A 72,089-nucleotide genomic window follows, 5' to 3' on the forward strand; every position below is an offset into this window, starting at 1 on the left:
TTGGGCATTGTGGCATGTAGGGGGGCACAAATCAGGCCCCCCTATGCCCCAAAAAAAATATATACATTTTTTTTTTATACTTACCTGAACTTACCTGAATGTCCCTGGGGTGGGTCCCTCCAGCCTTGGTTGTCCTCCTGGGGTGGGCAAGGGTGGCAGGGGGGTCCCTGGGGGCATGGGAGGGCACCTGTGGGCTCATTTTGAGCCCACAGGCCCCTTAACGCCTACCCTGACCCAGGCGTTAAAAAGTGGCGCAAATGCGGGGTTTTTTGACCCGATCACTCCCGGGCGTGATTTTTGCCCGGGAGTATAAATACGACGCATTTGCGTCGCCGTCATTTTTTTAGACGGGAACGCCTTCCTTGCATCTCATTAACGCAAGGAAGGCGTTCACGCAAAAAAATGACGCTATTTGCCCATACTTTGGCGCTAGACGCGTCTAACGTCAAAGTATAAATATGCCGTTAGTTTTGCGCCGAATTTGCGTCGAAAAAAACGACGCTAATTCGGCGCAAACGGAGTATAAATATGCCGCAAAGGTTTTCTTGATAGCTATTTTTTACTCTTTATATTTCAGCAAATGAATTGCTGTATACCCGGTATAGAATGAAAATGCACTGCAGGGTGCAGCTCATTTATTGGCTCTGGGTACCTAGGGTTCTTGATGAACCTACAAGCCCTATATATCCCCGCAACCAGAGGAGTCCAGCAGACGTAACGGTATATTGTTCTCGAAAATCTGATATTGCAGGAAAAAGTTACAGAGTAAAACGTAGAGAAAAATTTATGTTTTTTTCACCTCAATTTCAATATTTTTCTTTTTCAGTTGTTATTTTCTGTAGGAAACCTTTGTAGGATCTACACAAATGACCCCTTGCTGAATTCAGAATTTTGTCTACTTTTCAGAAATGTTTAGGTTTCTGGGATCCAGCATTGGTTTCATGCCCATTTCTGTCACTGACTGGAAGGAGGCTGAAAGCACAAAAAATTGTAAAAATGGGGTATGTCCCAGTAAAATGCCACAATTGTGTTGAAAAATTGGGTTTTCTGATTCAAGTCTACCTGTTCCTGAAAGCTGGGTAGCTGGTGAGTTTAGCACCGCAAACCCTTTGTTGATGCCATTTTCAGGGGGAAAACCACAAGCTTTCTTCTGCAGCCACTTTTTTCCATTTTTTTGAAAAAAACGAAATTTTCACTGTATTTTGTCTAATTTCTTGGCCTCCTTTAGGGGAACCCACTAAGTCTGGGTACCTCTAGAATCCCTAGGATGTTGGAAAAAAAGGACGCAAATTTGGCTTGGTTAGCTTATGTGGACAAAAGGTTATGAGGGCCTAAGCGCAAACTGCCCCAAATAGGCAAAAAAAGGCCTGGCACAGGAGGGGGAAAAGGCCTGGCAGCGAAGGGGTTAATAGGGAAGTAAATATTTCTAATACGGGATAACATAATGAGAGTAGTCTTTTATGTAATGTAATTCAAAGTGAAATAACGACAATAAATATTTGCTGTCTAATGAGGTGTAAAAACAACTGACCTGTCCTGATTTGTTTGTGAGTAATATTTGTCAGGAATACTTGCTTGGCTTCAGCTAACGATGCTGTATCTTTTTTCTCTACCGGAGGAAGCTTCTGCTCCTGCTGTCAGTATATTTTGAATGCCTTGGTAAAACCTTTGGAAACCACGTCAGTGTACCATAAATGAACTGTTAACTTCCTCAGTACTTGTATTAGTTCCTAAGGTAGAGAGGCTCACAATTCTACCACGAGGATCAGCTGGCATAAGTAATATTTGAATACCAGTATAGTGCCATTAATGGGCACAAACCCCTGAATGTCACGATTTATTACAGCTCAGGTTCCAATAGTTGGTCAAATAAACACTTTGGAGAAGACAAGTTCTTTACTAGGCTTTTTTTTTTAGCTGCAATTGTAATGAATTCTTCCTCAGGAATTCTTACGCCCAGCTGCAATAGTGCAGGTGAAAATCTGTTTTTTTGACATCTCTAGTAGCCCATCAAAGAGCTCAATTTGGGACTGGAATTATGGTAACACAACACCCAATTACAAAGATTTTTGCACACTAAAATATAAATTGGGAATACAAACGGGTCTACTTGCAAAAGATACATTTTCACATGAGTAAATCTACATGTCTAAATGTACTCTTACACTTTGGAGTAAATTTTAGCTACTCATCTTTTCCGAGCTTAAATTTACTTCAAAGTGTAGACTTAAGATTTTCCACGACCTGAATTTGGGAGTTTGAGACAAATTTAGAAATGTGAAATTAATACTTGTAACTTTTCACACATAGGACGAGATGTGCGAAATGTTTATGAACATCTCCATATAGGAAAGAGTTGGGAACATTTTGAATATTAAATAATTAAAATTAAAATGTACATTTTATTTATAATAGTGTAAAATATAAATAGAAAGCAAAATAATGATTTCAGGTGGAAAATTCTAACCACAGATTCCTCACGTTTAGAATTTCCCCAGGAGCCACACTGGATCTGCATGATTTTAACAACATTGCTCCCATACACCGGATAGTGGAGCTGTGTGGCCTGGTGCTGACGTCATTCCGTCCTGGAAAGGACGATGGAGTTACAAATAACTGCCACTCCTGATTGTTGATGTCAGTTACTCTCTCTCTGCACCTTCCCATGTGAATCCAGTGCTCATTCCCAGCTTTTGCCTTATGAGTTGGCAAGATTTTTACAGAAATTTCTACTTGTTTTCCAGTGTGCAAGGTAACTATATCCCCTTCTAAAACTACAGGGTTTAATCCCTGTATGGACTGTCACAAGCAAATGTCTGTGACAGCTCGCCATGAGATGTGTCTCTGGTGTTTGGGTGCAGGGCACATATCCAAGTCCCATGACAAGTTTGCCTTTATGAATCCGAGGACAAACCAGAAAGTCCAATCTGACTCTGACAGAACAATGCCCCTGCCATCGAGTCGCACAAGAGCAATCCAACAAGTTTTTGGTTCTGACTCTGATCAAAGTCACCCAGCTTCTGGTGATGACAATGGATATGATGGGGACTATTTTTCCCCACACTATAATGATGCCAGTGTCAGGGGTGTAGAATTCCTATAGCCAGACGACCAGGACATATTGTTTGGGGTCAAGGACACAAGTATTCCTGCTTATTTTGTTTTTGGGACAAGTAGGCCCAAACGCCCCCCCTCACTCCCCAGCACAAACCATTTGGCTGCCAGCACACAGTAGCAAGTTAAGGAGCGGGGAAGGGAATTGTCTGCAGTTTAGGTAATATTTGTGTCCATATGCTAATGCTGTTCATTCTTGTATTTATGGTTCATTAATGGAAATCCTTTATATTTAGCACAAGCGCTCTAAACACATGTTGTAAGCTCGGACTGCACCACTGACAGTGGTTCCAATAAAAAATTGTGTCCACACGTTTGCAAAGTTTAACAATATGAAGCTATGTGTAATGCTCCTAGAATGCTCTCTGATTCGATGCAAATATTTGCAGAACCTTGAAAGCAAGATTGACAATTCTTTGCTTTCAAAATAAAATGTTCACAAAAAATCAACTAGGAAAAACAAATGTTTTGCTAAATTACTTTGAAATTGTTGGTTCTATTTCTTTGAAGCATCATTCAGTGAAATGTTTTGATGCATGCTAGTATTTCTCAAAAAATATTCATAATGGAAAATCAGTGAAAACAGTTTCCACAAGATTATGAGAAACATGAACATAAACAAGCACAGACAAAGCCACCAGGTCAGACTTTGATGGTCAGTCTTTTAGTTTTGTCAGTGGGTGTTTTATTTTGACATCTCAGACTTCACATTTTACCTCAATAGTTTCTGGCACCTCACAAAACTACTTTGTGTGCCAAAAGACTCCTTGTGAAAAAGCTGATTATTATCACTCACAGTGAAGCCAACAATAGATGGATAGAAAGAAAGATAGAATTTAATAAAAACAAATGGTCTTGGTTAATACCAGTCCTAGGTAGGAGTCCAATTGTTAAAGGGAGTCACAAAAATGTACCCAAGCTATATATCTTTGCATAAGTGCATATTTACATATTTCATGAATTTGCATGAATTTATAGAAGCAGCCCAGGAAATTGTACTCCTAGAAAATATTTTGATCTGCATTTTAGCACAAGCAAATATGCATGTGTAGATTTGCTCATGTAGAAATATGCTGAGTGCTAAATGTTCACTTTCCCTTTAACCACTTTTTTCCCAACACTGGAAGAACTTTTACTCTTTTCCTAACCATGGAAGACGTTTTACTTCTGCCCTTTTCAGAAGTACATTTTCAGCCTTTCCCAGTTTTGGAAACGATTGGGGAAGAGCATGTGTAAACCCATAGAACATGCAAGGAAGTAGGTTTGCACAGACTCAAAATGGCATTCTAACCTTGGAACTTTTTGCTTACTGCTGCCTCCAGCCTCAGTATGTAGATCTGCAGAAAGGTGGCAAAATAAGGAAAGTGCTTGTCTACTATAGTATTAGCTGCGGCATAATCAGAGAGGCTATTATCAGAGCTCTTATATAATGAGATTGCTGCCATAATGTGTTGCCGATGTACATGACACCAAAGGAGCAAGTAGATGTTTTTACAGGACAAGGAGATTTATGAAGGAACATGTCCTATGGACAACTAGATATTTTAATAATTTCCACATCCATGCAGCTTATACATGAACGTAAAGGAGGTCAATGTATTACATACTTTCCTGGACACTACATTGTGTTCTCACCCTGTTCCATCAAAAGAAGAGAGTGCCTCCTTTGCTGTGCTGATGAGACCAGCCGCAGAGGTACTAGGCATGAAGTTGCCAGCTATGGATGTCAGAACTAATGTCCTAACAGATGTTATACGACCTGGACAAAGCCCTGACTAACACTCCTTTTGGCACCTGACATTGTTCATGTCTTCCAGTGTAAAGGCACTTTCCAGGGACTGCAGACTGATGCCAAGCGACCCTGATTATTTGAGCAGCAACCTATACCAGAAAGTGTGATTGTTCAAGCTTCCACCTGGAGGTTGAACCCCAACGTATTTCCTAAACTCTCCCAGACAGAGTCAAAGTGTTCCACATTCAGGGAGCAAATGTTTTCCTGGGTCAGCCTAGCCTCTGATCAGTCAATGCCAGCAGTTTGCTGAGGAGATATTCCATGCTCTTTGGGACATGGTTGGCAAGATCTTGCCTGCCTGCAGTGTCAAGGAGTTTCAAATCAATCTAGCTCAACCCATTCAGGATAGTCTGGATGCTGCAAAGTACATCATCCGGACTGGGCTGGACACTACTGGCTGCTTGGGCAGAACTAGTTACCACTAGCAGGTGCTTCAGCGCATGCTTGAATGAAATGTAGGGGCTTCTTGGGTGACACGTAAGCCTCTCTAATGGACATAATGTTTGGTGGATCTCACCAGTTTGGCAAGAATGCTGAGTCAGCATTGGAACACTTCAAAGAAAGTCAGGTCATAATGTGTTCCATAGAGCATTCCTTTCCATCCTTGCAAGAAAGAAATCTCAACAGTCTTGCCATTTTTGAGGTTACTCCAGAAGGTTGGCATGTCAGCAGTGCCAAGGCCCATTGCCTCTGCAACAAGCACCCCATTCCTTTCGGGAAAGGGACAGAGATCAAGAAGTTTATGCCCAGGCCATCGGGGTCGGCGCACTTCCTAGTCCCCCACCTTTGTGGCATCAGCCTCCAAGCCACTTTAGTTTTCCCTTTGAGGCATAAGACCACCCTGCAGGGGGCAGGATCAGGCGTTTCCTTCAAGGGTGGAAAAGGATACCATCTGACAGGTGGATCTTGCAACTCATTCAATGAGGCTACACCCAGCCATTCCCTTTAGAACCACCGCACCTCCTGCCCTCATCAGAGCATCTTTCAGAGGAGCATCTGTCTATTTTGCTTCATGAAGCACTACACACACTTTTTGCCAAAGGAGCCATACAAAGGGTTCTGGCCCCGGAAGTCAAAACCAGATATTATACTGCTAGTGCAGAAGTAATACAGAGGTTTTCATTCCATTTTAGAGCTTAACCATCTGAACGCTTTCTTGTGGGAGGACAAATTCAAAATGCTCATGCTGGTACAGGTTCTGCAGGCCTGGATCCAGGTGATTGGATGTTGGCTTTGGACATGCTGGATGCCTACTTTCATGTGCCTGTCCTGCAGTTCCATAGGCACTACTTGTGATTTAAGGGAGGTTAGGAGTATTTTCAATTTGCTGTGCTCCCATTTGGGTGCACCAGTGTCCCTTGGATATTCACAAAAGTGATGACAGTGGTTGCAGTACACCTTTAGAGGTTGCATATTTCAATTTGCCCATATCTCAATGACTGACTGCTGAAGGCAGACTTGTCAGAGTCAGTGGCAGACCCTGCGAACCTCCTATCATCACTAGGGTTCACTATCAATGTGTTGAAGTCACACTTGACTCCTTTGCAGAGGCTCGCCTTAATTAGAGTCACCCCAGATACAGTACAGTTTTAGGCCTTCCCTCCATCACAATGAGTCCAGGACATTAGAGTTATGACACTGATGTAAAAGCCTTGGCCTGCCTCTCGGTAAGAGTGGCTATGAAGCTTCTGGGTCTCTTGGCAGCCTGCATCCTGCTTGTCGAATATGGTAGGTTGCCTAAGTGGGCTCTGTAGTGTAATCTGAAGTCTTGGTGGCCCCAGTACCAGGCAAACCTGTTGGATTCCATCCAGATTTCTGAAGAAATTGAAAAAAACCTGAACTGGTGGCCACAATTGGACTGGCAGCAGGCCCCTATCCCTGCATCACCCATAGCTGAGAGGTCAGCTAGGAGAGGTGGAGAATAGAGGACTCTGGTGTCGGGCAGAGATCCATCTCCACATTAACCTGTTGAAGTTCCAGGCCATTCACCTTATGCTAAAAGCCTTCCTACTGTCCTTTAAAGGAAGGCTTGTCCAGATTCTCCATACAAGCAACAATCAGGGTGGGGTGAGGTCATGTGTCCTCTGCCAGGGGTGTCTTCATCTCTGTAACTGGCGGAGTGTTAGGACAGTGTAGAAATTGATTGGATCTTTGAATCCTAGGGTAGGTGAACTCAGTTGGTGGCATATGGTGGATCATGAATGACAAATACACCTTGAGGTGGAACAGGTCATGTTCTAGCAATGGGGAAAACCCTGGCTAGATATTTCCTCCACCATCAAAAACATGCAGTGTCAAAACTTTTGCATGCTGAAGTTTCCTAGAAGGCTCTCTTATAGAGATGCATTCTGAATACAGTGCAGCATGGGATTCCTGTTCAACCTTCTGCCATGTGTCTCCTATCCAGAGCTCTGAAGATGATCAGGAATGACTGAGCGCAAATCATCTTAGTGGCTCCAGATTGGGCAAAGAGGGTGTAGTACCCTGAACTTCTGAACATCAGCACCTGTCCTCCGACAGGCTACTGTTCTGCAAGGACCTCCTGTTTCAGCAGCAGGGCAGGGTCCCACAACTGAACCTACATAACCTGCACCTCCATGCCTGAAGACTGAGTGGCAGCAGTTGATTGTATTTTATGTTTCTCCCAAAGTTGTGGATGTCACCCCGACTAGGTCTTGGCAAAAGTTTAATTACGCTAAAGTAATGAGTGTCATCTCAGTAATTTCATCTTTTGATGAGCAATTTGGATGCAACAGTGCTTTTTACAATACAAAAATCATGCTAACTGCTGTTTATGCCCCTTACATAATTCAATGTAATCTTGAGTCATTTTGCTTTAATTGTATCTAATTAAGCTACAGTAAATTATGTGAGTTACTTCCAGCCCTAGCCCCTGGCCCCACTGCCATACATACTTCTACAAATTCTGTCTATGTTGTGAGCTGGGTCAACTTTGTAGCCTGGTGTTGCACCCACCATACTGACACATTACAGAGCAAGCTGTTGCCTTGTTTGTTTTTTCTCTGGCCCAGCAAGGGCTCATATTGGGTAGCATTAAATGTTATGGGGTAGCCTTGTTAGGTTTACCGGACCAACCGCTCTTGTCCAAATCACCTGTTGTGATTAGGTTTTTAAAAGGAAAAGGTTATGCTACAGTGTGGCCTTAATTTGGTCATCACTTCTCTCTTTTGTATGCCATTCTTACTGACAGACAGCTATCGACTACATTTCCTGACACTGGAAACTGTGCTCCAGGTCACAGTAACTTGACAGTAACATGAGTGAACCCTAAGCTCTCTCGGTGCAGCCACCTTGCCCAATTCTTTTCTTAAATAAAGTGGTACTGAGGACCAAGGTGGCATCTTTTGCAAAAACTGTGACATTTCACTTTAAGCAATCCATCACTCTCCCAACATTCTTTGCTCCACTTCACCACTCAAAAGAGAAGGAAAGGCTTCATCACCTGGATCCCAAAAATCGTTAAGCTTTTACATCGGTTATATGAAAGACCATCAGGTGAACGATCAGCTGTTCTCTGGGGCAAAGTAATCAAGGAAGAGGACAAAAGCACCCTGTCATTGATATTGGTATTGATACTGATGTTGATAATTGTTATAAAGCAAACAAATACTGAAAGGCATCCTGGGTCTAAGCCTAGAGACACAGGGGGAAGAGCAGGATAACAGACCATGCTACCAATGGCCAAACATATATTTGTTTATATAGCATAAGAAAACAGCCATGTTTTAAGGAGCTTCCTAAAACTGAGATGGTTAGACTGACTTCTCAGTTGAAAGGCTAGCTTGTCCACAGTTGAGGCGTAATATGATATAAACACCCGCCTCCCCAGCACCTTCTTCTAAATTTGGAGATGCTAATAGTCTTGGAATATGTTGAACACAGGATTATCCTGGGACTATACCATGTAAAATGTATTGCCAAGAAAGCTGAACCTTTGCCGTGTAATGATTTATGTGCTATACAGAAGGCTTTAATAACTACTCTTTTCCTTACAGGAGGCCTGTAAAGCTCAAGCAGTGGCTCGGACCCTGATTAGAACTTAGGGCTCTTCTTTAGAAGTCATGCCGCTGTTTTTTTAACACTCTGAAGCTTTACTAGAAAGCACAGTTGAATGTCTAGCTATAGCGCATTGCAATAATGCAGTCTTGATAGAATTAATGCAATAACAACTGTTTTTTTGTAGATCGTATGGTATGTAAGGAAGAACTTAATTTAAAATGCAAATCAAAATAGTAACAGGAAGAAGAGAGTTCATTAACCTGTGAATTAAAGAAAAGACTAGCATCAAAAAAATAGCCCACATTTCTAACCAAAGGTACTGGAGAATGAGGAGGGCCAAGCAACTGTGGCCATCAAAGGTGATTCTAAAATGTAATACGTTTACTGAGAAGCAAACCCTCAGTTTTCTCAGAATTCAGCATGAGACTGCTGCTATTCATCCAACCTATAGAAGTACCTACGCAGCTATTGAAATGATGCATAGTCTCATCAACATCATTAGAAACTGACACAAGGACTTGTGTCTCATTGGCGCACACCACTGGCATGAAGCCAAAGGAGCGAATCAATAAGTCAGCAAAGTCATATAAGTACTAAAAAGTGTGAGACTCAGTGAAGAGCCTTGGGGAACACTACACAGTAGTGAAAAGGGCTTGGATATAAAAATCTCTGAGGGCAACTGATTGCTCTCTTTCAGAGAGAAAATAACTAAATAGTTTGAGGACTGATCCTCGGATTCTGATTTCCCTCAAACAGGCCAGCAAAATCAAATAATTTATGGTACCGAAGGTTGCCGATAGACCTAACAGGATCATCGCCGCCTTCCCACCTTTACCAAGAATATTTCTCAACAGTTGCTACTACTGACTCAGTATTGCGCTTTGGTCTAAACCCAAATTGTGTTGAGTATAATATTGAATCTAATATGTCATTTTCTTCTAGGTATTTGGTAAGTGAGTTGCTCGTATGTTTCTCCAAAATCTTCTCAGGGAAATGTAGACATGATATATGTCAATAATCCTTTACTTCCTTAGGCTCTAGTGTAGATTGTTTCAGTAATGGCAGAATAGAAGCATTCTTCCAATCCTTAGGGAAGTTACCTGAGTTCATAAATGAATTCAGTAGCATGGTTAAGGGAGGAACAACCATTCCTGCAATTTCCTGGATAATATTTGGATGACAAATATTTGGATGACAAGGATCTGGTAGTTCTTTGGGCTACAAGCTCCTTAACCTCAACTTCCGTAAGTGGAGGAAATTCAACAAAAGAATAATCCCCCTAGACAGTGGCGATATCTGAACACGAGGAACAGTTCCTGCCAGTGGTATTTAGTTTAATATATATGTCTTCCACTTTATTTTTTAAGACATCAGCTAGCCTATCACAGAACCCTTGACAGGAAGGGGCTGTGCTGCAAGATGCGAAGGAGGACAGGACCAGAACTATTCTAAAGAGTTTTCTCCTAGGGTTCTTTGCTGAAAGGATTTTCTCTGAAAAGTAGTTGTTTTTTCCATAACAATATGTTTTTCACATTCATGAATACATTGTTTGTATTTTGCTTTTTCTTCCTCAATATAATCTCTTCTCCGGATTTTTTCCTGTCTTCTGCATTTCTGTTTGAGCTCCCTGAGCTGAGAGCAGAACCAAAGCACTGATGGCCTAATTCTATGAGTTGTATGACTTTTAATACTTTTTTGTGGGGCTAACTTATTAGTTGCTGTCCTTAGCAAGTCAGTGTAATTGCCTGTGGTTAGATTGGCATCTTCCATCATTGTCATGGTGGCTACTCCTCTGTATTAAGATCTGCTTCGCAGTGGCCAAGAAGCAGCCTCAGGAGGCATTGATGGCCAAGGCTTCTACAGCTGCACTGGCATGTGGAGTGCCTTTCCTTCACATCTGTCAGGCTGCAACATCTACATCAGTGTATACATTCAGAACATTGTACTCCCTTGAAGTTAGGTCAGATGGGATCAGTATTTTGCCCATTTGTTCCTGCAGGACCGTTTGCTATGAGCTATTCTACAGGACAATCACCTTGGAGGGCACTGCTTTTGTATCTATGATGAGTATCCATCAGAAGAACAAGTTATTACCTTCTGTAATGCTCTTTCTGGTGGATAGTCGAACTGCAGATTTCTCACCACCCTCCCTCCTTCCTGTTGTGTGGAATGGTCTCTTTTTCCATCTACATGGTCCCAATTTAGAGAGCTACACACTGGTACCTTTGATTGTTGTCGGGCTGCTGATCTGAGGGTTTCAGAGAGAATTAAGAAAAAAACTGATGTGAAGGCAGTGCTTATATACAGCTTCATCATCACTTCTGGAGTAGAAAGACGTTGATTCAAAGCCACTGGTGCACTGGAGAAATGCTAATAAAATTTTCTGGATCCATTCTGGTGCCTGGGGATATTTTAAAGGTGAGGAATCTGTAGTCAGTTTAGTTTAGTTTAGTTTAGTTTAGTTTAGTTTAGTTTAGTTTAGTTTAGGAGTTTGTAAAGCACAGGCCTCCCAGCGCTAGAGCGGAAGCAGAACGACAAGGAGGCAACTTATGCTGTGAACAGAAGGGTCTTCAAATTCTTACGAAAGGAAATTTCTTGACTATCCTGGCAGAGCTCCAAGGGAAGGGAATTCCAGAGATTTGAGGCTGTAAATGCTAAAGATCAACCTCCCCATCTTGCTTTCTTCCGTGGAAGGTTAATTAGGGAGGCCATCCAGGATCTAAGAGCCCTTTGAGGGATGTAGGGCGTTACAATCTGTTTAAGCAAGGCTGGAACCTCATTATGTAGAGCTTTGTGCAAAGTGCAGAGGGCCTTGAAGTTTATGGTTTGTTCCACAGGCAGCCAGTGAAGGAAAACTAAAGCAGGTTTTGCGAACAGGTGTCTGGGAAGTAGGCATGCTACGGCGTTCTGCACCACCTGAAGTATTTTTAGTACATATCGAGGTGAACTCAGATAGAGAATATTTCCATAGTCTGGGCTTGAAATTATGAGAGCCTGAGTGATTAGTCTTTTGGCGTGAAAATTAAGTATCTTAAAGACTTTTCTAAGAAGTCTTAATAGACTTAAACAGGTGGCTGCCAGCTTTTTAGATTTATAGTCCATAGTCAGGTGGGAATCCAGCCAAAAACCCAAGGACTTTGGGCCATATGTACGAACACATTTTCCCATTGACACAGAATGGGAAAAACCCTTTGCTACATCTGGCCCTTTATGTTGTCTCTTGGTAGAGGCAGGCCTTCCAACCCATCAGGGAGCACAGAAGGGGATTTGAGTGGGCCATAATTACTCACAACCATGACTTCTGTTTTTTCTTCATTCAGCTTAAGTTTATAGCTGGCCATCCATCTAGCTACTGCTTGAAGACAGGGTGTCAGGTTGGGCTGACCTTTCGTATAGATGGTTGAGAATGAGAAGACCAGCTGTGTATCGCCAGCATAGGAAACCAGTGACAAGCCATAAGGTTCCACAATCGCAGCCAGAGGGGACATTTCGATATTAAACAACGTAGGGCTGAGAGACGAGGCATGGGGCATGCCACAGCTGAGAGGAAGGCTATTGGGAAAAAAGGAGCAATCAAGAACTTGAAAGCTTATATTCCTCAAAAAGGAGGACACACAATTCAAAGTGTGTCCCTTAAAGCCTGCATGGAAAATTCTATGAAGCAGAATATTATTGTGTTAAAAGAAGCACTTAGGTCCAATAGAATGATGGCTGCAGTGGCCCCTAAATCCAGTTGTCATTGAAGATCTTCGACTACTGCCAGAAGGACAGTCTCTGTACTATGTTGGGGTCTGAAGCCCATCTGAGGATGATGAAGGATCTTGTGTTCTTCAAGGAAACCTGACAGATGTCTATTGACATGTTTTCAATCAGTTTAGCTGCAATAGGCAAGAGACAAAAATGGCCTAAGGTTACTCAATATGGCTGTATCTAGATGAGGCTTTTTAAATAAAGGTTTAATGATAGCATGTTTCCAATGTGACAGAATAAGGCCTGTTTTTAAAGACTTGTAAAGGGCCTTATTCAGATTAGGGGCAATCATGTCTGCACCTACTACCAAAATGTGAGGAGGGGCAGGGTCCAGTGGAGATCCTAATTTTATAATGTGTAACAAGTTAGTTACTGATTCCTCCGTGAGGGGTGGAAAATCTAATAGAGGATCGCTGGAGTTTAGAACCTAAGCCTAGCCTGCAAGGCCGTCATTCTGGGTGGTCATATGTGGAAAAGCTAAATAGATGTCTAGAATATTCTTTTGAAAGAAACAGGCCAAATTATTGCTATGCTCCTTGGAGGCTTCAGTGAGATCGGTATAAGAGGGCACTTGAATGATTTCTTTAAATATTGAGAAGATTTATTTGGAAGAGTTGGAGGACTGATACATTTTAGATGCGTAATATGATGACTGTGTGGCTTTAATTTCTGTATGGAAGTGTCTAATTGCTTTCCTATATTAGTTTTTTGCGGACATATCATAAGTTTTCCTCCACTTTCTTTCAAGGCGTTTATACTCCTTTTTCAGGAGCAATAGCTGAGGAGTGAACCATGGTGATTTTTTATGGCCTGCACCTCGGGTGATAGTTTTTATTGGTAGTACAGAGTCTAAGGATGTGGAGATCCATTAATTGAATTTGTCCGCTGACTTTACAGTGGAATTAAGGAGAATGGCTCTAGTGTTCTCAAGTGTGGAGGTCCATTCCTTGCAATTTAGCTTAGACTAGTGCTGACCAGGAAACTTGTTTGCTAGCTGACCTGTGTCAGCGGCGGTATTGGGTATTATGAGCCTAATTAAAAATTGATCGGACCATGACAGAGGATGGGGTGTCCGGGCTGAAAGTTCTGAGATGTTGCTGAACACAAGTTTGATCATATGACCTTTGGTATGTGTAGGCCATTAATTATCTCTCTGTAGTGTAAGTAGTGTTTTAGCTGCGGCATTACATGGTTTGTCCCCGTGAATACTACAATTGCTGAGAATAGTAAAGTTAGATTTGGTACCAACGAGATCAGCAACTTGTTTAGAAAAATCTTGAACAGACCTATCGTGAGGCCCAGGGGGTGGTAAATAAGAGCTCCAGAAAATGTGAATATAGGGTTCACTGCTAGGGGGAAGGACATGCTTTCACTGTCAGGAATTATCAGAGGTTGAGAGAGACATGTAATAGACTCCTTAAAGATAATGGTGATCCTCCCACCACGTGTATGTGCCCTATCTAATTGGTTTATTGAGTACCCATGAGGAAGGGCCAATGTGATATCCTCTTGGAGCCAAGTTTCTGCCAGAAATAAAACTTCTGGGGCATAGTCACTCACAAGTAAATGGATATCAATTTTGTGGGTGGGTAGGGATCGGCAATTGACTAAAAGGAACCTGCCGACTGACCCACTGTACTTCCTTCGGGCTGCATGACTACACTCTGAGGAGTCCATAAGTAGGTGTTGCAGACCCAATGTGGGAGACCAGGGTCAAAGGAGTGCTGGCAGCAGTCCAAAACAGGCGTTCTGAGGGCAAGGAGTTGACTAGCTGAAAATATTATTACATCTAGGCCAGAGGGGGCAGCATCCCTGGACCCTGGTCCCGGCTATGTGCAGACGGGCGCAGACGAGCCTACCTTTGGCACGCCTTTGGGGTGCCAGCAGCACGCCCGAATCGTGAGTCCGCTGTTTCATGACTCTTATAAAGGGGTCAGAGAGGCAGCAGACAGTGCAGCTAGACCAGCAACCAAAACGGCATCTCCTCGAGGCACAGAAGCCTAGAGGGAAAAATGGTGCCCTTGCAGAGTTAAAAACAATTAAAAGTAAGCTGCAATAGGCAGCTAGCACCACCTAATGCCACTGAACATTGGCAGTAAGGGTAAAATGAGGCACAAGGGAGGGAGGAAGAGGGAGAATAAAAGGTAAAAGCAGTAATAAGGCAGAGCGATAGACAGCAATGAAGTCTGTCTTACGAGTGTCTGCAGGTCCACTGCGCGTCCACTGCTTTATGACCCTTATGAAGGGGGCAGAGAGGCAGCAGACACTGCAGCTAGACTAGCAACTAAAATGGCATTGTTTTAAGGCACAGAAGCCTAGAGGAAAAATGGCACCCTTTAAGTCTTAAAAACAATAAAAATTAAACTGCAATAGGTGGCTAGCACCACTTACTGCCACTGCACATGGGCAACAGGGGTACAATGAGGAACACGTGAGGGACAGAGAGAATAATGCAGAGCGATAGACAGCAGTGAGGTCTGTCTTGCAGAGTGTCTGCAGGTCTGCTTAGATAGAGTCAGATAGAGTAACCACCAGAAGCAGGACTGATGGTAAGTAACTTGTTCATTTTCCCTAGAACTAATAAAACAAATTGCTAGAGTACCTTACTATTCAAAGTAAGTGTTTACTAAATAATAAAACAATTTAAATATATTAATTTATAAATATTTATTTTCATTAAAAAAAACTCCCTACCAACCAATTTCATTTTAATTAATATTTAATAAATATGATTAAAGTTTGTGTTTAATTAATGTACATTCCAATTACTTTGTTAATAAAAGTTTTTATTATATTTTATTAAGTTAAATATTAGTTTTAATTTTTTTTTAAATAATTAATTATTAGTTTTTCATAATTTAACACTGTAATTAAAATTTCAAATCTTAATTCACAGAATTCTGATTTTATTTTACACGCAACTCATATTTATGAAGACAGAAAATCTGCCTAACTGGTGGATTGTCCATCTTCACTTGTTTTGAGTTAATATTGTGGAAAGTGGCTTTACAGGAAGGCAGGGACAGTACAAAATGTAACGATCACCCACAAACCCATATGTTTATATGTATTATATAAGATGTTGTGGCTCGTTTCCTCCCAGGATGTGCATATATATTGATGGTTAATCCATGCAAACATTTATTATGACACTGTGGCAGTTCCCTTCCTTTAAGTGGATTTCATTTTTTTTTTAAAAGGGGATAGATTTCTAATTCCAGCAACAGTCTAAATTCAGGTAATGCAAATGTCGGTTTTCTAGCAACATTTTTAAACATAGGAATATCGCTTGGACACTAACAAAGAAATTAGATTATGTTTTTTGTGATTTTCCACCAACGTCGTTAAAAATAGGTATAGGTGAAGCACTATCCCTACAGAACTTTAAAATCTATGGGGCATTTTAATAACCCTTGCTTAGTATTACAGCTTTTGATTGATATAAAATCATCTAGCCTGTGAGCAAACTGTAACCCTAAAATCTTACAGCTCAATAGCATGCCTGAGATATGGGTGGATGAAGAATGGTGTTAACCTCAATCACAAGGCAATATGTTCCAGAGAAAAGGTTCAATAATGGATTTGAAAATACAGTCAAATAAAGAAAGGACTGGCTCAAAAGGGAGTTCTAGAACAGACTTTAGGAAAACCATGAAGGTTTATTATAAACATAAATTGGAAAATAGCATTATACAGAAATACGAAGGTGCAGATGCAACAAATCTCATTTAAATACATGAAATCATTGCCATGAGGCCTTTCAATAATATAAACAAAGCAAAATCAGAAAGTCTCAAATGTGCACCAAATCAATATAGAAAATTAAATCAGGCAGCATCTCTAGTAGAGACCAAAACTATCTGGCTTGTTCCCAATTTCAAGTGTTTATAAAGCCATTGTCTCCATAAGAAAGCATTAGAACTGCAAACGTGTGTTTTGAGCAAAGAATTACATTTCAACAGATCAGCTCTCAGAATTGTAAGGCGCCGTACAACCCTAAAACTAACTGACTACATGAATATTGATTCAACTCCTCTTACCTAATATCCTCCAAAGGTGTCAGAACAAAGTAGTTACATGAACAACAGTGATTCATTGTGAATGAATGCAAGTGAAAGGTCCTTCAGAAACTGTAACAAAGTTAGAGGCCCTCATAGAGAACCCTATAACCCCCTTGGATCTCTATGGTCTAGTAACTCCAATATCTCTGCAGTTCCTAGAAAAAGACGAGCAAAACAAGGAGGGCATGCATTTTCCTACCTAGGGCCCAAACTATAGAACACAACACAACCGTCATTGAGATCATATCAGCCTCTCTCTAATTTCGAAAACAACTAAAAACCTGGTTGTTTTGAATAAAATACCACATCAGAGAAAGTACCAGATAGAGGCATAGTGCTGGGAAGTCCATTGCGGGTAGCTGTGTGCTTTACAAAACACCACCACCAATAATAATAATAATAACAATAATAATAACAATAATTAAAGAACAGTGTAATTCAGAAATAAACAAATCCACACCTTGCTGAACTGCATGCAGCAGAAATATAATCAGAGAATAATCATAATGCTGTGATATCTATTTTGGACAAGATGGTGTTGAGGCCTAAATGAGGCCTAGTTAGCATAATTCAGAAAAACGCATTTTACTATATCATACTAAATTTGTTTCAAACTCATTAGCTCCATGTTAGTATACACATATGAATTCAGGTATTGATTAATTGCTCTTCATGCTATTAATAATGCACATTCAGAATAAAATGCAAAAATCAAGGCCAATCTGAAATAAGTAATCTATTTTAAACACATCACACTTATTATTGCTGGTGATAGAAGCATAGTGTTGTTATGATACAAGAGGGAGCCTGACATCAGTCAAAAAGACCTACTCTAAGACAACAACCTTTTTCACTCGACTCGTCTTCCAGACCACTATGCTCTGCATCTCTCTCCCTCGTGCTAGTTCACTCCATCCACAAAAGCCGGTCCGGTGGACGGTCTTTATCCTACATTGCCGCTAAGTCATGGAATGACCTCCCGCAACCTGTTAGTACTTCCCTATTCTTTTTCAACTTTCGCAGGAAGCTTTAGACCTGGCAGCTCGACTAGGAGTTCCATAAGGGCCTATACTCCTGTTTAGAGCCTCGATACATTCACAGGTGATTAGCTGCGCTCTACAAATCAAAATAATATAACTTGTCTAAAGTTTAAGTTCCCAAATTAATTATGCAACCCAGGTTAGGTAATTCAGTGTAGAATCCTCTATTTAAGTGGCGTTCTGCTACTTGTGGAAGTGGGCTCAAAAACACCAGTAGCACTCCAATTTTTCCCACTTAAGTCTATGTTACTAAGAGTGTTTTCAGCATCAAGCTAGATCAAATGCTGTCTACACTAAGCTGAAAAAGTGAAAACTCTTGTCATTTACCAGCATACAGTAGTGTTGTTAAAGGTTGAAGGTATTAGTAAATACATTTGCTAAGCAGAAACACATGAATGTTTTGAGACTCAGAAGGACGTGGTTTCTCCATAAAGAAAAAACCCTCTAGTAAAAAACAACGAAAATGATGAATGAGAGAAACATCTGCCTAGGTACCTTTCTGGAAGTAGAAGTACTCCTTGAAATGACCAAGTATCACAGAGTTCCAGCAGAACTGTCAGAATTCTTTGTGAATGCTCAAAATATTAAATAACCTACTTTAGATACTGAATGCATCCTTTAGGAGGAGTAGTCTGTCTCTTGAAACCTGGAGCTTGTAAATCTGGTCCACAAATTGACTCTAGTAGTGTGTATCAGTCTTACATATTTAGTAAGTTAAGCACTGAGAAATTGTTCTTTAAGAAGGTATTCTGGAGTGTCTTTTCAGGTCCTTCATTTTGGGAACTCATTAACCATTTGTGTAATCAATTATATCCTGAGCTCTTTTGAGAGCGTCTCAATGGCATACTTAGGTCGCTGTCTCTAAGTCTGCACGCCAACCTTATTATTTTGCCCTTCAACTCATAATCAGTGGTGGGGATCCAAATTACCTCTTCATTCAACATCACTCACTTTTGACTTCAAGTATGCCTTTTGCACTTTTTATACACTACACTTAAGTCACGTTTCACAGTATCATCTGATCTTTAGGACATATATTTCCCAAAGGCTCATGTTCTTGTGACATAGTTATCTGTCTATGTATCTTTTGAAAAGCACGACTTTAGGAAAGTAAACAAGGTATGCTTTGACACCTAATGTTACTAAGACTATTGTAGATATTCTGAATTCAACAATGAGGAATGGGTTGGAAGAGACAATCTCAAAAGGGAATCTACAACCAGCACAAGTCAACCAGTAAATCAGGATTTTACACACAGGCCGGATACTTGCAAGGGCAGAAGCAATGAGGCAGCCAAGCACATATCCTAAAGTGAAACGTAGTATGTTGTCTCGGGCCGACTGGAGAAGTTTAGGGATCCGACATGAAGTGACAGTTTCCTTCTCCCACACCCTTTCCCCATCCCACTCTTTTAGTGGGGTTGAAATTGCTCCTCATTGGGAAAATATGTAAAAACCAAGACTTTAGAACGTCAGCCATTGAATACTATTGCACTCACAAAAAAACAGTTCTGACCTTGGCACTACATAATTTAATTTTTGGGAAGTCAACAAATGCCCCTTAGACACTTAAAAATATAGGTTGAGACTATTTTCCAAGTAAAGAATCTTGGTTGCAAGGTGTATTTCAGTGTTGTCTGAAGAACGAGCCTCTATTAAAATACAAGGTATATAGACCACATCTATCACAGGGTTTTAATGCTCTGAAGAGGCAGCGGATCAATTGTGCTAAATCCTGCTTGAATAATACAACACACAGCAGCGAAATTAAATTGTGCGACTGCGGCACATCTCTAATACTCGTAGACAGAAGCAAGGCCAACTGTAAAGCACCAGGGCAGACTTCTGTTTTTATTTAAGCAAAGTAAAAAAATGCTATTCTATATTGTTATAATGCACCCCATTGTACTAACGCATACAAACACAGACATTGCGCATATACACACAACGTCTCTAGGCAGGAATGAGCACCACCGACTCATTAATGAGGCTGTAAGTTCTGATTTGCAGTCCTAGGACATGAGACTAGGGCCATCAAATGTCAGGGGTCAATGCAGCGCTGCAGGATTGCACTGAGCCAGCACACAAAAATCAATTAAAGATGGCATATGTGATTAATTAGGCAGCTGGCTGGAAACCCTTTTAAAGTGTATTACCATTTACTCATCTCAAAACATTATTATAAAGAAATTACGCCAGTTCCTCCCCAACTCCCTCCTTTTCAATGACTGAAAGAAATAGCTTTCTGGTTTTACAGTCTACGTTTTTAGCACACATCCGGGTAGACCTTATCTGTCCTAATCTTGCAAGAGGGTAATTTGGCGATCCTTATCTATGCAGTAATCGTTTTTCTGCATAAAAACCACTCACTCACTGTAAAAAGCGAAAAGATACCAACGGTTAAATTTTATTTTATGCATCTATACATGTTGCATTTTTATACATATCACTTTTCACTAAACATCGATCTGACTTTCTACCTGAGAGCAGATGCAGGTCGCATCAGATGCAGGTCGCAAACACTTACAAGAAATCAAACCTAGATATGGTCTCCGAAGGGGATCTATATTTTATTTCCACATTGTATGAAACTGAGCTCCTAAATCACAAAGTCAGAATTTAGGAAACAAATGGAGCTCGTGCCTCATTGAACCGTTCTGCTAATTATGTCATAGGGAATGGAGAAAAACATTTTTTTTCCAGCTTATATTACAAACATAATTTTGCACCTGGTCCAAACTAGAGCTAATAGGCTATGAAAATTATGAAACATCATTTGCTTATAAATAATTGTACTTATAAAATACAGGGTAAAATTTAGATGAATAATAATCCATTGGCATTCTTTGCAAAAAAAAAAAAAAGAAACAAGTTGCTTTTGGACCATTAAAGAAGCATTCGTAATAAGAATCAGTACTGTGATGATACAAAAAAAATAGGATTACGCCAGCATTTGCGCCTGTCCTGTAAATGCATTCACTACATTACACTATTAGAATTAATCTGGAATTAAGACTCAAAACCCGGCAGGGGGTTGAAGGCTGCTGCTTAATTTTAACCTTACCTAGATTCAATATAGTTTAGTTATTGGGGTACACAAAGGGTTTGAGATTTGGTATTAGGAAGGGTGTGTTAAGGCCGTCCCTTCCTAATAGTGACTCGCAGTGGTATGTGTGAATGTTTGCTACCAGAATGTGGTCGCAAAACATTTGCAGTTTACAACCAATTTCAAATTGGTGGTAACCCATTTACAAACAGGAAGAAGTCCCCAAAGGACCCCTTCCACTTTGTTAATTGGGGCATCAACATTTTTTCAAAGCAGACAGTGGTCCCACAGACCGCTGCCTAATCTTAAAAAATGAAAATACAACTTTTCATTTTTGTTTTAAAAATGCATCCTGTTTACCTTCAAAGAAAAAACAGGCTGCTTTTAAAAAAAACATTGCTTTATTTAAAAAGCAGTTACAGACATGGTGGTCTGTTTACCCCAGCAAGCCACCATCTCTGTGAGTGCAGACCATCCCAATGGGTTGCAAATTGCAACCTGCCTCATGAATATTTGTGACCCATTTGGGATTCACAAACAGTGTCTCAGACACTGTTGTACATCGCATTTTGGAACTTCTTAATTACGAGCCACAAAAAGTCGTAATTAGGAAGTTGCAAATTCCAGCGATAGTAAATGTGGCCCATAATGCCTACTAGTTTAGATGACATGAATCCTACACCTTGTAAGCTTCATTGTCTGTGTACCATTTCAAGTACATTGACTTGATTGTCTCATTGCCTCTGTATAAGATGTATGTGTGCTGTAAAACACTCTTACACCCTACAGTATAGTGAGTGGCACTATAAAAGAAAGTCATTAAAATACATTTGTAAGTAATATTTAATTTGTTATTAGTCTAATTACTAACACAGACAGATACATATAAAATTTTGAAGCACATGAAAGTCTCATTCTTACAGGTGGTGAGCAATGTCATAAGCCTACTTCCAAACCTTAATTTCTCATGAGCACATATGAAGTAACAATCTGCTAATTGCCTTTGTTCACCTCTATTGCACTGACATCTAGATGTTGCGTCCAGCAAGTGTCCCGATGTCCCTCCCAGTAATGTCCCCTCCTCCTCAACCTGGAGTTACAGGTACTGGTGACCTGGAAGACAGGAGTTACTCGGGCATCACAAGTAGAAGCCTCAGGTTCTCCAGAGTAAAGTGCAAATAATAGGGCAATAGGTAATTTCAGAATTGAGCCCCTTCCATATTTCCACGTTTTGCCCTGAGATAAACAAAAAAGGTTTGTGGTGTCCCTGTGGATTTCATAATTGCCACAGAGCATCACACTTCTCAGAAGATGGTGGCTGTGTGGGAGGTTCCAGACAGGACCTTGATAGCTAAGACTGAAGCACTGGCTGCTCTGCACAGTCCAGCGCTTTAGCATGTGGGGTTGAATAGCACAGCAGAGCATTAACATGTATATTTTAATATCTATATTTTAATTTGGAGCTTTGTCCGTAGGTGTGGAGAGCGTGGGGGCTTGCACCAGAAGAGAACCCATGCCTGCGGAGATCCAAAGACAGTTTTTGCTTTAAACTTACCCTTTACTTAAAGCCGAGAAAAAAATACATTTGTTTCATTTCATACTATGGCAATGCATACAAAATAGTCGTTCCTGCCTGCACATTTTTACCCTAATGGAGAAATATTAATGTAATATAAAGTTGAGCAAACTCAAATTACTTGCCATTATGCAAGAGGTAAAGTAATGCAAAAGAAAATTTGCAACATTTTTGTACCTGAGCAAAGTTTAGTTAGAATGGCTCAGGAGCTGAAATACGAATCTCACTTTCACTCCATTCTTAGTTAATGCAGCAAAAAGAGTGACTCCTTTAAGTATAGCAATAGGGATACGCTTTTAAGCAAGAGCCATCATTGCATAAAATATGCATTGGTCTTAGTCAAATGAAATTAATGCTAGCAATATTTCTGCGCTTTGGCACATGTATGCATCAGGCATTGGCGAATGTGCAGTTTTTCAGGTGGGGATATTGCGGTTATATTTTAGCAATGTGTCGGCGGGTCATTCATCTAGAAGGCTTCTCTACACACGTGTTTGATTTTTTTTGTATAAAAGTCGACCTTGCTGGAATACATCATGTTTCGATAATGTATCCTCAAATGCCTGATAAAAGGCCTTGCCCCGACAACATATGAATATTTAAATGATAGCTTAATTATTTATCATATATTTTTATTAACGCCGAATGTTGTGCGGCTATGCAGAAGCGCCACACTTATTATGCAGCAGGGTTGCATGAGCCGCGCACTAAACACTAATGCTCTTGAACATGCCCTGTAACAATGCAATACTCAGCATCCCGAACCTTTATTGATTTCCGGGGAAAGCAGCGGGATGTGCATGCGAATGAGGCTGGCATGGATTTAATTTTGTTCACCTTCATGACAATTTCGAGACGTCCCCCTTGACGGCCCTGCCAAGTGTTTACCTCTGCGACGGAGCTGCCTTTTATAAAAAAAGTGGCCTCTACCATGAAGACAGGACTCGACAGTTGACTAGAGCACAACAAACAAGGAGAAGCCATGTTTGAAGGCGGGACTCAAAACGTCACTTTGTTTTGATGGGCAAGAATCACAGCTTGGGCCCTTTGATGAAAAGATAATCCTCAGAGGTGTTCTTGAGTTAGTATTTCTCCTGGTTCTGGTGACCCTCCCACCCTACTGCCTCTTGCATAGCCTCTGTTGAAGCTCTACTGCTTGAGCAATCCACTTTATTATACTGGTGTAGAAACATTTCTTTGCATATCTGAATTGCAATACATGTCACATTTATTCCACTTTGACACTGATGTAGTAGAAAATTGAGTATTGTCCTTCGTGTCACAGTGATCATCTATACGTGACAGTTTATGCATTTTGTTAATCAAAGTACTAGTAGTTTGATTATAAAGTGATGCACAGAGAAGCCATATCAGTGTGCATGCAGTCTGGACTAGACAACAAAACCCACGTGGTACAGAGATTAACTATCATGTTTGGAGAATTAATCTGTTTTTATATTATATTTTATAGTGTAAAGCAACAGTCTGTATAAAAATGATATTAGATTTCTGAAAAAAAAGTGTTTTAAATTTGTACGCAAAAATAGAGAAATGTAGTTGTGCACCATATTCATAAAAATGTATTAACACAATTATTTTTCATTTAAGTTACTGTAACATGAATGCTAATAGTTTATTAATGTTGAAAATCATAAGTTGAGTGCTAAATGTTTTATTTGCATGATTTAATGTGCTGTTTAATTAATTCGCATTAGCCTAAGTGAGGCCTGTTAGGCCCTGTATCAGTGACTGCTGAAATAGTCGTCATCTTGCTAACATAAACTTTCTCTCAGATTGCGTTCCAGTGAGAAGGCACTCTTGATAATAGATGTCCATTGTCTTACACATAGAAAGTTTGGGAATTTGTCCTTGAGTAAGGGTCATTCAGGACTGTGGACTGGTAACGTAAACAGTTGTTGCAGTCTTGCACAGAAGAATACAGATGAACTCTGTTTTCATGACAAACCTGAGAATCTTAGCCTTTTGAGTTTGAGTCGCATGATTGATTTCTATTGGCTGTTAGACCTTCAAGGTCAAAGTAGAGCAATGGACTGATGAATCATCTTGCCATATGAACTTTAATATACCATTCCCCAGCTGGATTGGAATCAGAATCATTCATGCCATTTTGCGTTGCGTACTTAACCCCTTGGACTCTGAGAGGTATTTTCCTCTCTACCCTTAACCCCTTTGAAATGCCTTGCTGAGACTTAGAGATTTCCCCCTGACACCAAGAAGAAGACTAACTGAGCTACTGAAATGCTAGCGCCTTCCCTTGTTGCATATTGTTGCCAACTTTAGTTAGTGCCCTTTTTGTGCTTTTTGTCTGTTGCCCACATGTGTTACAAGCAGAACATGTTCATCTTTGATTGGCTAATTTGTAGGGTTTTCCCTGCCCAAAATACCTGTATTCAGATTAATTAAATTGCCCTAATGCTTATTAGAAATTAGCAGCTTTCTATACATCTTTTGCATCTTTTGCATCTTTTGCTGATGTTCAGTATGATATTTTTGAGAGTCTAGTCCTTTTGATGTTAGATTGTCTAAATCTATTTTGTAGCCTTGGTCAACCTTTAGTGATTCTGCATATTTATAGCTTTGTCTTGAGAATTGTTTACATGACTTTGAGCATGACATTGCAATAAAACTCCTTAACTTTATTCCTGCTGTGAGTTTTCCTTGTGTGGCCACATTAGTCATACTGTGTAAATTGAATTTGGCATGTCTTGAAATTCAGTGTTTTCTTCTCTACCCCCCTATGCAGGGTCCAAAGACTCATTGACCTTGTCAAAAACTGATTTCTGTGAAGGAAGAAATGTGTTAAAAACTCACTTCAAGAGCAATAATGGTGCATTATAGACCAGGATTGAGCAGGATACTGAGCAGCCCTCGAATATATGGTACTGCGCACCTGCCCCTCTTTGGAGAATGTGAGAGATTCAACGTCAATTGTTTTTTTTTTCAAATGGGCCAAGTAAACCATTTTAAAACATGTTTTTCCAAGCATGTTGGCTGTAGTTTTAGACTGATGTGAGGAAAAACTTGTGAAACATTTTCCTATCTCGACACTACCGAATCGTGTATTTTGCCCTTTAGCAATAGTTGTTTTATTCTCCTCATATCTAATGTGCAGGCTGGATCTTAACTGCAGCATGTCTTGTTTGCCCTGATAAGTAGCCACAAGATGACTTTGCACCTAAAGGACCTTATTTGGAATAATTTATTTTTCTTCTAGCACAATTGACCACAATTCTGCCACGTCTATGTGCCGTTCAAAACCGATGTTACTATTACCCAACTTACTCATATTGTATTTACTGACTTTGGAAGGATGAGTGTGCCTTGCCTGGATTGTAATTAATTACCTTCAGATCACCGCAGATGTTAGTGGTGCACATAAATAACCAGCAGACCCAGCTCCAAGATTCTAGATCTGGGAGGGCTATGCAGAAGCTGGGTGGGCTATTAAGATACATAGGGGAAGATGGTAAAATCAGGATTTTTGGAGATCTGCATAAACTCTAACAACATCTGTTAAATATGGACATGTCTATGAAGTGACAGTAACATCTTTTCTAATGCTGGATTTACTGTATACAACCCATGGCAAGGCTCAACACACATTTAATCAGTCTTTGACTTTAAAGTGCCTTCTGATGAGAGCTCACATTTCTGTCAGCTGTAGTGAAGTGTCTTGGCATTACAGGTGGTTAATTTGGTGGCAGATGATATTATAACATAATCTTTCCTCCTCAGTGAACTCACAAAATGCTATTTGAAAGGTCCTGTAGGGCACTGGTGACAGAATACGTGCGGGATCCCATACTTAGCTATCTCTCAAAATCTTTCCGTTATAACTTATGCCCCTGCAATGCACTGCTTATGACCACACATATTATATCACTGATGGCAAGGTCAGTGACATCTCTGATGGCATCACTGATGGCCTCTCAAATTACATCACTAATGACATCATACACTGAGTGTGTTTTGAAAATGTTTCTCAGAGATAAAGATAGATATTGTAGGCCTGATTTAGAGTTCGGCGGATGGGTTGCTCTGTCACAAATGTGACAGATATCCCCTATATCTTTGGCTTCGTTTGACAGATCTTCATGAAAATTTCCCAAAAATGTGTGCCAGTGATTGTTGTTGTGCATGGGAAGTTCTGGGGTGATCCATCAAGCAGGGGTTGCGAAAAGGGGGGGGGGGACGGGGGTGACAAAAAGCATGCATTTCCTATGTTGATTCCAGAAGGAGTTTTGAGCACGACTACAGGCTGGACCGCTGGACAGAATTACACCAATTTTGACAGAAAGCTAGATTTTGTTCTGCAGATTATGCTTTTGGTTATTTGGTGTAAATCTGTTCAGTAGTTTACGAGAAATTAAAGAAAATCCAAATTTGTATATCTAAGGTCGCAAATAATTCGCAAATACTCAAAAATGTCATTGTATTCTCACGCGAATAGAACTGCTGTAGTTGACTGGCCACAATCTGAACAGAAGTTGTGGTCGCCATTTTAAGGTCTAGGGACACAGGTCCAAGGGCTGAATAACAAAATGAAAAATAGCATAAGGGGTCAGGATGAAGGAACCCTGACCCCAGGAGTGTGATACAGGGGTGTTTGAGGGTCAAATTATGAGTTTGAAATTATTTTTCGACACCACGCACAATATTCGCAAATAATGGAAATTATTAAAGATTAATCAAGCTGATCGCTAATAAGCAAAAAAAAAATCTAAAATATTCACTGACTCATTCATACACTAATTCATTCACTCATACAGGAAGAGACTCATATGCTCACTCACACACCCACTCAGACACTCGTACACCCACTAAGACCAAATCCACTTTCAGATGAACTCAGACACTCATGCACCCACCCACTCACAGATCCACTGATAGAGACCATGTGCGACGCAGGGTTGGATGGTTAAAAGGCCTTGGCTGCAGGGCCTGGCAGTAAGTCAAGCCCTGTGGCCAACCCCCACAGTGCACAGTCAAAGGTCATGCACCACTGTGGTTGGATTAATGTAAAGTAATTAAAATGAAGATACGCACAAAAAAAAACCATTAAAATTTAATGAAAAGAATCAAAGGTTACAGGGCTGTTATAATTCGGTTCTGAATTTACTCATACAAAACCACAGAAATTCAGAAGTTATGGTTAGAGATATTTCAAGTAACTATAACTCACATCCTAAGGCAACTATAACTCACTCCTTCACCATGCACAGCTAATTACTCCACATATTATATAACTGGTGACAGCTCCTATGGTCTCTTTGATATTATCACTGCACCACTTGCACAATAATTATTGATGAGAAAACTGTGCATGGTAAGGGTGCAAGTTATAGTTATCTTAGTGCACAAGTTATAGTTACTTGAAATAACTCTAACTGCTGAATTTCTATGGTTTTGTATGAGTAAATTCAGAACCTACCTTCAACGTCCCTGTAACTTTGTTTGTTCATTGATATATAAATATATATATATATATATATATATATATATATATATATATATATATATATATATATATATATATGTATATATCTTTCATGTTTGGTCCTTGTTCAGACTTCTCTGGCACTCTCATAGTGGTGTGAGTTACCTGCGGTGGGACCCTGCCACAATATTCTACTAACACACTGTGGTGAAACCACAAATTGGACCGCACTCTTACTCCAGCACAGCAATTCGTAACATGTCCTTTATTATTGTTAGAGCATCGTAAAAACCAAACCAATGTGTTTTGGTCCACACATACCTTCTTCACGGAATGATTGTGACTAATTCCTCCACCATTTTTAAAAACCTTATCTTCATTATTTCCTGTTAACTGATTCTGGTAAATGTAGTTTTCATCATTCCCACTTTTACGGTTACCACTAATCTCCACTCTATTACTCCTTTGACAAAACACCTCCCATATCAGAAAAATATTTAAAATGCAAATACCATTCTTATTATCAAAGTAAATAGAGGTGTTTGAATTAACCACTTATTCAAATTATTCACTGCCAATTTTTCCCCTTTATTACCTGCTTTCCAATTAATATTTCAGCGTTCATCATTATTAATAAATGCAACCACCATTGTTTTTAAATTGATAATGTAATATACTCTTAGTTCTTGGTTTCATTTTCGGCCTCCAGTGGGCTGTGCCTTGTTTAACCCTGAAGGTCAATTTATCAAGTTCTCCCCTAATTCCTTAGGTTCCTTTAGTGCATGGGCTTTACAAATGAACATGTAACTCCTCGGCTTGATTAATTCCATGGGGCTTTAAGATCCTCATTACATAATGTATCCTGACTCCCTATGTCTCAGAGTCCGCTTCCTATTACCACCATGTTCTGATTTTTCTATATGTTCAATGGCATACACTTTCAATTGTTTCTAATCACTGTTGTGAAATTTCTCCATTCACATTTTGCCACTGCATTACTCCTGTCCTTGTTCATGGTGGCTCTAATATGTTCTAGGATCCACTGTTTGGATTCACAAATTGTGCTGCCATGATATTTTAAGTCACAAGAACATTCAATCACATATATAACATAAATGCTCTTACATGTGATCTGTTGCTGGATTTTCCATTTTTGGTTATTAACCATAATGATCTCTTGTTTGTTGACTGCAATTGAACAAACCTTACATTTGTGACACTTCCAGAATACTGGGTGTGATAGCCATCCATCACCTCTTTTTATCATCTTAAAATGGCTATGATCCAACTTATCTCTCAAGTTCTTTGCTATCCTGAATGTGATTTCAGAGTGATTACCTATTATGCCTTCAAGTTTGGGATCAAGTCTCAAAATACCCCAATGCTTTTTCAAAATTTTTCAAAATTCCTTCACTTCAGCAGAGAAAGTTGTGATCAATCTGATTTTATTGGTTTCCAAGTCCTTCTCCATTCCTCTCAAGATTTGTTGCCTGCTCGAATTCTCAGCTTCCTGAAATCCTGTTTCTATCAGCTGTTTGGGATATCTTTTCATCACCAGCCTTTATTGGGTTTTTGACACATGTTTTTCCCACTCCTGTTTCTGGGAACAGTTTATTTTAATTCTGAGGAACTCTCCATATGGGATACTCCATTTAACACATTGCTGGTGGAAGCTTTCCGCATGTAATATAGCATTAGTGGCAGTTTTTTTACAATGTAGGGTTGTTTGGATTTTATTGTCTTCAATATAAATTTATGTGTCTAAAAATACTAGTTTTGACTCACTAATTTCACAAGTGAATTTCAGGTTGCCTCGTTGCTGTTTAAAATCTGAAACTACTTTTAAAACAATTTTGTATCTCCGTCTCATTATAAAAATGTCACCAATGAAGCAGAGTCGCATGAGGATTTTCATTTCAAATTTGTAATATTCCAAACTCCATGCTATTCTCCTCCACCAGCCCATCGCTAAGTTTTTGTAGTTAGGTGAAAATGAAAAACCCATAGCTGTGCCCTTAGCTGCTTATAGACATCCTTATTGAATAAAAAGATACTATTGGTCAAATACCAAGGACCTCATTACGTGTACGTGTTTGGCAGTCTTTTGGCAAGACCGCTGCGGCGGTGGCTGCCAAAAGACAGCCATGTTGCAGTAATCCGACCGCCATATTACAACTCCCACTGTAAAAACGGCCAAAAAATAGCCAAACATCCAAAACTGCCAGGACACTGGCGGACGGAGAAGAGGTGGTACCACCACCAGCACCGCCAGCCTGACAAAAATCCACCCACCAGATCACGATTCACAAATCACCACAGCAGTTCTTCCTTGGTGGAAAACTATTGGCAGTGCAAGCCTCCGCGGTCAGAACCCACTACTGGCAGAACACAACACTACATTGGAAAGTTTGAATACCCCACACCTGACACACATCCACACACCGACACACCAACACAAAGCACTATATAACACACTCCCACACAACCCACAATCCTTTGCTACAAAAACGCCAATCTGAGACACTGACAGCAGGCAATTAAACAGAGAGAGCACCCTTACACTACAGGCACACACACCACACGCATCACACACCAGCACAACTGACACATAACACACATAACGAGCACACACAAATTCACGAGAAGTGTCCAACCCACTCAATGCACCACCTACACCTCATCAATCTCCCAACACAGCACCCTTACACACACAACCCCCCCACACTGTCAATATAACCACTACCATGTCCCCACAAAAGCACCTACCTTTCACTGATGACAAATTGAGGGTCATGGTGGATTAAATTGTCAGGGTAGAGCCACAAATGTTTGGAGCACAGGTGCAGCAAACATCAATTGCCAGGAAAATTGAGTTGTGGAAGAAATAGTCAACAGGGTCAACTCAGTAGGCAACCATTAACGCACAAGGGACGGCATCAGGAAAAGGTGGAATGACCTCAGGAGGAAGGTGCGCTCCAGGGCATCATGACACCAGATTGCTGTGTACTAGACTGGTGGTGGGCCCCAACCTCCTCCCCATAGTTCGCATCATGGGAGGAGAAGGTCTTGGACATACTGCATCCTGAGGGACTGAGTGGAATATCTGGGGGACTGATGTCTGGTAAGTACCCACAACATTCATGTCACACAATTGTTGTGTCCAGCATGCTTTCTCACCCCCAAATACTCCCTATTTAACTGAATGTTTCACTACACCTATCTGCTAATCACCTAATGCTCCTCCCCTGCATGCCACCACCCCACACAGCCCAACTGCCCACACAACCCCTGGCAAAGGCACCAATATGATGGACCTATCCAATCACTATGACTCCCAGAATGCACTGATCCTTCAATTTGAAAACCTGGAATGCACACATCACATGTCATGCATGTATGACTATCGTACTAGCTACACTAACTAGATTGTATGACTGAGGACCAGTACATGGCACTGACAGTAATGCAATGGCACACCACTATGGCATAAACCAAAAAATTGCACACACAGTTCCAAAAAGAGGAAAATTGTATCTACCGGTTCTGCATATCAGGAAAACCAAAAGGTTGTAAGCACGAGCCCTCACTCACCTTTCGGTGACATGCTTCATCATAGGGCTGTGCTCCTCGTCAGGCCGGCGCTGCAATGCCTGACGGGCCCCACACGGGGGCTCTTTGCCGGAGATCTTTTGAGCGAAATGCGCACCGGTCAAAAATGGGAATCGAGGATTGGAGTAGAAAAGTTTAAAAATGTCTAGAGGTACAAACCGTTGATATCTTTAATTAAATGTTAGTGCCTCTGACAAGATTAAAAACAAAGAATAGGGATATGGTAAAATAATGTCTACACTCCCCATAAAGTATAACAAAATGGTGTTAACTATAGTCACCAACCCTCATACTAAAGAGTGGTGAAAAAGACAGAAAGGAGAGAACACAGGATCCCCTGTGCTACTCTACATTACAGGTCAACATGTTTCTCGCTATGCGATTCGTCAGGACCTCAAAGACGTACCTAATCCTTCAAATATTTGGGCAGCCCATATTAGGGGAAGCAGAACCCTTCAAATAATAAATGTAGGGCCTCATCAGGGGACAAACATCGAGATGCGTAAAATCCTCTGTGGTTTTACCAAAGTTGCGATGTCGACTGTAGACCTATGCTCATTATGGTTCCCCGGAACTGAACACCACTATGGCAACCTAGGCTAAACATAGCTACGGCTCAGTGACTAATCCAATTGGCCTCTGATCCATATCCCCAGGCCTCAAATGGACTGGCCGTGGTTTGTAAAGTAAGATGTCAGACTCCATGCACATGCACAACATCCAGAGACAAGACTATTACCCTTGCATACACACATACTGTGTTCCCACTGGACACCTTTGTGCAATTTGCTGGCATATTGTGTGATATCCAGCAAGCCTGACTATTCACTAGGTAAAAGAGCTGAACAGTCATGTGAAGAATCAGACAGAACCAGAACCCACACGCAGTGCTATATGTACCAAACATGAATGACAGCTCACATCATGGAGTACAGAACTCATGTCACAGATTTATATGTACCACCAAGGTATGCTGTACAGCATCTGCCATTGTCATTGCAGGTAAACATTCTAAGCCACTGTATGCAACTGACAGAGGCAACCAAACACATTTGCTAAACTGAACTCTGTGTCTTACTTCATCCACAGGTAATCCTTCAAGTGCCACCGTGGAGAGGATACCAGACACTGCCACCCTCCTCAGGAGGAAGGCCTCAATGAGGACAACACGCCTGGATGTCTAGACAGTGAGGACCTACCTGGCCGGTCTGGGACACCTGGTGAGTCTAGGACTCCCTGCCTCACCCTGCCTACATCAATCCCCCCAACCCTGTTGCATCGAGATCACCGTCAACCATTCACCCCTAAGCCTGTGTCCCAAGGACTGTTCAAACTATTGTGTGCCCCAAAGTACAGGGACCTGAGCCTAACCTCCACACCCCAGGCAATGATGGTCCTGCTAACACTGGGAGTGGACACACCATGCCAGGGGCACATGCACCTGGGGGCAGGCTGCGTGAGAGGAATGCTGTGTGCCAGAGGATGGGGTCCCCAAGGGACTCCACTGACCAGGAGACCATCGCCTGCATTCTGGGAGCATACCAAACTTCCCAAGACAGGATGGGCCACATAATAACCATGTTGGAGGAAAATCAAAGGCAGCAGAGGGAATACCTCCAGGAGGTCACGTAGCAGTGGCAGGCACACAATGCCACCATGGCCTCCATTGCAGGGGTGCTGAGGGACATCAACACAACCCTGCGTGGTTTCTCAACCTACCATCAGGCCCCTTCCACTAGCAACATTACATCTGCCCCAGCTACATCAGTGGCAGCTAGTGGAATGGAGGCCCTGCAAGGAGAACCATATGCCTCAGACACCTACCCTCTGTAGCTGAAGAACCTCCTCTAAACGTGGACGTCCACCGAGACATCCGGCTGGATAAGATGCCAAGGCAAAACTCACTGCCAGGAAGTGAATCTCTCCTGATTTGTCACCCTTGTGTGCCACTGAGACACCCTGTTAACTGTTCTGAGGCAGAACTCAATTTTTCCATGGTACAAGAACCCTGAGTTCCGGAGACCGGTATCGCTCGTACGTGAACCAACACTCGTGGTTCTACACTAATTCATAGTGGATTTCTGAGCCTGATGCCTCCCCGATGGGGCCCACCAGGAATATTTGGAGGGTTTCTGACCTCCCAAGTAGGGGACTTGAATTAATCTTTTCACGAAAAATTTTTCATAAGGATTAGGTACGTACTAAGGTCCTGAAGAATCGCATGAGATCTTTTTTGACTCAATATAGCGAGAAACATGTTGACCCTTTGATTGAGTAACACAGTTACTCTGTGTGCTCTCCTTCTGTACCATCTTTACTACGAGTCCTAGTAAACTGTTTATGTTTTTGTTTAGGGAGTGTAGACATTAATTTACCATATCCCTATGCAGTGTTTTGAATCATGTCAGGGGTATAAATATCAGAATAAAAGGTTTATTTTTACCTCTAGTCATTTTTAACTTTTATATACCAATACTTTTTTCAAGACTTGACCGGTTTCACATCATTTGTCAAAAGATCTCCGGCAAAGAGCCCCGCTGTGGGGCCCGTCAGGCATTGCAGTGCCGGCCTGACGAGGAGCATGGCCCTATGATGAAGCATGTCACCGAAAGGTGAGTGAGAGCTCTTGCTTCAAGCGTATTGCTTTCCCCTTTTTTTGGAAATCTTTTGGTTTAGAAAACCAAACCCCACACAACCCCCCCCCCACCCTCTTTGTAGTGTTTTGGAACTGTGTGTCTACATTGTTAGGACAAGAACACAGGACCTGTGTAACGAACTGTTGTTGCAGCTACTCTGAGTAATCCATCTACCAAGTCACCACTCATCACCTTTTGTTATATTATTCACATTTATTTTGACTGTAAAAATTCCTAAATGCACAATAAATCACAATTGAACACATCTACTTTATATCTGTCTTTATTATTACAACAACAAATGTCATGCTTCCCAACTGTGATCCGGTAATGCCCCCCGATTCGAACTGGCAGTGTAATGGGCATCAGATGGAAGGTCCCGCAGCAGGACACAAATGACAACAGTAATGTCATTGGACTGATGTCAGAGAATGAGGTTGAAAATAAGAGCAACACCAGGGCATTCTCCACATACTGATCTGCAATTAGAGCATTACATCTCATAAAGGTATGCCTTCACATAGGCCAAATTTGCTTTTTGGGGGAACTTGATGTGGCTGTCCAGGTGTTTCAACAAAGCACACAGTACATCCTTCAACACCAGACTGAACATGGGCTGAGACATCCCTGCTGTTAAGGTGACAGTTTTCTGAAATGAGCCTGTGGCGAGGTAGTGTAGCCCTGCCAAAACGTGTACAATGGGAGGTATGCAATAGGGATTGACATTGGCTGGTATCAGGTCTGGCTCCAACCATCTACATAGATCCATGATAATATGACGATTCAGACAATTTGTCTGGATGACATGCCTGTCCTCCATGGTTGCCAGTTCTACTAGTGGATGGTACACTGGTGGTTGCCTCACTCTCCTCATGGTAGGATATCTATGTTGAGAGGAAAGAATGTACAATAAGTCATGCAGCCAGCACACATGAGCAGCATATGGTATTTTAGATCACACCTAACATCTGTAGGGGATGCATAGCACTGCTGACATATACAATACAGGTCTTGGATATGCACATATTACACCTTTCTTGCAGTACATTGGGTAACATGTTTGTCAAATTGGACATATGTAACATATGTAATTGACCATGTGTTGGTGACTGAGCAGTCCTGCACTGATTGCACATATTTCATGGAATCAAACTCTATAGACGTTGCCTATGTACCTCTGAGAAGCTTAACAGAGCTATCAACATATGTATAGCCTCAACACGTCATTCTGTTAATATTGTCACATTATGTTGCAATACCATGATGGGACAACATTGGGTTACACTGATATGTGTGCGAGTAAGTGACTAATGCACCTAAATAAGCACATCCATAGATTACATGTGCTCAAAATGGCAGGTGCCTGGCCTTCTGTAGTGGGCAGTTGGAAGTGACCTAAGTCCGCCGGTGGAAGTCGTCATGGTGGTAGGCAACCACTGTGCAACTTGTCGTTGGTTAACATTGCTGCCTTGGGTGGACTGAGGCCAATGGCGAAGATCGCCGGCTGTGACGGTCCTGTACGCGACAGCTGTGACGCCATTTTCTGTAGCCTTGCTCACTTGACTCCTGACACTGTTGCTAGCAAGACCTCCAAAACGTGAGCTGCTGAATACTGCCTCTGGGAGCCATCATGCCATGTCCTGTAGGTGATAGGGCCTCTGCCTTCACCCGGGAAGAGTTAGAAACTGGTGGAGGAGGTCCTATCCCTGCATGAACAGCTATATGGGACACCAGAGGAGCAGGTGAGTCCAATACCCTAGCTTTGTGTGTTAGGGGTTGTGTGTTATGTTGAATTGGGCATGTGTATTGCTGAGGGAGTAGGTGCATACTGATGGCACATAGTCATAGTGAAGGTGTTTGAGCAGAGAGGATGGGTATGGGTGGGCGCTTGCTATGACAGATGTTTAGTGAGCACTCCTGTTGGTATGGTGTATGTGTACAAGACTTTCTCCTTTTGCTGTAAGCGGTGGGAAACCTGAGATGCTGGGCCTGGAAGTCTGTGGAGGCCCAGCTGGGGATGTCCTCCCAACGAGGGAGGGCTACCTGTTGTGCCCTGGCCCCCCTAATGGCCTGCATGTTGGCAGTGGCCTACCATGAGGTGGATAGGCATTTTAGGGCAGAATAACAGTCACAAGGGGGTAAGTACTGACTGTATCCTGGTACTTGGCTCTGGTTGTATGATATTTGCTGTCTCACTGTACCTTCTGTGACAATGGGGTAGGTGCTACATGTCTGTAGACTAATAGAAATCAGCAGTTTCCACCTTAGCTGGGTATTAGATGTAGATATGGCATAATAGTTTGCTATGTGTACGTTTAGATTACCTGTATCAAGTCTACTCTATCACTACATGTGGATATGCTCAAATGACAATGTCACATGTGTGACACCATCCTAGCATTTCTATGGATGTGAGTTGGTGTATAACCCTACCCTCTGAATATACCCTGGTGCATCCATCAGCATATAAGCATTAGTGGCTCAAAGGTGTCTGTCTACTGCCATCTGTGTCGATCACCTGTATTTGCTGCTCTGTGACTTACTATTTTTGGTACAGGGATTATTAATGTCTGATACTGGTACAGGTATCAAATCCACGTGAGGCAGCCATCTCATTTACACCACAGAAATGGCCTGAATAAGGCAGTACAAATGGAAATGTAATTGTATCCCAATTGTCCCTTCATCTTCATTCAGTGGGGTATGTGACCTTAGCAACGGAAGGAGATTCTAATTTGGGTGTCTGATGTGGTATTTTTGGACTCATCATGCATTACCATGATGTTGACATGTGTGCATTTCACCTTTAAACAGTGCCTTCATTCTACAGGTGGTACGTGCCTAAGCAGAGCTAGCCTTTGAAAATATGCTATGTCAATGCTATGTGTGCCAATGTCTTGCCAGTTACAGTGCAGCATTGGTTAGGTACTGCCTACATCATGTCTCACAGGTTACTTGGGGGCACATCTTATGAAGTGGGGCAATCATTGCTACCCTTGGGCTAGCTGATGTAGGCACCTTGGACAGAGTTTGGTTTCGAATGACTTATGAGATCAAGATGAAATGGTCTAGTTTTTAGTTGTACCACTCTTTCTAAAGCAGACTTTATTTGTAGTGGGATATGTTGTCAGTGCAATGGCAGTCGTGTAGGTCCATATGTGCATCGTGTGTACATGTCACTTCCGTGTGACATGTGTGTTGTCTGGACTTAGGTACAAGTAATCAGAATTCATGAATGGTGTGAGTGATGTTGGTTGCCCTATGATTTATTTTGTGGCTGCCTGAAGTATATTTGTTGTGACACTGTACTCAGTGATTGACTATGGAGGTATCATGTGTGCTATGTATGCCATTGGAGCTGTACATGCATTTCTGAAGTGATGTGGTGTATCTGGGTTTAGTGCATGCAGATATTTCTCTGTAACTGTGTCACAGTAAAGACATGCCTGTTCTCCAGACATGTATTCTACACATCAGATGTCACCTGTATGGGGGTGCCATTTGTTGTGGCTACATCAGTTAATGTATGCATAGTGGCATGTATATACAGAGGGTTTGGGCAGCCATGTGTTATGTGTGGCAGGTGATGTATGGTCTGTGACTAGAGTAGTCTTCACTATCAAGGGACATTACTAATGGACATGGACTGGTCAGGTGTAATTTCCTTACATGCTTGATTTGTTGTGATCAGTCATCTGCTCTTTCTATGGGTGATAGGAGTAAGAAGAGGTATGATCAGGATTATGCTAGTTATTTATACTTCAGGCAGGGCATGATGAGCATGCTGAAATGGCTTTACTGGTGATCATTTGTATTAATCCAGTCATGCTAAATTAGTTGGATTTAGATGTGGGCGAGGGATGACAGAAAGGGGTGGATAGTAGTAACATGTTGTCACATCATGTAGGATATGTGTATTGCCATCAGAGACAGCCTAGCTAGGAGATGTCTTCCTACTGTTTGCATGTTTTCATGTGTGTGCGCGAGGAATATGATGACCCTCTCTCTCCCTCTCTGGCTCTACCTCCCTCTCTCTCTATTCTTGTGCATCAGCATTGGGAGGTGAAAAAGACAGGGCACAGGCGAGAGGGGATGCTGCTGGCCATGGGACCCAGAGTACTGCGACCACCGACAGCAAGGGACACAGTGGTTCGGAAGGCGAGGGGAGTACCATGAGGGAAACCGGATCTTCTGCTTCATCGTCTTCAGAATCCTCCTCTAGTGCACACTCCCTCGTGGTAGTGGACCCTTCTAGGACCACCCCAGCACCATCTTTGTCCGCCACCCCCCTTACCACCACCGTCCTCCCTGTAGCTCACCACCCAGTTGTCCGTGCCTGCACACCCAGGAGGGTGAGCATCTCCTTCGCCACCACCTCGGCCTCTTCCCCTGTCAGCCTTGCTGCCCTCAGTGATGAGGCTATTGACCTCCTGAGGTCGATCTCTGTGGGTCAGTCGACAGTCGTGAATACCATCCAGGGAGTACCAACTTAAGTCCAACAGTGCAATGCGTTTCTGGAGGGATTCACAGTGCACTGCCTGGCCTACAGAAGTACTTTCAAGTTCTGACCTCTGCACTGATGGCAGCCAGTCACCCTTGTCTTTTGTCCCTCCTCCACTTTCCTCTTTCCAATCCCACACCCCTCTTCCCTGTCCCAGCCAAAGCAAACAGACAGACAAGCATGCACCCACCTCCACATCCAAGGATACCGCTGACAAACACAAGCACCACAAGACCCACCACCAGCATGCACACAAACAACACCCACCTGCAGACACATGAACACCCACTACCCGCACAGACTCCCTCACCACCCCCGCCTTCACAGACACTACACCGGACACACCTGCATACACTACCCCAAAATTCACAGATATAGCCTCCATTCCAATCCTACACACAGTCACCACAATAGCAGACCCACAGTCATCCACCCCAATCACCACATCTGAAGACATCACAGACACACCCACATGCAGCACATCCACCATACCTGCAGAAAACACCCCAACAGTCACAGATCCACCATGGCATCTCCCAACCCCTCCATCCCCCCTCTGCCCAAGACAAATAAACGCCCACACTCACCCACCCAACAGACACACAGCACGCACAAGCATTCTTCACACACCCATGCACCTAAACCATCCACCAAAACACCTCCTACAACCACTTCCTCTCCCTCCACTCCCAAACCCTTTTGCCATGACCGTCCCCCTGTGTCCAGGAAGCTTTTCCTCTCGGAATTGTCCTTTTTCCCTATTCCTCCCCCACCCCATGTGACCCCCAAAAGGTCTGTCTGCCTCTTCAAGTCCGGCCCTACCACCTCCAAGTCCTCCCCTGCCCCCTGCTAGTACCCATGCCCCTCCCCCAGCCAAGAAATCAACCCCTCCCAAGTCTTCCCAGCCCTCCCCTAAGACTCGTCCTAAGCCCTCGTCCCAAGCCCAAGCCCAAAGATCTCCCTCCCAAACTGAAGCCCAAACACCCCTCTCCCTAATCCCCGAGGTGCCCGCCTGCCCCCTTGATGCCCCTACCAGTGGAGGTAATCTAGCAGTCAGGAGTCGTGTAGGGGCACACAGATGTGCCATATGTGCATTGTGCACTCGTTGTTCAGACTGGCCTATGGGCTTTTAATTTTGTACCTAGTTCTGTTTTTATATATTTATTTATTGATATACATCTGGGCCAATCAGTTGTTTGTTCGAAGGTTACATCTTTGTCATTCCTTTCTTTTGTCATGGCTGTTATGGTCGTGCCAGCTTTCATTTGTGTGTGAGTGAGTTCTGTGTGTGTTGTGGTTGTGCTAGCACTTGTTTCTGGCCAGCATGTGTGAGTGTGTGCTTTTTGCATTTGTCCCTCAGTGATGGCTATGCATTGTGTGTTAGACATGTAAGTGTTTGGGACATGCATTGATGTTGATATTGTGTGTATTGATTTTGTTGACACATGTTATTTGAAGGGTTGTGTGTCCTTGTGTGGTTGTAGTGTGCACATGCATGTGTGTGTTGATTGGTATATCAGGACCATTGTGTAGTGTGCCTCGATGTATGGCTGTGTGATTGTGTGCATTGGTTCACTGGTGTACTTGGGTAGTGTTTTTTGTATGTTTTGCCAGGTGGAGGTGTGTATTGTGGTTGCTTGATGGTGCACTTGAGGTGTTGCGTTTGAGGTGTAGTTGTGTGTTTGGTGGGTTTTTTGTGTTGTGTTTGACTGTACCGGTGCTGTGTGTCTGCAGGTTGGTGTCTGCTTTGGAAGTGTGTGTTGGCCGTTGTGTGTGTACTATGTCTGTGCGTGTGTGTATGTGGCTCTGTGTCAATGTGCGTGTCAGTGTGGGCCATTGCAACCCGTTCAGGATGTGTATGTTGTGTGTGCAATGACAGGTACTCACAGCTGCTGTTGTCATTGTTGCTGGTTCCAGAGTCTTTTTTACGGGTAGGAGCAGTGGGAAGAAGTGGAGTTCAGGTTCCATGGCGGCTCCAGACGGGTATGTGTTCCTGAAGTGATCATTTCCAAAAGCATTTTATTGTGGTAGTAAAAATGTATATTCCTCTTGTTAAGAAATTATTATCAGGCCCTGAAACCAATTGTGGTCTCAATGCTTTTATAAAGTGATGTAACATCCATTGTAAATAATTTGTATGAGGGTGACCATGGTATTTCCTGTAAATGTTTAAATAAATCACCTGTGTCTTTTAGATAAGAAATTAAAATCTTGACAAATTGAGCTAAAAAATACACATAGTTGGAAATCCCTTGGTTGAGATGATCAGTCTCCTTTGTGGACCTTTGGTAATAATTATATTGTTGGTGTTATGGGGTTGGTCACTTTAAAATATTTTATTTCATGTGCACTTCAGTCTGATATTGCCACGTGGGGTACTCATCTAATTAAATGTAGCATTTTTCATCTGCTAATTGCCGATATGCTTTTCTCATATACTCATTTTTTTCCATAATCACGTTTCCACCTTTATCTGCAGACTTGATCACAATGGAATCATCTTGTAGCAAATTTATCAATGCTTCTCTTTCCTTTTTCATGAGATTATCACTCAATTTTTGTTTTTGAATTTTATAGAAATCCTGAATCGCCGTCTCATTAAAATATTAATTTTGTTTCCTGGTGGAAATGAGTAATGCATTGGCAAAACACAGGGAAACATTTCACAACAGTGATTGGAAACAATTGAAAGTGTATGCCATTCAATATATAGAAAAATCAGAATGTGGTGGTAATAGGGAGCAGACTCTGATACAAAGGGAGTCAAGATACATTATGTTATTCAGGACCCTAATCCCCATGGATTAAATCAATATGAGGAGTTACATGTTCATTTGTAAAGCCCATGCATCTGAGGAACGTAAGGAATTAGGGGAGAACTTGAAAAATTTACCTTAAGGGTTAAACAAAGCACAGTCCATTGGAGAGGGAAAATTAAACCAAGAACTAAGAGTATATTACATTGCATTTATTCATTGATATACACTGAATTATTAATTGGAAAGCATGATAAGGGGAAAATTTGGCAGTGAATAATTTGAATAAGTGGTTAATTCAAACACCTTTGCTTCTTCTGATAATAAGCATGATATTTGCACTTTTCTGATATGGGAGTTGTTTTGTCAAAGACGTAATAGAATGTAGATTAATGATAACCATATAAGTGGGAATGATAAAAACCAGAATCAGTTAACAGGAAGTGATGAAGATAAGGTTTTTAAAAATGGTAAAGGGATTAGTCACAATCATTCCGTGAACAAAGTCCGTGTGGACCAAAACGCGTTGATTTGGTTTTAACGATGTGCTAACAATACAGAAGGACACGTTACCAATTGCTGTGCTGGAGTAAGAGTGCAGTCCAATTTGTGGTTTCACCACAGCATGTTTATATATATATAAATATATATATATATATATACTATTACTATGTAAGTGGGTGTGTGAATGGCTGTATTGGTGGGTGAGTGACAGTGTGAATTGGTCTATTTATGGCTGAATGGGTGTGTGAGTGGCTGAATCAGTGATTGAGTGGCTGTGTGAGTGGCTCTATGGGTGGGTGAGTGGGTGTGGGCTTGGCTATATGGGTAGGTGAATGGGTGATCAGTGGCTATATGAGTGACAGTTTGGGTGCCTGAATGGGTTTTTGTTGTTGAGTTGGTATGTGAGTGGCTGTATTAGAGAGTTATGCTTGTGTGAGTTTCTGTAAGGCTGAGTGAGTGGGTGTGCAAGTGGTTGTATGGATATGTGAATCTGTATGTAACAGGTTATGTAGGTGTGTGGCTAGTTGTTTTATTGGTTGCATGGGTGAATGTATAACTGTGTTCAGAGGTTGTATAGGTGAGTGAATAGCTGTTGGTTTGGTTGCATGTTTGAAGAAGAGGGTGTGTGAGTAGCTGTAGAGGTCAGTGTATGGCTGTGTGAGTTGTATAGGTGAGTGAGTGGTTGTGTGAGTAGCTGCATGGGTGAGTGAGTGGCTGTGTAGCTAGAGAGTGGGTGTGAGAGTAGCTTTATGGTTGAGTGAGTAGGTGTGTGAGTGGTTGTATGGGTCTGTGAATGGGTATGTGAGTGATTTTGTAGGTGTGTAAATGGGTGTATGAGTGGTTGCATGTGGATGTTAATGTGTGTGAGTGCTTCTGTGGATGATGTCATCATTGTTGTCATTTGTGATGTCATTTGTGATGTCCTCAGTGATGTCACTGACCATGTCATGAGTGTTGTAATATTTGAGGTCATAAGCAGTGCATTGCGGAAGCGGAAGTTATAGTTTGGTATGGTTGCTATAACTCCTGAATTTCAATGGATTTGTATGAGTGAAATCTGAACCTTACTATAGCGTCAATGTAACCTTTGTTTTTCCCAATGAATTTCAAAGGTTTTTGTTATTCTATCCAAACTGTAACGTCCCTGTAACCTTTGGTTTTTAAGTGAATTTCTATGTTTTTTTAATTCTAATTCATAAATATTACATCCCTGTAACCTTCGTTTTTTTTCAGTGGATTTCTGTGCTTTTTTTCAACATTGAGTAATTTTAATTACCTTACATTAATCCAACCACCACTGTACATGGCCTTCGGCCAATCCCCCCATAAGCACCCAAGCCCCTGCAACGCATGGCCTTTGGCCATGGATGGCAGGGTTTGGGGCAGGTCCTGGCCTATGGCCATGCCCTGCACCCTATACCTATACCCCTATACCCTCTACCCACCCAACCCCTGCAGCCAACCTCCTAGAAGCACTCAATCCCCCACTTGTTTAAAAACATTTTGGCCAAGAGCCAGCAGTGATTTTGTGGGAATAAAAAAAAAAAATGTTTATTTGGACTGCTTTCTCCTTGTTTTTTTTCCCTGTATGCTCCTTTTTTCATTGCTTTTCCCTCATTCTCACTGCTTTCTCTTTCCTTTTACCCCCCTTTTTGTGAGCGTCTTCTCCTTGCTTTTTTCCTCATTCTCACATCTCTCACCTTGCTTTATTTGCCATTTTGTTGTGTGCTTTCTCCTTTCTTTTTACCTGTTTTCACTGCTTTCACCTTACTTTTTCAACAGTTTTTGTGTGACCTCTCCTTGCTTTTCACTTGTTTTCATTGCTTTCAGCTTGTTTTTTTCACCCATATTTTGTGTACTCTCTCATTGGTTTTCCCTCATTTTCATTTGATTTCTACTTTCTCTTTCTCTCGTTTTATGCGTACCTTCACCTTGCTTGTCTCTCGCTCTCACAGTTTTCACATAACTTTTTTACACTATATTTTGAGTGCCCTCTCCTTGATATTCCCTCGTTTTCACTGCTTTCTCCATTTTTCCATTTTTTTGTGCTCGCACATAGCTTCTCCTTCCTTCTCACTACTTTCTCCTTGCTTCGTCCTCCTTTTTGAGTGACCTCCCCTTGCTTTTCCCCTATTCTCACTGCTTTCACCTTGCTTTTTTGCCATTTTGTTGTGTGCTCTCTCCTTTCTTGTCATGCTTTTGCCTTGCTTTTTCACCAGTTTTTTTGTGTGCCTGCTACTTGCTTTTTCCTCCTGTTCACTGCTTTTCTTTATTTTTACCTGCTTTTAGAGTGCTCTTTACTTGCTTTCATTCAATGTCAGTGTCTTTTCTTAGTTTTTTACCACCTATTTTATGTGCCCTCTCCTTGCTTTTCCCTCATTCTCACTGCTTTCATCTTGCTTTTTCACCCATTTTTTGTGTGCCCTTTTCTTGCTTTTCCTGAATTTCGCTGTTTTGCCCTTGCTTTTTACCCTGAATCTTGTGTGCCCTTTCTTTGCTTTCCCTTCGTTCTCACTGCTTTCATCTTGCTTTTTCACTTATTTTTTTGTGTGCACTTTCCTTGTTTTTCCCACATTTCACTGCTTTCTCCTTGCTTTTTCCCCCAAATGTTGTATGCCCTCTCCTTGCTTTCTCTTTCTTTTCATGGCTTTGTCCTTGATTTCCCCCATATTTTGTATGCCCACTCCTTGCTTTTCTCTCAGTTTCACTGCTTTTTCCTTGTTTTGTTTCACCCTTTTTTGTGTGTCCTTTCCTTGCTGTACCCACATTTCACTGCTTTCTCAAAGCTTTTACCCCTGTATTTTGTGTGCACTCTTGTTTCTTTCCCTTCATTTGCATTGCTTTCTCCTCAATTTTCCACTGCATTTTGTGTGCCCCCTCCTTGCCTTTTCCTTTTCACTTGTTTTTCCTTGTCTTTTCACCTGTTCTTGCAGTGCTGCCACCTTTTCCTCATTTTCAATGCTTTTTCCTTGCCTTTTCTGCTGTATTTTTTGTGCCTTCTCCTTGCCTTTCCCTGATTCTCACTGCTTTTCAATTCCTTTTTCACTTTTTTCCATGCCCTTTTCTTGCTTTTCACAGATTTCACTGCTTTCTCCTTTCTATCCCCATATTTTGGGTGCCCTCCCCTTGCTTCCCCCTCATTTTCATTGCCTTCTCCTGGCTTTATACTCCATATTTTGGGTGCCCTCCTTACTTTTCCCTCGTTCTCACTGCTTTATCCTTATCTTTTCACCTGTTTGAGTCCAGCCTCCTTGCTTTCCCTAGTTGTCACTGCTTTTGCCTTGCTTTTTACCCTCTTTTGTGTGCCCTTTCCTTGCTTTTCCTGCATTTCACTACTTTCTCCTTGCTTTTTACCCCAATTTTGTGTGCCCTTACCTTGCGTCTCCTCGTTTTCACTGTTGTCTTCTTGATTTCCCCCCATATTCTGGATTCCCTCCTTGCTTTTCCCTAATTCTCACTGCTATTTTCGTGCTTCTTCCACCATATTTTGTTTGCCCTCTCCTTGCTATTTCCTTGTTGTCACTGTTTTTGCTTTGATTTTTCCTCTGCATTTTGTCTGACCTCCCCTTACTTCTCCTCATTGTCACTGCTTTCATTTTGCTTTCATACCTGTTTTGTGTGCCCTTTCCTTGCTTTGCCCACATTTCATTGCTTTCTTCTTGCTTTTTCCCTTGTCTTTTGTGTGCCGCCTCCTATAATGCAGAGATGATGCCTGGGTACTGCACTTTAGTAGGGAAAGTGATTTTAAAATTATGAGAAAATTAGACTTAGTGACATCTGTCACTGTGGTACTTTTGAGGAAGTTCACTTAATTTTGTTGAACTACTGTGGTACATGTAGGCACTCGACTATATGCTATTTCACTCTAGGACACACCACTCTACGCCACTCCAATCTATGCTATTACACTTTATGCAACACCACTGAATGCCTCTCCAATATACTTCACTCCACTGTACACCACTCCACTGGATGCTACTCTACTATACCCTATTTCACTCTATGCCATTCTACTGTATGTCACTCCACTCTACTCTATTCAACTGTATGCCATTCCACTCTACAACACTCCACTGTATGCTATTCCACTGTATGCCATTCCATTGTAAGCTATTCCACTCTATGCCACTTCAGTGAAAGGCTCTCCACTCTACACCACTTAATTCTATACTATTCGATTGGACACCACTCCAATGTATGGCATTGCACTGTGTGCTAATACACTCTACTTCACACCACTGTATGCCACTCCAGTCACATCACTCTATAATACACCACTCCACTGTATGCTACTCCACTATGCAGTATTGCACTCTATGCCACTCCACTTGACGCTATTAAACTGCACAAAACTCCAATCTGTTCCTATCGACTCTACACTAATACACTGTATGCAATTCCATTCTACACTTCTTTCATGTGTGGCACATCATTTTATGCCACTCTGCTTTATACAGCTCCAGTATATGCTACTCCACTCTATGCCTTTCCACTCTATGTCACGCCACTCTATTCTATTCCACTGTATGCCACTATACTGTAAGCTAATCCACTCTACATCACTCCAGTGTATGCCACTCCACTCTACTTCACTCCATTCTACACCACTCCATTGGACACCACTCCACTGTGCACTACTCCACTTTATGCTATTACACTCTAACTCATTCAAGTGTACGCCACTCCAGTCTACACCACTTTATTGTTTGCCACTACACTGTATGGCACTCCACTAAATGCTATTCCAGTCTATGCCACTAAATTGTACACCACTCCACTCTATGCCACTCTATTCTACCTAGTCCTTTGGATGCCACTCTGCTCTATGCCACTCCACTATGTGCTGTTTCACTCTATCCCAATCTACTGTCCATTACTCCAGCCTACACCACTCCACTACACCCCACCCACCTTTGTGCTATTTTACTCTACACTATTCTACTCAATGTTATTCTACTCTACACCACTCCATTCTATGCTATTACACTGTATGCAACTTCAGTCTTTACCCCTGTACTGTATGGCATTCCACTCTACCCCACTCTATCCCACTCCACTGTATGACACTTCACTGTGCGCTATAACAGTCTACCCCACTCACAATACACCACTCCAGTCTAATCCACTTCACTGTACACCTCTGCACTGTATGCTACTACATTATACGCTATTATACTTTACGCCACTCCACCATACACTACTGCGCTATAAGCTATTACACTCTACACAACTCCACTGTATGCCAGTGAAGTCTACTCTACTCCACTCTATGCTATTTCACTTTATGCCACTCTACATTGGCTACTTCACTCTATGCTACTCCAGTGTAGACTCCTGCACTCTATATAACTCCACTCTACAAAACTCTCCTACACTTGATGCAACTCTACTAGACTCTACTCCACTCTATCCTCATACACTTTAATGTCCAAATATCCACTCAACTCTATGCCTGTACACTATATTGTATAACACTCCACTCCACTCTATGACAGTTTCCAGCACTGTACAACACTGCACTCCACTCTACTGTATGAGACACTACTCCAGTTTATGACAATATCCTTGACTCTATGCTTTGACACTTCAATGTATGCCACCCCATCTACTCTAATATACTGTACCCTACTTCCCTTACACCAATCTACTTTACTACACTCCACTCTATGCTATTCCACTCTATGCCACTCCAGTCTTCTATACTCCACTGTGCACTATTCCACTGAATGCTATTCACTCTATGCTGCTCTACTTTACAGTAATCCACTCTATGCCCCTACAGTGGATGCCCCTCCACTCTACGCCATTCAATTGTATTACACTCTATTTCACTCTATATGACTCCACTCTATAACAGCATACCACATTTCAAGGCACACTACGACATTCTACTTCACTCTATCCCCAAATACTTCACTGTCCAACTCCTATCCACTCTATGCCATACACTTCAATACACAATACTCAATTTCACTATGTGGCACTTTTCTATATGACACAGCATTCCACTCTACTGTACGAGACCCCGCTCCAATGTATGACAGGTTACTCCCTACACTATGCCAGTACACTCCACTCCATGCCACTCTACTCTGTGACACACCAATACTTTCTATTGTACTTTACTCCTCACTACATTACACCACTCCACTAGACTATATTCTATTGTCTGAGACTTTACTTGACTCTGTGCTACTATACAACAATACACTTTAAGCAGCTCCACTGCTTCCCATACTACTGTACTCTATGCAACTCCACTCTACTACACTCTACTACATTCTATGCCACTCTCCAACACGTCACTCCTGTCTATACCCCTTCACTCCACTGTACAAAACTGTACTATAGTGATACCATGTACATCACTCTACTCCATTCTACTTTACAAAACTATAGTCCACTATACAACACTGTATGCAACTATTTGAATGCCACTGCATCCCACTTTATCTACTCTACTCTAATACAGTGCTCCACTCTACTACTCCATTACTCCATTATTCCACTGTGCACCATTCTACTCTACACCACTAAATACTATGGTACTCCATACAATTGTATGGCAATCCACTGTACCATACTCTACAACACTGTACTGAACACAACTCCACTTTAGAAAAATTAACTAGACTGTATGTCAGTCTAGTCTACTGTAGTCTACATCACTTTCCAATACTGTACGGCACCCCATTACACTATACGGTACTCCAATTGATGAAACTTTACTTGACTGTATGCTACACCACTCCATTTTAACTACACTTCACACAACTATAGTCTACAACATGCCACTCCAATCCATTCTGGCCTGTTACTCCACTCTACACTATCCCACTCCAATATACTCCACTCCACTATAATTCACTTTACTGCACTTTATCCCACTCTATGCCACTGTACTATTCTCCGCTCTACACAGCTCCACTGTTCAACACTATACTATATGTAACTCCACTCTACAATACTGTACTACACTCTAGGCCACTTTATGACACTCTACTCCACTCAATGCCCATCCATTTTATGCCACTGTACTACACAGTATGACACTTAATGACACGTCACTAAACTTCTCTCAACAACAACTCCACTATATGACACAAAATTCCACTCTGCGATACTCTCCTCTACTGTTCTCTACGACACTCTACTTGACGATACTCCACTCTGTGACAATCTACTTCACTGTACTCCACTCTAAAGAACTCTACTCCACTATATCCACTATATAAAAGTCTACAACACCTTGCTCTACTATTGAACAAACCATTCCACTGTACAACTCACTGCTCCAGTCTTTGATACTTTTCTCTACTATAAAAGACACCATGCCACTACAGTATAAAACACTTTACTACATTGTACGATAAGCTACTACACTTTACTCTATTCCACACAACTCCAATCTACAGTACTCCAGTCTCTCACAATAGACTTTGCAACATTCTCCTCTACTGTACTGTATGACGCTCCACATAACAACTCTCCACTCGTGACACTAGACTCTACACTTTGAAACACATTGGTATTAAAAAAAAAATTAAGAAAGAACAAAGTCTGAAGCTTAAGTTATAGTTCAGAAAACTTAATTTCCCTATACAAACCAAGTGTAAACTACACAAACTTTAAACATTCTAAACTTATAACTATAACTTTAATTTACAATGTATCCATCTCCTTCAAATTATATAAGTAGCAAACCTCATTACACACTCTTTTCAGCTCACTAACCAGACAACACTAACTATAACTCACCACTCTACCATGCAGTGTGAGGTGACAAATAATGTCATTTTGAGAAGCTATGCCTTGTTATGACAATGATGACTTAAAGGATGTCATAAAACATGTCACAAGTGATATCATATGTGGGGTCATAAGCAGTGCCTGGAGTTATTAAAGAAAAAAGATTTACAGATATCTAGGGATGTAGAGTCTGCAAATCTAACAGATCTTATGGTGAAATCTGATTGGCTGCTAGCTCTTCAACCAGGGAGTTCTGGCAGCCATCTTGGGACTCGGACTCAGTAGAGTCACAAGAACAAAACATAAAAAAGGCAAGGGGGCAGAGTAAAAATACCCTGAGCCCTTAGGCCTGGTGGTGGGGTCCCTTAGGGACTCCACCTTGGGCCACTTTTTAAAACTTTTTTACTGCAAATTGATGGAGGATACCCAAATCCAAGATATTTAAAAAAAAAAAGAAACATGGCCTGCTGCACTATTTTCTATGTGCCCCCTAGGTAGGCCAGGTCTTCGGGGGTGTATTTATTAATATCACTGTGGAAGAATGGTATGTGTGTCCTCTCTTCCAAGGCTGATTTTGGCCCAGGGGACCCCATCCCCTCGGGCCAGGCCAATTTTTAAAACTGGGAGGGAGGCCATGTGGGCCCCATCACCCTGGGGCCTGGCTGATATGCAATATGGGGAAGGGGGCCCACGGCACCCCTCCTGGGGTTATTTTGGTCTCACAGACCCCATCTTTCTGAGGCCAATATGCAAAATGGGGAGTGAGGCGATGCGGCCTGCTCCAGGGCTGATTTTGGCCCCAGGGACCCCATCCCCTGGGGTCTGCCTGTGCAATTCAAAGTGAGTGAGGGGACCTCATTCAACACGGCCAAACTCCTACTATGTTCTGAGGTGCCTACCCCCAGGACATAGCAGTTTCCCTGTGTGGTCAGGGAAACCTGTGTTTGCTCTCACTTGGTGCCAAGAGAGAGAAAACACTAATGGGGTCATTGTGAGTTTGGCGGTCTCAGGAACGCCATGTTGGCGACAGCGTTCATGCCGCTGACAACCCGGCAGTGAAGACTGCCAAATTATCACCATGGCAGTGTTCCCAATAGAACACAGCCAAACTACTGCCAATACTGCCAGTTCGGTCAGCCCGACACAGATGGTGGCAGGCACCCTCAGGCTGGTAGGGAGCATGTTTCTACCGGATACATTGCAAGGGTGCACATAGCCAAGGTTTTCGCCGCGGTCTCACCACCACCAAAACCCTGGCAGAAACCAACAGAATAAAAGAAGACACTCCCCTTCAGGAAGCCATACTCATCAGGAGCCGCCATAGAACCTGAACTCGAAGTCCTCCCACTGCTCCTACTCACAGGACTCTGGAACCAGCGACAATGACGAAAACAACTAATGTAAGTAAACCCATCTAGCACACACTGGAGGGAAAGGCATTAGTACACACGCACACACAACATACACAGACGGGACGGCTTGCGACGGTCACCCACACAAGTAACCACACACCCATACAAACACACACACCTACATACACACGCACACATAATACACACATGCACACCCAAACTACACACACCACAGCCAACACACATGTACCATACACACACTGCCCACACACACACATCACCGCCACTGTCTAACACAATCAAAAACACCACCAATGAGTCACACAATAACATCACAACCGAAACTACACAAACGCTATGGCAAACAATGTCACTGCACACGACACAGGACAACACATACTGACAACAACGTGTAACAACACCACACAACCAATCAACACTACCACACTGCCATACAGCATTCTATATGTCACACCATGCCCACACAGCAGACAACGCATATGACATAGACATCACCACACACACAGACACAAACACACACCAACCACACAAGGGTACACAACACCACCATAACACATGGCAACACAAACAATACACAATTTAGCTACACACATGCATGCACCAAACACAAACATATCCCATACACACTACACAGCAATGACAGACAGCAGGACTAATGGCAGGGCCACACACACACGCATGCAGCCCAGGCACAACAGTTAGGACAACCAACACACAGACACCTCACACCAAACCAAAGCCCACAAACACTAAACAGCCAATTAGAAAGACAGGCAGGACAAGAATGTTTCCATTGAATCCAACACCAGGTTGGCCCAGATGTATTCTGAAGGTGAAATTGAATTAAAATAAATAACTATTTACAAACATAAGGCTATTGGCCAGTCAAATGTACATGTAGCCAAAGGCACAAATGGCACTTCACTGTGCCCCTACTTGACTCCTGACTGCAAAATGACCTCCACTGGGTAGGGGCATCAAAGGAGCAGGCATGCACCTCAGGGGTGAAGGGGTTGGGCTTAGGAGGGGATCCTTGGGCTTGGGTTGGTGGTTGGGAGGGGGGGTCCCTGGGCTTGGGCTTGGGAGGGGGGTCCTTGGGCCTGGGCTTGGGAGGGGTAGACTTCTTGGCTGGTGGAGGGGCATGGGCACTACCGGGGGGGCAAGGGAAGACTTAGAGATAGAAGGACTGGATTTTGGGAGTTACACAGAGCACTTGGGGGTATCACGGGGAGAGGGGGGGTAGGGAACAGGGAAAACTCAGAGAGGAAATGTTTCTTAGACACACAGGGGTGGTCATGGCAAAAGGGCTTGGGAGTGGAGGGAGTGGTTGTAAGATGTGTCTTCGTGGATGTCTTGGGTGCAAGTGTGTGCGTGAAATGCTTGTGGGTGTTGCATGTCTGTTGGGTGGGTGAGTGCAGGCATTTAGGTGTTTTGGGAGGAGGCGGGGAAGAGAAGCTGGGAGTTGCCATGGTGGATGGGTAACTGTCTGTTGGGGTGGAGTCTGCAGGTATGGTACATGTGCTGCAAGTGGGGGTGTCAGAGGTTGTGGTGGCTACGGATGTGGTGACTGGGGTGAAATGTCTGAGGGTCTGCTATTGTGCTGACTGTGGGTAATATATGACTGGTGCCTGAATTCGTGAATGATGTTGTGGTGGTTGCAGGTGTGTCTGGTGTAGTGTCTGTGAAGGGGAGTGTCGGGGGTCAGTGAAGGGAGTGGATGTTGGTGTGTCTGCAGGTGGATATTGCTTGTGTGCATGCCAGTGGTGGGTCTTGTGGTGCTTGTGTTTATCTAAGCTAACCCTGACTGTTGAGTGGATACATTCCTGTGTATAGGTGTGCTTTGGATGGGTATGGGGAGAGGGGTTTGGGATTGGGAAGGGGTAGGTGGAAGGGGGATGTGAGACAAAGGGACAGTGGTTGCCATCAGAGTGGAGGCCAGAGCCTGAAAGGATCTCTGTAGGCCAGCTGTGAATGCCCTCCAGGAACACATTTCTCTGTTGTACTTGAGCTGCCAGCCCCTAGTGGCATTCACACTGGTGGACTGAGCCACAAAAATGGACCTCAGGAGGTGAATAGCCTCCTCACTGAGGGCAGCAGGGCTAACTGGGACAGGGGCAGAGGTGCCTGCGGTGAAGGAGTTGCCCACCCTCCTGGGTGAGTGGGCACGGGAACAGGGTGGGGAGCTACAGGAAGGGCGGTGGAAGTAAGGGGGGTGGCGGACAAAGATGTTGCTGGTGTTGTCCCAGATGGGGGGCCACCACCAGGCAGTGTCCACTGGAGGAGGATTCTGAAGAAGAGGTGGTAGATCCATTCTCCCCTCTGGCACTCCCCTTACCCTCTGTCCCACTGGGTCCCTCGGCCTCGCTGGTTCCAGCTTCCTGGGTCCTGTGGGCTGCTGCTTTCCCACTAATCTGTGCCCCTTCTCCTTCACTAGACAATGCTGATGCACACAAAGAGAGGGAGAGAGAGGGAGATAGAGACAGATAGAGGGGGGAAAGGTCAACATATACCTCCCATAGACACAGTTAAACATGTTCTTCTGTGACAATACATATCATGGCTTGGCAATTGCATTTGCCAATACACATTACCTACATCATGTCATTACATGTCACTACTACTCACACCTGTATGCCAACCATCACACCTACATCAATACCTAAGTAGGACTGCACTACTAGAGTCATCCCCATGATGCCAACCAAAGACATTTTAGCTGGCAAAGCATGGCCTGGATGCTGCATCAATAGTATGCCTGAATGCACATCATACCCCTTTCGCCCATTGGATGTACAGCTGACTGAACACAACACTTCAGGCCTCTACAGTAACAACACCTGGTTAGTCCATGTCCTCTGCGATATGTCTGTTACAGTGAAGAAAACTCCATTCACAGACCACACAGCACCTATGTTGTCATATTACATGGCTGGCCACTCAGTACAGTGATGCCATTATGGAGAACAACTCGGATTTAGCAATACAAGTCAGACACCGAAACAGTTCACATCTGATGTGTACTATGTGAATCTGTGGTATAGCCATGTGATCAGTCAGACCCTATCACATAGCCAGAGCAGTTGACACCCAACACATATATCACTACTCAACATACTGCTAAGTACATCTATAATGGGCCATGTACCACATATCACACATTCCACTGAGGGCAGTGTCACAACAGATGTACCTCTGGAACTTACATATCACATCATTAACCACTACCAATGCCACCACACATGCAGGTACACCAGTTGTACTATGCACCATGACAACTTCAGTCTTACACACACCATTCCACAAATGACAAAACCTGCACTGAGCACAGACAACACACATCTCAGAGGGCAAATATTTGCATTCATGAGGCACACATGGACAAACACCACTGGCTGTACACCAATTACACATCCCACCACCACAGAAGGCAGCCTGAGGATACTGAATACAAAATGTGAATCACAGCCACACGCCATGTATCATGCTATGCCAAAAACACTCCTAATCTGCCACTGCCTATTACCTAAATTAAGCTGTAATAGTTATAGGCCATCAGATGTGCCCACAAATTGTCATTATGACATGATGTAGTCAGTTACTCAGCACTGCAGCATAGGATTAGCTAGAGCTTTGTCATGCATGCCATATACACACCATGGTGTCAAATTAGGGATCTCCCAGGGCACTTGCCACCTCTAGTACCATCCCATATGTTTAAAGGCCACATCCCCACAAGGGGAATGCATTATCTGTGCTATCAAGCCTCATAACATCCACATGTATCAGAATCTCAGGTTGGCTACCTACACATACCCTACAGTCAGCAGGTCACCTTAATATGCCTAGTCAGCTATCAGGCCAATTCTCATGTCCCATGCTGGCCATTTATGTGGTGGAACTGTAATGCTAGGCCCACAATCTGTCAATATCAGCTACAGTACATGATGTATATAGACCCAGTGATAAAAGGAGAGTCACATAGTAGCATATACAGGTAGGCTATTCAGATGGGAATGGACTGACACCTCAAAGCCAGTAATGCAGATGGGTGGAGCTGGTCATACACAATGCTTCGGGTGAGCCAAACACTCACATCCATTGTATGGCCAGGATGGAGTCATACATGTGCCTATGTCATTAGTGGATCTTCACATTACAGACATGAAGAGGTATGGAAATGGGAGATGTACATCCACTGACAGTAAAGCATGGACACAGATCTACAAAAGATACTCTGACAGGGTGCCTAATACCCATTTCCAATTGTAGAGAAACATGTAGGTAAATGACAATGTCACATTGCATGCAGTGAGGCACCCAAATCCATTTAAGGCCTGCCAAGTCCCTGGATACATTCAGTAATCACCCCCTTGTGGCTGCTCTGCTGCCCTCAAATGCCCATCCACCTCAGTGTGGGCCACCACCAAAATGCAGGCTATTAGGGGGGTCAGGGTCCAACAGGCAGCCCTCCCTCCTTGGGAGGACATCCCTAGCTGGGCCTTTGCAGTTTTCCTGACCCAGAGTCTCAGGTCCTCCCACCGCTAGCGACAATGGGTGCTCCGCTGGCTATGCACACCTAGGGTTCGCAGTTGCTTGGCGATGACATGCCATATCCCCTTCTTCTGATGGACATCTACTTGCATGGGTGACACAGGCAGAAGGAGAAAGTCATGTAGACTGGCACTATACCAACAGCAGTGGCGTATAAACATCAGACTCACCAAATTACCACACATGCCCATTGTCATGGGTCACACACCTTAATTCCATGCCCCCTGCATACATGTACTCCCTGACTGGTACACTTATGCCTTTCACTCACACACACACCCCTATCACACATGACAATGGCATTGGGCTCACCTTCTCCTTTGGTGCCCCATACAGGGGTAGGACCCCTTCCACCAGCTACTCCAGCTCTTCTTGGGTGAAGGCTGGGGCCCTACCACCTGCAGAACAAGGCATTATGACTCCCAGAGGCAGTACACAGTAGCTCACGTCATGGAGGTCTTGCTTACAAGAGTGTCAGACGTCAAGTGAGCAAGGCTGCAGAAAATGGCAGCCACGGCCACCACGTACAGGATCGTCACCGCCGGCGGTGATTGTCATTGGCCCCAGTCTTCCTTAGGCAGCAATCTTAACCAATGAGAAGTTGCACGGCGGATGTGACCACATACCATCATGAGGACATATCAGACAGACTTAGGTCACTTCCATCTCTCCAGTGTATGCAGGAGAGGCGGCTGCCATTTTATGCACATATCATGGCTTGCTGCAGCAAAATAAGTGCACCATGCATATTTTTTGTCCAGAACGCGGAGCAGGCCTATGTTGTGCCACCATGGTTAGGCTTATACATGTGACATCTATGACACAGTGACGTTATATGGCCAGTTGTCTGATGAAGTGCATGTCTATATACTCGGAGCCTCTTAGGCGGTGTAACCATAGAGGTATATAGCATAACTACATATATGGTCTGTGCAGGATAGGTCTACATACCACATATGGAACATTACACATGTGATGTGTGTCACAAACTATTGACCAGGGCCAGCAATGTGCTGCGAGGATGGTGTCCATGCCACTTCAGCATGCCCAATATTGTATATGTCAGCAGTGCGAGGCATGCCTACAGTATTAAGTGCGTGAGATAAGGACATGATCAGCTGACATGTGTGTACATTCTCTACTATCTATCCTAGATACCCTGTCATGAGGAGATTGAGACATGCACCAGTATACCATCCGCTAGTCGACCTTGCTACCCTGGAGGACAGCCATATCATCATGACCTATCGTGTGAATCGTCTGACCATCATGGATCTATGTACCCAGTTGGAGCCACATCTATTGCCTGTCATGCGTAATCTCTATGCCATCCCTCCCACAGTACGCATCCTCTCAGTGTTACACTTTCTTTCAGAATATAGTGGGCTTTGCAGCAGAGATGTCACAGCCCATGTTCAATTTTGTGTTGAAGTATGACCTGTCTGCTTTCTTGAAACACACATAGACAACTACATCATATTTCCCCAACGTGTGGATTTGGCATATGTGAAGGCAGACAGCTATGATATGGAACACATCCCTCATGTGATAGGGGCCATAGATGACACCCATATTGCTTTGGTCCCCCACAGTGCAATGAACAGGTGTATAGGAACATGAAAATCTACCACTCCATCAATGTTCAGGTGGTGTGTGTGGCAGGCAAGTACATCTCCCAAGTGATAGCCACATTTCCAGGAACTGTGCATTACTCCTACATCATGAGGAACAGCAATGTCCCCCACATGATGACACAACTACACAGGAAAAGGGCTTGTCTCATTGGATTGTATGCATTTGAACGTTTCTGTTTCTGTTATGGCACCTGTCATCACTATCCTGTGGCTGTACCTGTATTGTAACAGGTCCTGCCTCTGTGCACACAGGTGACTTTGGCTATCCTAACCCTCCCTGGCTGGTGACACCAGTGAGGTACCCTGTCACGGAAGGGGAACACTGTTTCAATGAGGCCCATGGCAAGACAAGGTGTGTAATTGAAAGGACATTTGGTCTACTGAAGGCCAGATTCAGGTGCCTGGATGTCTCTGGAGGTACCCTCCTCTACACTCCCCAAAAGGTATGCCAGATCATAGTTGCCTGCTGTATGTTCCACAATCTAGCCCTGAAACGTCAGATACCATTACTAGCTGATGATGGGGAGGCAGCTGGACCAGAATCTGGTGATGCAGACATGGAAAGTGAAGAGAAGACAGATAAGAGAGGTTCAGCTGACTCTAGGACTGAGCTCATCAATCAGTACTTCCAGTAACATACATATATGTTGTGTGGATATTTGCAAGTGTTGTATTTCCACATTGATTGGTGTCAATGGGCCTCCTGATTTGGGTCATCAGTGGTGGTGTGATGTGTTCCTATCCCTATGTGCGTGTTGAGGGAGGTGACTGATTGCATGTAAGATGCAGAGTTCAAATATCTCATTTCTAACATGTATACTTTATGTAGGTTGCAAGATTCACATCTCCTATGGACAGGCCTGTATTTTGCTATGTGTCTTGCATTCTCCTGTTCTCATGTCATTCCAGTGAGTAACAGTGTACTGTGAATCTTTGCCTCTCCTACCTATTGCTTGAAGCATTCATGCTCATTAGCATTTGGTAACTGTTTATAGAGTAGAGGTTTTCCCATGATAGATGCCAGCTACAGTGTTTTGCAGTGTATGTCCCGAGACTGGTGATGTTTAAGTGACATTTGTTGTGCCCTGTTTAGTTGGCAATCTACACTGGACACAACAACTATGAACTGCAAACGTGCTTTCTGTGCCGCCATGCCTACTATCCTGATGGAAGTCTCTGTCATAGTCTTTTTGTAGGTTGGATAAGTGATATAAGCTGGTGTGTGGTTCGACTAGTGGCCCCCTTACATCTGCCCTGGGACATGTCTGTTGTACTGTGTCTCCTGCAGAGGATGCCTCCCTCTGCTGTCCATTACACTGCCTGTTGGTTTAGGGGGTCATACCCACATAACATTTCGCTGCCCATACTTATGTACATGTACAAATAAAGACACATATGCAGTTGCTGTGATCTACAGTGTTTATTGTGCATACAGTGACAAACAGGTGATGAGTGGGGTCATGGTGGATAGCAAATAGGTGGTCATGGTGGTGACAAACAGGTGATGAGTGGGGTCATGGTCAGCTGTAGGTAGCACAGGTCCAGTGTCCAAGGGCCATGGGAGGATGGAGTAATGTCATTGAACAGTCAACAGGGTGTCTCAGTGGCACACAAGGGAAAGAAACCAGGAGAGGGTCACTTGATGACAGTGAGTTTGGTCTTGGCATCTGATCTATCCGGATGCCTGGATGGACGTTCATGTTTGTGGGGGGTTCTTCACCTACAGAGGAAAGGGTGCCAGAGGCCTATGGTTCCCCTAGCAGGACTTCATTCCACTTGCTGCCACAGATGTTGAAGGTTCAGATGTGATGTGGCTAATGGAAGGGGCCTACTGGTGGGTGGAGGAAGCACACAGATTAATGCCACTGAACACCCCTGTAATGGAGGCCATGGTGGCATTCTGGGTCTACCACTCCTCCATGACCTCCTGGTGGAATTCCCTTTGCAGCTTTTGGTTTTCCCCCAGCATGTTGATGATCTGGCCCATCCTGTCCTGGGATTGATGGTATGCTCCCAGGACTTGGGAGATGGCTTCCTGGTCAGGTGACTGGCTTGGGCGCCCAGTCCTCTGGCCCACCGGTTCTCTCCCATGCCCTCTGCCCCCATGTGCCTGTGCCCCTAGCACAGTGTGCCCACTCCCAATATCACCAGGACCTTCATTGTCTTGGGTGTGAAGGGTCAACTCAGGTCACTGTACTGCAGGGCATACTATTGATTCAACAGTCCTTGGGACACAGGTTTGGGGACGAAGGGTTGGCTGTGATGTTGGTGCCATGGTGGGGGGGGAGTGATATGGGCAGTGTGCGGCAGGGAGTGGTAGACTGACCAGGGTTCCCAGATGGGTCAGGCAGGTCATCACTGTCCAGATAGCCAGTGGTGTTGTCTTCACTGGGGCCTTCATCCTCAAGAGGGCTGGCAGTCTCTGGTATGCTCTCCTTGGTGGCATTGTCAGGGGTACCTGTGGATGGAATGAGAGAGGGTTAAAGGGTGAAGGCATGAATGGTTGTCTCTTTGTCTAATGCATGCCGTGGTTTGACTTGATTCCTAGCAATGGTAATGACAGGTGCAGCGCTGCTAACACAGTTTGTGGATAGTGAATTGTGACATATGTACCATGCTCCACAGGGGATGTGGTCGGTCAGGCTTGGTAAGTTTTGATCGGTGGGTGGGTTCTGTTCCTGTGTTATGGTTCACATGACGGGTGTGCCCTGCTAGCAGATAGCTATTCAGGCTTGCTAGATGTGAGTAGGTAGGCTGTACATTGTAGCATGGTGTCCAAGTTGGAGGAAGGAATATGTGTATGCAGGATTGTTTGTCCTGACTGTGCATGTTGTGCATGGAGTATACCTTCTTACTTTCATGGCCATGATCAGTCCATTTCAGGGGAGTTGGCCTTAGGTTTGGTGACAGTGATGTGTTTGTTTGGCATTATTTGGCATTGTGTTGTGCCATAGCATTGGTGTCATTGCCATATAGTGGTCCTCAGTCAAAGCATCCAGATACATACAAGAGATGTGATGTGACGTGCACAATGCCGGTTTTGATGGTGATGGGCAGGTGCATTGTGGGAGTCATAGTGATTGGCAGTTCTATTCATGCACTTGGCAGGGACTCAGTGAGCATTGGCGCTGGGTGGTGGTGTGGCATGCAGGGGAGGGGCATTTGGTGATTACGTGGGAGGTGTAGTGGAAGATGGGGTGAATTGTGGAGTGATTGGGTGGTGTAGAAGCATGCTTGACCAAACAAATTGTGCCAGGGAAGTGTTAGTTACTCACCACAGTCCAGTCCTCTGGGTATTCCAGTTAGGCCCTCCGGATTCAGGATGTCCAAGACCTTCTCCTCCCACTTTATGAACTCTAGGGGAGGAGGTGCGGGCCCACCGCCAGTCTTCAGCACGGCAATTTGGTGTTGTAATGTCATGAAACGCACCTTCCCCCGTAGGTCGTTCCACCTCTTCCTGATGTCCTCCCTTTTGGGTGGATGGTTGCACACTGAGTTGACCCTGTCGATAATTCTCTGACATGACTCCATTTTCGTGGCAATAGAGGTTTGCTGTACTTGTGCTCCAAACAGGTGTGGCTCTACCCTGATGATTTCATCGACCATGACCCTCACCTCACTGTCTGTGAAATGAGAGTGCTTTTGATGGGACATGGTGGTTCTGTTCTAGGTGTGTGTAGGGTGCAGTGTAGGGTGCTTGGTGGAGTTGGAGTGTTTGGTTGTGTGTGCCATTTGTTTGTGGTGTTTGTGTGCAGTTGTGATGTGCGTATAGTGTTGATCGTGCAGTTGTGTGGTGTGTGCCGAGTATGAAATGTATATGTGCCTATGTTGTATAAGTGCTGAGTTATAAGTTTGAAAGTCCTCTCTGTCTCTGTATGTGTTTTTTGTCGCAAAGGATTGTCAGTTGAGTGGGGGTTGGTATTATAGTGCTGTGACTAGTTATGTCTGGTGTGTGTATGTCCTCACCGAAAGAACCCAGAAAGTCCGCCTCCCTCCCTTCTACTCCCCAGCCACCAAGATAATCTGTGGAGTCCCCCAAGGGTCCTCCCTCAGCCCCACCCTTTTCAACATTTACATGGCCCCGCTTGCCAACATCCTCTGGCCACACAGAATCACCATCATATCCTATGCAGACGACACCCAGCTCGTCATCTCCCTCACCCGAAACCCTACCACCACCAAAACCAACCTCCACGCCGGACTCCTTGACACCGCCAAATGGATGACAGCAAACCACCTCAAGCTAAACCCCAACAAAACCGAAATCATCATCTTCGGACCCAACAAAACTATATGGGATGACTCCTAGTGGCCCACCGCCCTAGGATCCCCCCCAACACTCGCCACCCACGCATGCAACCTCTGCATCATCTTGGATTCTTCTCTCTCCATGAACCAGCAAATCAACGCCATCACCTCTTCCTGTTTTAACACCCTGTGCATGCTGCGAAAAATCTTCAAATGGATTCCCATAGAGACCAAAAAGACCGTCACCCATGCACTCATCAGCAGCAGGCTAGACTACGGTAACGCCCTTTACGACAGCACCACTGTCAAGCTCAAGCGAAACTCCAGAGGATCCAGAACACAGCCGCATGCCTAATCCTGGACCTCCCACGCCATGAACACATCTCGTCTCACCTCAGATCCCTTCACTGGCTTCCGATCGACAAAAGGATCATCTTCAAAATCCTCATCCACGCACACAAATCCCTCCACAACACTGGACCAACCTACCTCAACGAAAGAGTGAACTTCCACACTCCCACTCGCCACCTCCGCTCTGGCGACCTCGCACTCGCCACAGTCCCCTGCATCCAACGCGCCACTACCAGAGGCAGATCATTCTCCTACCTCGCCCCAAAAACCTGGAATTCCCTCCCCACCAACCTCCACAAGACTCAGAACCTTCTGCTTTTCAGAAACCACTCAATACATGGCTTTCGAACAGTAATCGGCATCCCCTCCCCCTCTCCTTTTTCCCCCCCTCCCAGCGCCTTAAGACCCTTACGGGTGAGTAGCGCGCTCTATAATTTTTTTCATTGATTGATTGTATGTGTGTCAGGTGTGGGGTATTTGAAATGTCCAATGTGATGTTGTGTTCTGTCTGATGTGAGTTTATGAGTGCAGCGGTTTGGACCGCCAATGGTTTTCCGCCATGGAATAACCACTGTGCTGATTTTTTGGTCGTAATGTGGTGGATGGAAGGTTGTTGGGCTCGCGGTGCTGGTAATGAAACCGCATCTTTCCCACCCTCCAGTGTCCTGGCGGTGTCGGATTTGTGGCTTTTTTGTGGCGGCCTTCAGTGTTTGACTCTTAATACGGCAGTCAGATTATCGCCAACATGGCGGTCTTTTAGCGGCCGCCACCACTGCAGTCTTAAAAAAAGACCGACAAAGTCGTAATGAGCCCCTAACTCTGCTCCCAGTGGGCAAAAGAAACAAAAAGGCCTCCAACTGCTGGGAGCGGACTTTACATCTGTTTCCCTGTCCACATTAAAGCGGGCAGGAAGCAGATGAAAAAGTTGCTCACACACACACAGAGGACAGCATTTTTTGCTTTTTGCTGCTTCCTGCTTGCAGGAGCAAAGATTTCTCCTACTGGAGGCAGGGAGCCTGCTCTGACTGCAGGGCACTGGGGCGCCCCAGCGTTACCCAACAAATAGACACTGGCTGTCCTAAGTGTGGCCAGGGCACCCACTGTTGACTGGCTGGGCCCCAGGGGATGGGGTCACTAGTGCTGAAATCGCCCTGCAGAGTGGTCTGCATGGCCCCCTCCCTTTTCAGCAATTGGCTGGGCCCCAGCGGATGGGGTAACCACGGCCGAAATCGGTCCAGGGATGGGGGCTGCATCCTCCCTCCCATTTAGAATATGGCTGGGCTCTGGGGGATGGTGTCCCTGTGGCTGAAATCGGCCTAGGGAGGGAAGCTGTGTGCCCCCCTTTTCATTTACTATATGAATGGGCCCTGGGGGATGAGGTCCCTGGGCCGAAATTGGCCTGGGGAGGGAGCTGGGTGCCCCCTTCTTAGGCTGCCTGTATGTGAGGGGTTGGCCACAGGACCTGGCTGCCCGACCCTCCTACTGAGCATGGCCAAAGACCTGTAGGGAGTTGGCTGCAAGGCCTGGTTGCAGGCCAGGCCCTGCGTCTGACCCCCCGCCACGCACGGCCAAAGGCCGTGAGCGGTGCGGGGTTGGGGTCCTGTGGCCAAAGTCTGTGCATAGTCGGATTTGGATTAACATAAGGTAATTAAATATTACTTAATGTTAAAAAAACCTAGAATGCCCTGAAAAAAACAAACAGGGATATTATAAGGAAACAGAATGTAATAAATCTGAGAAATTCACTGAAAAAAAACAAAGTTACAGGTACGTTATATTCTGTTCAGATTTTATATGCACAAAACCATAGAAATTCAGCACTTATAGTTATACTTATTGGAAAACACCATAACTCGTGCCATAAAGAAATTGTAGGCAACGGGTTATAGCTTCCTAACATAAGTTTAACTGCAGAATTTCTGTGGTTTTGGGTGTGTAAAATCTGAACCTAACTATAACATCCTTGTAACCTTTGCTTTTTTTTTTTGTGAAAAAAAAATAACATCATACTAGTTAAAAAGTAAAAAAGGTAGAATATTATATATTATGTAGAACAAATGAACGAAAACACAGTTTTATTGATTTACCTTTTGATCATCCATTCGTGCAATCATACGCAATCATAATAACTCGCACATCAGTTGTAATAACATGATATTTTACCTTAGCGCTGTACTATGCGAATGTTCATTTATGAGTACATTCAGTATTATTTACACGTTTCACGTTTTGTTTCCATTCAAATAGAATAAAGTGCAAGATATATGTGCCTCTAATTTTCATTTAAGCATAACAAATGTTTTGGCTCTTTAAACATCATTGGCACTTGAAATTTATTAACACATTTAAAGGGATCTTCAAAGTTGTTTTCTTACTTTTGCACAACAAACCCGTTGCTCTAAGCTATGCATGCTTAAATAATAAAACAAGTACATTCTTAGATATGCAGAGATACAGAATTGTACCTCGAGTGGTTAGCTGAATACTGCAGTAAAGTCCTTAATTTATTACATCAATAATGTTTAGAATATTTAAGGCTGCAAAGCATGTATGCCCTGTGTGCATGTTATATCCCCTTGTCATTCACGTAGAAAACATAAGTGCATTTTTTATATAATTTCTATAGTGTGCATTTCAATGGGCTGGGTATCCTAATTTTATGATGCTACTAATTATTGTATGTTGAATCAGAAACCAACACTTCAAAGTTCCGATTTAATCTGCCATTTTGAATACTTCTGACATAAGTATTGTGTCTTAAAAATATTTTATAAAAATATACCTCCCTTAGAGTTCCTAATAGAAAATCTTCTCACAGTGGGCTAATATTTTTGTAAACGATGTTCAAAACGCAATATTGACGTAAGACAATACTTTTGTATATTACATTCTGATACAAAACAGTAGGTGATAGGTTTGTTCTGCCATCAGGGAAATCCCACTAACAGAGAACACCAGGGGCACCTGCTTGCATAGTAGCATACCTCGTCGTTCTGCAAGTTTTGTGATCCCTTTTGGAATTTAAGACTCAGCACATGACCAGGGACAAGGTGGGAGTCGTGCATAGGGAGTCTCGTAGAAGACTGCTCCTTAGTGGGAGACAAACCAATGCTGCACCCCACCAATTCCCAGCAGGGCGGTTTCCACTGTTTCTAAGCAGGTACACCTTCAGGAGTCATGCAACCAGTTAATGAATTGGATCAAAGACTCTGTATGGCTAGACTTACAGGCAGAGCCATGTGTATTTCCGTTTGAAATTCCTCTCCAGTCGCTTTTACTATATGGAAATGTTACCACCTTTGATACAGTGGCAGATGCTATGCAGAAGGGATATGTAATGAAGGATAAATGGGCACTAACATTAACAAGGGACCCCATCACCTCTTCAGCCAGGTGTCTTGGTTCTCCGCAATGCCTCAGCACTATTCTAGAAACACATCCCGAAAGTCTTGAACTTGTCCATGGCTCACTAAAGAATTAATACAAACAAATGTTTCATAATAAGAAAAAGACTGCATAACAAAAGTAAGCAATAATGATGTAAAAGCATGGAAACACCTCATAAAAAGTTTCTAACTTAGCACTTATAATTAGGTTACCAAATTGGGTACAACATCACATGATAAAATACAATACTGCCTCCATTCTTATTCTCGCTAACTATAGAGGCATAATCAGTCTCATACACCATGGTTAGGTTAGGACCATGACTGATCCACTTACACTCAGCCACATCCAAGACGTAGGGCTAAATACAAGATTTGTTGCTCTCCAAGACACATATAATTTCAGACAGACACCCAATACGTGGGCGGCCTCTCCCTCTGGATTTTCCCTGACCCAGCCTGACTGGGACCTAAACCCAATGGAATTTGAAAAATGAGCGTTGTTTGTTGTTGTGGACTACTTTGAATTCTTCCCTATTCATGTATTAACCAATTTATTTTTTAGAGAAAGCACAGCAAAGAGCAGATGCCAGAGTTTTTTTTATTTGGGAAGAGAGCTGGCAAAACAGCTTTGTCTGATGTTACTATGTTTCCTGGTCTGGAGGTGGAAGAAGTTCTGTATTCACCTAGTGGTACCAGATGGACAGATCTGGGCACGTAAGAGATGAAGGGACTCCAGGCCAATTTATTACAATATGTCCCGCCAATCTCTGCATTATAATAATAATGCCTTGGTAGAGGGCCATGAGCATCATTTCTCTAGCCCTCCGATAAGACAATACACAGTCAGGATAAGGATAAGAGGACTTGGTTGTCTGAGCATCAGGAAGAGGGATTAATTAGTGATGCAGAGGGCCTCCTGGTCCACGGGTAATCTGAGAAAGCCTTTAGTCCCTCTTGGGATTCATGGAAATCTTCAAGTAATGGATGAGATGGGAGCTCGTGCGAGTTTGAGAAGCCTTCTACATGGGTGTATCTGTCTTCAAATCGTTTGTACCGAACTGGATGGATAACATTTTCATTTTGTGTGGCTCAACTTGGGTGGTTAATGGAACTACACAGTAGAAAAATGTGTTGGGATGCTTAATGCAGTGCATATGGGTGAGGTAGCGAGTTTCAAACTGTTATTTCCTTGATGTGTAGCGATTCAAGTCTGATGTGACCCCCTGAGTCACAGTTTTAAGATGAGTCTCGCATCTGATGTTTTTTTTTTTTGTCAAAGTTGTTTTTATTTGCGTTTTGTTAGAAATCGTGTACACGTAATAATACAAACCAGACATCTCATCTCACTCTTACAGCTAATGAGATACACAGTGTGTCATACACTGGGTGGGTCTCTGGCACATTAGCTCGTGCATATGGTACATGTTTTCTATTTATTAAAGCAAACAATCATCAAAAGAGAACTAAAACCAAGGAATAGGAGATGGAACATAAACAATGGAAACCAAATATCCTGGATAATAGTGGCTATTAGGGATATGTAGGAGACACCTGTGAGGTTTACTGAAGCTCATCAACAATCAGTATTGGTTTTTTACTCTTTGGAGCGTGGATATCTCAAAGTAAGGGTAAAGTGGGATGCAATAATGAAGCCTAGAAATAACAACTTCACATATAAAGTAGATTTTGTGAGTGAGGTTTAATCAGGACGGTACTGCATAAAGCTGCGGAAGGTTGGAAGAATGTACTGAGGGGTTTTCACAGTATGGGTTTTCTATAAGTGTTGAGGCTTTTTCTCTAGGTAGGATCTGTCGTGAGTGCAGTTATCACTGGTGTAATTGTTTCAATACATTGGATGATAAATCCATCCGTTCATTCTACACATCAGATTTTGAGGAAACCAATTCAGATTACTTCACATTTATCCATCTGAACATTCAGTTTGCACGTCGTTTTTCTCATAGGTTGCAATTTAGAACAGATTTTGGAGCTATAAGTCATATGTGGAGACATCTGGGGCCTGATTTACTCCATCACAAGGTTGATGGATATCTCGTGTCCCAAAATGAAAACCCCATTATTACCTATGGGATTTATATTTCGGTGACAGAGTAACACATCTGCCAAAATGTAAATCAGGCCCTTGATGTCTTCTATCCAGTACCAATGAAGTTGACAACTATCTGCAGCACTGAGAGTTGATATGTGATCTCAGTAAAACTTGAAATATCTTGAATTAACACTGTTTGTGCACCCTGATTTCACACCATCCCTAAATTGAAAATTATTATATCCTTATTTCCGTACAGTAATGGTCCTGCCATCCGTGTCTCCAAAGATTGTGCACAATGTTGCATTCAGGTGCTGCATCACCTGCACAATGAGAATTAGTGGCCTATGTGCCTCTTCTCTCATGTAATACCTGGTGGCCTGTAGGGAGAAGATGAGTGGAGCAAGGCAGACATGCAGAGTGCCTCCTCCATCCCCATTTTTCTCCCTCCTAAGCCCCAGCTCTGCCATCCTCCTATTTCTCTCCAGTTTCCACATACCTGCGAAGAGATGCAGAGTAAAGCTGGCATTCTGAGTACCTCCTGCAACCCACCCTAGTGCAGGAGTTCTGGCCTTAAGTGAAGGGACAGCTAGCCCAACTCTCCACTGGTTGGACCTGAGACAACACCTGATTGGGTAGAGGAAGTTCTGACACTCCCCTGAAGTTATATTGCTATTCCTGTTTCGATCAGAGTTGTAGAAGCCCAGCCATTTTTTACTGTCTAACCCCTCCTATTTCAGTGGCTTTCTGTTAATTCAGTGCTGTGAGATTGCAGACTTGAGGAAAGGAGCACCGAATAAAGGATTGCTAGTAATCTTGGCACTTACTTTCCTGAAGTGGAAACTGTCTTCCTGGGAGAGAGACACAAGGTGAGTTCTTTGCAAGCAAATGTTGAACAATTAACTGTTTGCTGCTTAACTAGCACTAAACTAACTACGGATGGCCACCCTTCCTACTGGAAGGTTGTCTGGCATCCCATCAGGGTTAATGTCATAGCTGGCAGAGGTGACCCACTACAAGACAAATACTTCCAAATGCAACCGATGTGGCCACAAAGAAATCTGTGAAGCATTCCATCCAGGCACATTTTCGTACTACCAGGTTCTTCAGAATGTTATTAAAATGTTCAAAATAAGTAGGGTGGCTTGTGAAATCCTCACCCCAGCAATGAATCACTGTCCCAAAATTGTTCAGGAATGGTCAGTAGATAAATAAGTCAATAGCTCTGTATGTCATTGCATCGCAAGAACAATTAGGATCTGTTTCCAAACTCCCAGTGTTCAGAGGTTTACAGTTGAGCTGAAAGCCCTGAAGAGAAGAATAAGGGAACTAGAGTCCAATTGACTAAAAAGAATAAAAGTAGCAACATCTATGAAGGTCATCTGAAACAATGTCATCAATTCATTGAAGTTGAAAAAAGGCATACTCGAGCAATACTATTGATGCCATAGCCAATAGCTTGAGAAATGTGTTTAAGAGATTCAGCTCTTACTTTATTCTCATCAAAGCAGTAAAACATTTCTTCAGCGGCAGCGTTTGTGTGACAGTACAGCAGACTTTATCCAAACGTTTGCGACCTCCAGAAAGAGCAGCAAAAGCTAAACTCCATACTGCTCCAAATGAGTGTTCTGTTAAGTCTGTATTCTCCTGGTATCTGCTTACTCCCCGGTTACATACAGAGGATTCAAGTATCGTCCAAACTAAGGGAATTCCATGGTCTAACTGGGTAGATGTAATATAATAAATGATTGTTATTGTTCCTTTGTTGTTTTGCAAGTTGACTAACAATGCAGAAGTAGATTTCCCCCAAACATTTTTTAGAATGGTGACAGATGTTCAGGACATATTGGTCTTTGAGTAGTTGGGGAGAAATTTAAATTACAGCAGCCTAATTCATGTAATGTCATGACTTTTACATTACGCTCGTTACGAAGTTACACCGTGTCACGTAAATATGAGATTGTAGCAGAAAATCCATTGCATATGAGAACAAAAACAACACAAATAGCTGAACGAGAACTGCTCTTGTTCACTGCATTTGTATTTTGCATGCTATTTATTTAGCGTGAAATAAGTCCTCGTGTAAAAAATGTACACCAAGGCGCCTGTCAAGCCAAAACACAGCACGAAATGAGTTATTTCCATTTTGCTTAATTATGAGTAGTTTCACTTTATTTTCCCGAAATTTCATGTAATGACACAAAAGCAAATTATATGAATTTCTCACACCCCTAGTTTTGAGTTGACAATTTCTAAACGACGTTTTAGAAAGGATAACCTTGACATTGCCATAGTAAGGAGGGAAATTATGTTTACTTACCTTAATGCAGAATCCAGCACAGAATAAATACATACTTTCTATTCATAGTCACATTTTCATGAAGTAACTATCATGTCAACCTTAATTTGATATTGTTCTCTGAACTATAAAGGTGAGTTTTTGCATAACATTTTATTGTTTTTTTTTACAAATCCAACACAGAACCAGAGATCCCCAACAACAAATAAATATTAGAATGTCATATGAATATAGACTGCAAGGCAAACATTTTGAACACAGTCCGTTTTGAAGCATATATTTTGTACATTTCATATACCAAGGCCGAAGTGAGCAAGCCTGAGGTTCCAATTTTTTGGCGTGGTTATGTGGTTATCCACTACTCAGTCACACTGTATTTTCTACTATTGCACATTTGTCCATTCCGCCATTGACTTTCGCAAATTGGTGCGAGCACTGTGGATGTTTAATACTTGATGATATCTCATTTGGCAATCAGGAACCCCAGACATATCAGCTTTCTCACAAATTTTGGGTATGCCTCCTTATCAACTATTCAGACGGATACTAGCTTTGGGGAAGTGTCCAGTCGGAGCTATGTTACCACAGGCAGAATGTGTGCTATGGTTACATGGAAAAATTCCCCCATTGTTAGTTTGGAATCTCTGGCAATAGAGAAGAGTGCCTGTGCATCCCCCAGAACCGCTACGGTGTGCAGTAGAGCCTAGACATGTATTTGAACTGAGTGAGTTGAAGTTCAGCCAAGATTGCCAAGGTCGGGGCATCCATGCCAGAATCCATACTTTAAATGTTGGTGGGGTTGTCTTTTATCTGTACTTGCTGTAGTGGATTTGTGTTCCACTTAGTCTGTGTTTGTTTCACCTCCTTCCTCCTCTGTTTGGATCCAAGTTGTCTAGTTCACATGTTATTTTTCAGAAGGTGTTCATCTGCCTGTGGATAGGGCAGATGGTAGTCCCTCTACTTCACATAGTACCACATGGCCTCTGGGGTCTCAAAGACAAATTACTTTCCTTGTAAGGTCACCTTAAGTTTGGACGACTATATGAGTGTATATTCCAGCATACTGGCTTGTTGTTTTTGTTTTATGCACTGAAATATTCTGTGTTCCCTCTTGCCTTGTTTAGTGTAGTCTGGGAGATGCATTATCTTCTGAGATGCAAAGCTGATATCTCCCAGGAGTCGGGCCACACAGAGAATGGCATCCCAATCTGCATAGTTCAACAGGTTAGCAATGATGGCTCTAGCTGGCACACCCAGAGGAGGCATTGGCATCAAGACATGGTGGCCATACTCCTTCACGAAACAACATAAGGATAGTCTTCTCTTGGCACCCATGATTCAAACCAAGTGTGCAGGAAGTGTTTGGGACTGGCAATTCTCACTTGCTCTCAGATTCTCATCCCTATTACATTGTTTTGCAGTGCAAGTTCCTTCTGCATGAGCTTCCAGGCGGTCACCAGGCAGAGCCATAAGCATGTCCACTGCTCTGACCAAGCACTCCCTCAGCTGAATGTTTTATTCACCCATGCAGATCCTATCAGAGCAACATCATGTCAACAGCAACATCACCAGTCTTAAGTTTCACATTCCTCTCTGGCTATTTGGATTGCTGGGAGATTGATATTGGTGACTATGCCCATTTATGTTTGCTCATCTGCTGCTGCCATATTAATAGATGAGGAGTAGGTGGGGTTGGGGTTCTCGCTAGGTTAATGCAGCTTCCCATTTTGTCCTCTTGGGCATTTTGTGCCTTTTCCTTCTCCATTGTGTATGGCTCGCCCTGTTAATGTTGTGGGCTGGGGTGGAACAACCTACTTCTTGCATCAGGCTCTTGGTGATAAATAATGTCTGTTTAGGTACTGGCTCGTGTTGCAGCACCAAGCTGTTGTCATCTTTATAGGAAGTTGTGCCTCACCTCAGTCAGTGGCTTGCTGTTTGCACCTATATTATATTTACCCATGACCACCAGTGACTCACTCAGGTCCACTGAGGCCAGAGTAAACAGCTCTTGGAACCCCTTGTGCACGTGGCTTGTTCACTTAGGCCTGCTCTCAGGTTGGCTGGTCAAGTGTCTTATATTACTCCTCAGGCCATTTCAGCGCTGATGCTGCCCAGCCAGTGACCCACGGCATTCTGGCAGTTCCACCTTATTGTTGGAGCTGCTTCTGCTGTTGAAAAACACAACTGGTTGACCTGAAACAGGTGATCCTCCATGGCCACATGTCCTTTCTCGGCTAGCACTCACCAGAGCATGTGGTTGAGTCACAGCTACTCTAGCTCATCATACCCTCGAAGCTCCACATTGACACCTTCAGTCTAGGTTCAGCCCTGTTCGCTGATGTGTCCACAGAAGTCTCAATCCATTCGATATCTCATCTCTTGTGGTTGGGGTTCCCTGCACAGACTTCAGCCTCGCTGTTTGCTGTCGGCTCGGCCCTCCACACAAGCAGAGGACTAGGCATGTACCCTGGTAGTAGGAACACACACCTGAGCCGGATGTGCTATTATTCCTCTTAGCTATGTTTTCCCATTATGTGTTCTGCATGTTTACTAATGTAGCACACTATTCAGGTAGGATGGTG

Source organism: Pleurodeles waltl, chromosome 3_1 (assembly GCF_031143425.1).
Source record: "Pleurodeles waltl isolate 20211129_DDA chromosome 3_1, aPleWal1.hap1.20221129, whole genome shotgun sequence".
Lineage (NCBI taxonomy): Eukaryota > Metazoa > Chordata > Amphibia > Caudata > Salamandridae > Pleurodeles > Pleurodeles waltl.